Source organism: Rhinoraja longicauda, chromosome 38 (assembly GCF_053455715.1).
Source record: "Rhinoraja longicauda isolate Sanriku21f chromosome 38, sRhiLon1.1, whole genome shotgun sequence".
NCBI lineage: Eukaryota > Metazoa > Chordata > Chondrichthyes > Rajiformes > Arhynchobatidae > Rhinoraja > Rhinoraja longicauda.
In genome coordinates this window covers 6,913,739-6,985,403 of record NC_135990.1, presented here as the reverse complement: position 1 = coordinate 6,985,403, position 71,665 = coordinate 6,913,739, and the positions used below count along the sequence as shown (strand labels likewise).

Genomic DNA, 71,665 nt, shown 5'->3' with positions numbered 1-71,665 from the left:
TACAACCTCACGTCCTTGCAGCTCCTCAAGATGAACAACAACTTCCTGGTCGGTTTGCCCAGCGACGCCTTCTCCACACTCAAGGACCTGCGCTCCCTCCGTATCAACAGCAACCGCTTCACCACCTTCCCGAGGGGCACCTTCGATTCCTTGGTCTCCCTGTCCCATCTCCAGATCTACACCAACCCCTTCTCCTGCGACTGCCGGCTGGAGTGGCTGAGGGAATGGGTCCTCCAGGCGCTCATCTCCATCCCAGAGAAGAAGGACATCCAGTGCTCCGAGCCGGCCGGGCTGAGGGGGACGGCTGTGGTGGACATACCCCCCTTGCATTGCGCCCCTCCTCTCGTCCACCTGAGCTACCAAGGGAGCAACGACACGGCCGGCTTCTTCCAAGGCCAGACCCTCACCCTACACTGCAACTCCACCGGCAACCCGACGCCCCAGACCCGCTGGAAGGTCCGGACGTCCAACACGGAGGTCGACCTCAACGAGGCGTCGGCGAGCGAGGGAGGGAGGCTTCTGGAGACCGGGAAGGAGGAGCAGGAAAGCCTGGTGGTCCTCAAGAACGGGACGCTGGTCATCCCCCGCCTGAGCAAGTCCGAGGAGGGAGTCTACACCTGCCTCGCCACTAACCTGATGGGAAGCAACGAGTCATCGCTGGAGGTGGCGCTCAGTCCCAATCCCAAGCGGGAGCCGGGTTACACCAAAGGGCGAGCGCCGAGCCCCAGCGTCTCCACCAAGCTACGGGCCAAAGGTAGAGTCACCAATGCGCCCGGCCAACAGGGCAAGGGCTCTAACCTGGAGCCCACGGCTGATGGCAATCCAACCCGGGCACCTGACCCAAGCGCCCACAGCTGCCTGAAGAGAGATATAAGCCGCTTCATCTCCAACCACGCCTTCAACCTGAGCTCGGAGATGAAGCCACACACCTTCGATTTCGGGGTGCTGGCCATGGAGGTGACCGAGAGCGACGCCAGGGTCCAATTGACTCCTTTCCAGGCGCCGCCCAGCTCCAGGAAGCCTCAGATGCTGTACCTGTGTTCGGGGCAGGTGCCCGGAGACGCCACGGTGGTGCAATGGTCCACGATCGAGATCGGGGTCAACTCGTACCGCTTCCAGAAGCTGAGGCCGGGCACCAACTACACGCTCTGCTTCACCCACACGGACTGCCAGGACTGCCAAGTCCAAGTGGTCTTCACAACCAGGAGGAAGGTCCCATCTCTGCTCATCATGATCGTGGTCAGTTGCTTTCTCCTGGGCTTGGCCACCGTGCCCTTGCTGGGGGCCACCTGCTGTCACCTGATGTACAAGTACCAGGGCAAGACCTACAAGCTGATCATGAAGACCCAGGCGCCGGGCAGGGTGGAGAAGGAAGCGGGGAGCCCTTTCGAGGCGGCCGCCGCTGCGTCTTCGCTCCAGGGCTCGGCTCAGGCGTACGAAGCCAGCGAGGCAGGGGACTGCGAGGGCAGGCCGGAGTCTCAGGTCAACAGCAAAGCCAACCCGGACGAGTTTGAGGTCTACTCCGAGTACAGCGACCGCCTGCCTCTGGGGGCAGAAGCCGTGAACATCGGCGAAGAGATCAACGGCAACTACAGGCGGCCGGTGCGCTGAGACCAAGCGCCAAGTCCAACTAACCCAACTAACCCAACCGCAGATACAACAACAAGAAACCAAAAAATCTCCGCTCTCTCCCACACCCAGGATTTTTAAACACAAAACCTCTGGATCTCTTCACGCGGTGCCACGGCCGTGCTTTTTTCATTCACAGTTTCAGAATCTTACCGTTGAATTCATTCGCAGCAGTAATTCGGATTTTGGGGAATTAGCAGAAGAATCGAGACCAATGTCCCAAGACAACCACCCGAGAGCGGTCGGGTCTTTTTTTTGTGAACAGTCTTTGTTGGAAACGTACGGTGCTTGGTTTGAAGAAATTTGAACCATTGTTGACCCCCTTTGTAGACTTTCTTTGGGTGTCTGCTACCTTTCACTGCGACCCCCCCCCCCCCCCTCTCCCTTCCCTCCCCTCCCCACCTCTCCACCTCACCTCCCCTTGCCCTCAGTAAAGCTAATATTGTCTGTGTATATCTCTGGATGTTTGGCAGTAACAGTGTTGTGCCCACTTCTACCCCGCCCTCTCTCCAGCAGCAGGTATCCCACTCCATGCCAACAGGCCCAGTGTCTTGTATTGAAGAGATTAGTGCGTCTAAATGGAAGTAGTGTGTGATGGCCCCGGTGCGTTCGTGAGGTGGAGATAGAGTTATTGGCCCTTGCAGTCGACCCAGGTGTGCGTTTTGTAACTTCCACCAACCCTTCTCTCCCGCCCACCTCTGTCGGTCCCCAACAAACCTTGATATGCTTTATCTCTGTGTTCAAAAAAATTAAAAGCGAAACATATCAAAATCCCATTTGGGACTTGAGTTTGGAAATCTTCCTTTTGAGAAAACAATCTCGCGTCTGTCGCTGACCGCGTCGAGACAGAGCGGCATTAAACATGGGCTAATCGTGGACCAGAGGACATAGGTTCAAGGTGAAGGGGAAACGATTTAATAGGAATCCGAGAGGTAACTTTTTCACACCAAAGGGTGGTGGGTGTATGGAACGAGCTGCCAGATGAGATAGTTGAGGCTGGGACTATCCCAACGTTGAAGAAACAGTTAGACAGGTACATGGATAGGACAGGTTTGGAGGGATTTGGGCCAAACGCGGGCAGGTGGGACTAGTGTAGCTGGGATATGTTGGCCAGTGTGGGCAAGTTGGGCCGAAGGGCCTGTTTCCACATTGTATCACTCTGTGACTCTATATTGAATTGTCCCAATGTAGGTAAGAGACCAACATTTCCCCTCCCTCCTCCCTCTCTTCTCTGTAGCTCATCTCTCCCGCCATCCCGCCCCACTCCCCCCCCCCCCACCCCGGCTCCTTCCACCTATATCCCCTCCTCTGGCTTCACATATCACACCCCTTCTCTCCGCATCTCGCAGCCATTTGTCCATTTTCCACCTCTAGACTTTGTCCACTCATCTGCCAACCAACCACCGCCCCAGTCTCACCTGTATCCACCCATCACTCGCCAGTCCTTCCCCCGCCCCCAGTCTCACCTGTATCCACCCATCACTCGCCAGTCATTCCCCCAGTCTCACCTGTATCCACCCATCACTCGCCAGTCCTCCCCCCCAGTCTCACCTGTATCCACCCATCACCCCCCCAGTCTCACCTGTATCCACCCATCACTCCCACCCAGTCTCACCTGTATCCACCCATTACTCGCCAGTCCCCCCCGTCTCACCTGTATCCACCCATCACTCTCCAGTCCTCCCCCCCCCCCCGTCTCACCTGTATCCACCCATCACTCGCCAGTCGTCTCTCCACCCCTCTCTTTTCCAGCGACCCTTTCTCCTACCACAATAAGTCTGAAAAAGTGTCCTTACCCGGAAAGTCACCTCTCCATGTTCTCCAGAGACGCTGCAGTACCCGCCGAGTTACTCCGGCACTTTGTGACTTTATTTTGTGAGCCAGCATCTGCAGTTCCTTGTGTCGACCGGGAACTATAAATTCCTCACTGCCGTCTCCAGAGATGCTGCCCGACCCGCTGAGTTACTCCGGCACTTCTGTGCCTTATTTTGAGAACTATGTAGAACTGCTTCCACACTGTGCTCGTTGCCTCCCCCCACCACTCCTGCCATTTCAACGTAAACATAGCACAAAAAGTAAGGGAATTTGTGTTTGGTAGATTATTTCTTTGTTGTAACAATGCTTCTTGGCAATAAATCTTATACCGTTGGAAAGCCTGTTTATTTCCCTTTTAAATGGTGCCACATTTGTAAGGAACATGCATTTGTGGGATGAGCAGCACAGCTGAGTATGTGGGTTGCGCCCTTGAAAAATCTGCCAAATCTTCTCTGCAATGCCAAACAGCTTATTCTGCCATTGACTCTTGTTCGGTGTTGTTTGGTGGATTGGATGATTGAAGTCTGAAGAAACAAGACATATTGGCAATTTAACAATTTATTCATTTAATAAACAGGAGCCTCAGTAGCGTGTGGAAGAACCATACACAGCCATAACAGCCTGGCTGGGCAGAGAGCCGTCGGCCATATCGTCCTGCAAACCTTGACTGCAAATCTGTAGAAGACAGCCTACGGTTCCTAAGTGCTGACAGGGTAGAGTTGCTGTCTTACAGCGCTTACAGTGCCAATCAGGCACCTGATTGTCAGCACCTGGGGGTACCAGAAGCTCAAAACAAGAGTCAATAACAACAGCAGAATAAGCTGTTTGGCATTGGCAGAGAAGATTTGGCAGATTTTTCATGGGCGCAACCCATATACTCAGCTCTGCTGCTCATCCCATAAATGCATGTTCCTCACAAATGTGGCACCATTTAAAAGGGAAATAAACAGGCTTTCCAACGGTATAAGATTTATTGCCAAGAAGCATTGTTACAACAAAGAAATAATCTACCAAACACAAATTTCCTTACTTTTTGTGCTATGTTTTTAGTTCTAATCGGCTTCAGTCCCGGTGAGCCTCGCCTGGCCTCACGGCTTCTAGTCTTGCGTTCGACACCAACGTTTCCCATCACGGAGATCGCATTTAACCGAATTAAGCACAAAGGATCTTATAGAAACTTATAAAATCTTAAGGGATTGGACAGGCTAGATGTAGGAAAAATGTTCCCTATGTTTGGGGGGAGTCCAGAACCAGGGGTCACAGTTTAAGAAAAAGAGGTAGGCCATTTAGACAATAGACAATAGGTGCAGGAGGAGGCCATTCGGCCCTTCGAGCCAGCACCGCCATTCAATGTGATCATGGCTGATCATTCTCAATCAGTACCCCGTTCCTGCCTTCTCCCCATACCCCCTGACTCCGCTATCCTTAAGAGCTCTATCTAGCTCTTTTATGACCGAGATGAGGAAGAACTTTTTCCACCCAGAGAGCTGTGAATCTGTGGAATTCTCTGCCACAGAAGGCAGTGGAGGCCAATTCACTGGATGTTTTCTAGATACAGCTCTTGGGGCTAACGGAATCAAGGGGTATGGGGAGAAAGCAGGAACGGGGTACTGGTTTTGGATGATCAGCCATGATCATATTGAATGGCGGTGCTGGCTTAAAGGGCCGAATGGCCTACTCCTGCACCTATTTTCTATGTTTCTATGCTTCTATGTTTCTATTGACAGTTCTATCTCGCACTCTCCATTGAATGGATGGCCCGGGATAGTCTGTAGAAGCGTCCCCACACGAAACATCGCCTGTCCATCCCCTCCCCAGATGCTGTCTGACCCGCTGTGTTCCTCCAGCACATCGCGCACTGCTCCAGATTCCAGCATCTGCAGTTTATTGTGTCTCCACCGCCTTACTGTACGTGCGCCTTTAACAGCACCAATATAAGCCTTAGAAGGGTATATACAGTCTGAAGAAGGGTCTCGACCCGAAACGTCACCCATTCCTTCTCTCCCGAGATGCTGCCTGACCTGCTGAGTTACTCCAGCATTTTGTGAATAAATACCTTCGATCCAATATAGCCTTGCAGAACCTGGGAGACCCGGGTTCGATCCCGACTACGGGCGCTGTCTGTACGGAGTTTGTACGTTCTCCCCCAGACCGCGTGGGTTTTCTCCGAGATCATCGGTTTCCTCCCACACTCCAAAGGCGTGCAGGTTTGTAGGTTAACCGGCTTGGTCTAAATGTAAATTGTCCCTAGTGTGTGTGTGTGTGGGATAGTATTAGACAATAGACAATAGACAATAGACAATAGGTGCAGGAGTAGGCCATTCAGCCCTTCGAGCCAGCACCGCCATTCAATGCGATCATGGCTGATCACTCAATCAGTACCCCGTTCCTGCCTTCTCCCCATACCCCCTCACTCCGCTATCCTCAAGAGCTCTATCCAGCTCTCTCTTGAAAGCATCCAACGAACTGGCCTCCACTGCCTTCTGAGGCAGAGAATTCCACACCTTCACCACCCTCTGACTGAAAAAGTTCTTCCTCATCTCCGTTCTAAATGGCCTACCCCTTATTCTCAAACTGTGGCCCCTTGTTCTGGAGAGGTCGGTGCGGACTCGGTGGGCCGAAGGGCCTGTTTCCGCGCTGTATCTCTAAACTAAACCAAACAACTCAACTGGGGAATTAGCAGATTAAATCCAACGCAAATCATTATCAAAAATAGTATTTATTCACAAAATGCTGGAGTAACTCAGCGGGTCAGGCAGCATCTCGGGAGAGAAGGAATGGGTGACGTTTCGGGTCGAGACCCTTCTTCAGACTGAGTGTTTCCGACCCGAAACGTCACCTATCCATGTTCTCCACAGATGCTGCCTGACCCGCTGAGTTACTCCAGTACTTTGTGTTTTGTTTTGCTGAAGATTCTAGCATCAGCAGTTTCTTCTGTCAAACCAAAAGGAATATTCGAGTGTCGGAACAAAAATACCAATGTTTGGAATGCATTTTTTTTTTAATGACAGCGATCTTTCAGCAATTAATTCTTCCATCAGAAGTCTATTTATTGCAGGGCGAATACGGGTCTGTAGATGGTGTAACCTCGAGCGAACAACGAACAACGATGGAGGAACTCGGCGGTGTAGGATGGAACTGCAAACGCTGACTTACACTGAAGATGGACACAAAAAGCTGGCGTAACTCAGCGGGACAGGCAGCATCTCTGGAGAGAAGGAATGGCTGACGTTTCGGGTCGAGACCTTTTCTTCAGACTGAGAGTCAGGGGGGTGGGAAACGAGAGATACAGACGGTGATGAAGACCAAACGAATGAAAGATATACAAATATATATATAACGATGATAAAGGAAACGGGCTGTGGGCGAGGCGAGAACGAATACAGACAATGAGACTAAACAGGAGGTCTTTGAAGCTGGTACAGACTTGGGTGGGGGAGGGATGGAGAGAGAGAGGGAATGGAAGGGTTAATTGAAGTTAGAGAAATCAAGGTTTATACCACTGGGTTGTAAGCTACCCACGCGGGTCAGTCTGAAGAAGGGTCCCGACTCCGAGCCAAATGGTGCCTGCCAATTATTCCCCTCCACAGATAGAAACATAGAAAATAGGTGCAGGAGTAGGCCATTCGGCCCTTCGAGCCTGTACGTACCGCCATTCAATATGATCATGGCTGATCATCCAACTCAGTATCCCGTACCTGCCTTCTCTCCATACCCCCTGATCCCTTTAGCCACAAGGGCCACATCTAACTCCCTCTTAAATATAGCCAATGAACTGGCCTCAACTACCTTCTGTGGCAGAGAATTCCACAGATTCACCACTCTCTGTGTGAAGAAAAAACGTTCTCATCTCGACTTCCCCCTTATCCTTAAACTGTGACCCCTTGTTCTGGACTTCCCCAACATCGGGAACAGTCTTCCTGCATCTAGCCTGTCCAACCCCTTAAGAATTTTGTAAGTTTCTATAAGATCCCCCCTCAATCTTCTAAATTCCAGCGAGTACAAGCCGATGCTGTCTGTCGCGTCGAGTTCCTCCAGCGCTCTGTTCTTTAAGATCAGGCTTGTTTATCGTTCAAAACAAGACACAAAGAGCTGGGGTAACTCAGCAGGTCAGACAGCATCTCTGGAGAACGTGAATAGGTGACTGCAAGGGTCGGGACCCTACAAACCACAGCCGGTTGTAAGACATTGGCGCAGCGGTAGAGTTGCTGCCTGTACGGAGTTTGTACGTTCTCCCCGTGACCGTGTGGGTTCTCTCCGAGGTCTTCGGTTTTCCTCCCACACTCCCAAAGACCTACAGGTTTGTAGGTGATTGGCTTGGTGTAAGTGTAAATAGTTTTGCGTCGGATAGTGTTAATGTGCTGGGATCGCTGGTCGGCACAGACTCGATGGGCCGAAGGGGTTGATTGCGTGCTGTATCTCTAAACCAAAAAGGTAGACACAAAATGCTGGAGTAACTCAGCGGGACAGGCAGCATCTCGGGAGAGAAGGAATGGGTGACGTTTCGGATCGAGATCCTTCATCAGACTGAAGAAACGTCACCCATTCCTTCTCTCCACAGATGCTGCCTGACCCGCTGAGTTACTCCAGCATTTTGTGTCTACCGTCGATTTTAACCAGCATCTGCAGGTTCCCCCCCCCCCCTACAAACTAAAACTAAACCGAATGTGTAGGAAGGAACTGCAGTCGATGATTTAAACCAAAGATAGACACAAAAAGCTGGAGTAACTCAGTGGGTCAGACAGCATCTCTGGGGGAAATGAATAGCTTTTCTCCAGAGATGCTGTCTGACCCGCTGAGTTATTCCAGCTCTCTGTGTCTAAAGCTAAGGCGAGGTTGGGTTAACACTGTTCAAGTGTAGGATCCAATACATAGAAAATAGGTGCAGGAGGAGGCCATTCGGCCCTTCGAGCCAGCACCGCCATTCACCGTGATCATGGCTGATCATTCTCAATCAGTAACCTATGCCTGCCTTCTCCCCATACCCCTTGATTCCACTGGCCCCTAGAGTTCTATCTAACTCAATACAATTTTATTTTATTTCGGTGCATTACGTGCCAATGGGCATATTCGGGCGTAATACTGATTATGGGGGATATGTTCCCAAAATGCTGGAGTAACTCAGCAGGTCAGGCAGCATCTCAGAAACGTCACCCATTCCTTCTCTCCTGAGATGCTGCCTGACCCGCTGAGTTACTCCAGCATTTTGTGAATAGATACCTTCGATTTGTACCAGCATCTGCAGTTATTTTCTTATACTACATAGGGGATATGTTGGTCAGAACATCACACATTCTGAAGAAGCGTCTCGACTCCATTCCTTCTCTCCAGAGACGCTGCCTGACCCGCTGAGTCTCTCGAACATTTTGTGTCTATATCGGTTTAAACCAGCATCTGCAGTTCCTTTCTTAACACATCACAAATTGGGGACTTGTGCAGATAGGGCTTCGGTATTTCCGACAACAAGTGGAGGTGTATGTTCAGAGACTGTAAGCTTCTAACATGCTCCTGGGCTTGATTTAATTCACGTCTGACACCAACGCTTCTCCAGACTGATTGTAACGAGGTGTGAAAGCTGGCGGGACTATTATATGTTGAAAGACTGGAGCGACGAGGCTTGTATACACAGGAATTTAGAAGGATGAGAGGAGATCTTATCGAAACGTATAAGATTATTAAGGGGTTGGACACGTTAGAGGCAGGAAACATGTTCCCAATGTTGGGGGAGTCCAGAACCAGGGGCCACAGCTTAAGAATAAGGGGTAGGCCATTTAGAACAGAGATGAGGAAAAACCTTTTTCAGTCAGAGTTGTGAATCTGTGGAATTCTCTGCCTCAGAGGGCAGTGGAGGCCAATTCTCTGAATACATTCAAGAGAGAGCTAGATAGAGCTCTTAAGGATAGCGGAGTCAGGGGGTATGGGGGAGAAGGCAGGAACGGGGTACTGATTGAGAATGATCAGCCATGATCACATTGAATGTCGGTGCTGGCTCGAAGGGCCTCCTCCTGCACCTATTGTCTATTGACTTAACGGCTGCAAGGGGAATCTATGTCACCAGTTGACAGCGAGGCCCTTGATCCTTACACTTGCACTGAATGCATTTAGAAATTCTTCATTCAATACTCCACCCCAATTTCAGGACTATTGCCTTAAGTGACAGAGCCGCCGTGACAAGAAACGCGTGCCATTTCCATATAAATGGCTTTTTGAGACTTCTCTCGGCGAGGGTTTTAAAAAATGCAGCAGGTCAGATCAATCAGAATTCCATTATTCAGAAAGAAGGCGTCGCTGGAGGGACGGGTTGTGGAGGAGAGGCTGGGGGTAGAACGAGAAGAGGAGGGTGGATGGAGTGGAGAGAGGCTGCCACTGATAAAAACACACATCCTCACACACACACACCCCAGGTGCTGCAGCGTTTAAGCAGGGGGCCAGTTTGGGCCACAAGGCAGACACAAAATGCTGGAGTAACTCAGCGAGAGAGTAACTGGAGAGAAGGAACAAGCAGTAGAAGAAAATAACTGCAGATGCTGGTACAAATCGAAGGTATTTATTCACAAAATGCTGGAGTAACTCAGCAGGTCAGGCAGCATCTCTGGAGAGAGGGAATGGGTGACATTTCTGGTCCAGACCCTTGCATCATAGAAACATAGAAAATAGGCGTAGGATATCAACTTCAGATAGCTCCTCTGTCCCTCTCTTCCCCTCCTCCTTCCCAGATCTCCCTCTATCTTCCTGTCCCCTCCTATATCCTTCCTTTGTCCCACCCCCGATATCAGTCTGAAGAAGGGTCTCGACCCGAAACGTCACCCATTCCTTCTCTCCCGAGATGCTGCCTGACCTGCTGAGTTACTCCAGCATTTTGTGAATAAATCGATTTGTACCAGCATCTGCAGTTATTTTCTTATAAATAGGCGTAGGAGTAGGCCATTCGAGCCAGCACCGCCATTCAATATGATCATGGCTGATCATCCAGCTCAGTATCCCGTACCTGCCTTCTCTCCATATCCCCTGATCCCTTTAGCAAAAAGGGCCCCATCTAACTCCCTCTTAAATATAGCCAATGAACTGGCCTCGACTACCTTCTGTGGCAGAGAATTCCACAGATTCACCACTCTCTGTGTGAAGAAATGTTTTCTCATCTCGGTCCTAAAAGACTTCCCCCTTATCCTTAAGCTGTGACCCCTGGTTCTGGACTTCCCCTAACATCGGGAACAATCTTCCCGCATCTAGCCTCTCCAACCCCTTAAGAATTTTATATGTATCCAGAGATGCCTGTCCCGCTGAGTTACTCCAGCATTTCGTGCCAGTCTTCGGTTTAAACCAGCATCTGCAGTCCGTTGCTACACAGTTCAGGACAAGTGTGTCTCTGATCCCGTCCTGTGCTCATTTTGGGCACAGTCTGACCCCCATCCTGGGTTATATAAGGAAAGTTTGGGCAAATTTGAATGGGTTTTCTCCAGAAACCCAAAGGCTGAGGGGGTGGTGGGGGACGTGGAGAGACCTGATGGATACAATATCACGAGAGGCATAGTATAAGAAGATAACTGCAGATGCTGGTACAAATCGAAGGTTTTTATTCACAAAACGCTGGAGTAACTCAGCAGGTCAGGCAGCATCTCAGGAGAGAAGGAATGGGCGACGTTTCGGGTCGAGACCCTTCTTCAGACTGAGGCATAGATAGTGTGGACTGGCAGACACTCCCCGTGGAAATGTCAAAGACCAAAGGGCATAGCTTTTCAAAAGGCGAGAGGCAAAGAACGCTGACCTACTCCAGCTTTTTGTGTCTATCCTCCGTTTAAACCAGCATCTGTAGTTCCTTCCTACACACATACAATTCGAAGACTGGTGGGCCTCTAACGTGAGAGGGAAAAGGTTTAAAGGGGATGAACGGGACAAGTTTTTTTTTACTACACAGAGAGTGTCGAGCACTTGGATCGTGCTGCAGACGGGCCTGTTGTTTCCACATTGATTTCTGAACTGAACACAAACTGCGGACAAGACAATAGACAACAGGTGCAGGAGGAGGCCATTTGGCCCTTCGAGCCAGCACCGCCATTCAATGTGATCATGGCTGATCATTCTCAATCAGTACCCCGTTCCTGCCTTCTCCCCATACCCCCTGACTCCGCTATCCTTAAGAGCTCTATCTAGCTCTCTCTTGAATGCATTCAGAGAATTGGCCTCCACTGCCTTCTGAGGCAGAGAATTCCACAGGAATTCCCTTTTGATTCCGATAAGTCTCTGACTGAAAAAGTCTCTGACTCTCTGACTGAAAAAGACAACTCTCTGACTGAAAAAGTTTTTCCTCATCTCTGTTCTAAATGGCCTACCCCTTATTCTTAAACTGTGGCCCCTGGTTCTGGACTCCCCCAGCATTGGGAACATGTTTCCTGCCTCCAACGTGTCCAACCCCTTAATAATCTTATACGTTTCGATAAGATCCCCTCTCATCCTTCTAAATTCCAGTGTATACAAGCCTAGTCGCTCCAGTCTTTCAACATACGACAGTCCTGCCATTCCGGGAATTAACCTAGTAAACCTACGCTGCACGCCCTCAATAGCAAGAAAGTCCTTCCTCAAGACCACAGGAAATAAGTGCAATGTTTTAACCCTTCCATATTTATTAATATCTAGATTATAATTGCAGCATCGGAGATTTAGCTAGGATCATTCCTACATTCTCACGATGATGGGTTCTATTGCCCATAGTGCAGTAGTAAGTATTTAAAACATAGAACTCCCACCAAAAAAAGAAAGAATACTTTCCAAATAATTAAAAGTCACCTTAGACAAGAAGCACATGTAGATAATTTGAGCACATCAGTTCCCATGAAAAAAATGCTGGAAGACTTCACGATTTTATTGGTCCAACCCTTGTGTAGATTAATAACATTTATTCTTTGAAATTACAGACTATGAACAGTGAGAAATTGGCACAACGTTTTCCATAATGATTGGTATTTTAAAAGTACAATTTTTGTGCATTATCAGATTCAAAGTATGTAGGCGTACCATATTTTTAAAATAACTATCTCCTTTATAATGGGTAACACTGGGACAATTTGCTGCGTTTCTTGGTAGTGGTTATCAAAATCTTGTTTAAGCATCTTCAAACTAGCCCACTGCAGTAATAGGTGGCACTTAACAGCAGCAGAAAACAACTCAATGAATCTGCAGTATAAGAAAATAACTGCAGATGCTGGTACAAATCGATTTATTCACAAAATGCTGGAGTAACTCAGCAGGTCAGGCAGCATCTCGGGAGAGAAGGAATGGGTGACGTTTCGGGTCGAGACCCTTCCCGACCCAAGACACTTCCCGACCCGAAACGTCACCCATTCCTTCTCTCCCGAGATGCTGCCTGACCTGCTGAGTTACTCCAGCATTTTGTGAATGAATCAATGTATCTGCAGATGTTGGAAGCTTATAGATGCTGGAATATTACCAACGCAGGTAGTGTTTCTTCTCACAGATGTGACCTGACCTGCTGAGTATTTCCAGCACTTTCTGATTTCAAGGTGGAAAGGCAGACTGGAAACATGCAACGACTAGCATATGTTGACGTTGGCTTGTTCAAGAAAATATCCTTCAACTAGTGAACTAGCAGGCAGATTTGAGAGTTCAAGAACTCAGCCCGCTGAGCTACCTAGTGGCCAGACCCTGCAACTGCAATCAACCATTGACAGGGGAAATGGGACCTGTGTACTTGTCCACAGGAAGGTAGTGGGCACAGGATTGTTACCATTGCTGTAGGTTTTTGACCAACTTATCGGAATCGAAAGGGAACCGAATCAACGTAGGGTCCTACGCCTTTTCGCAACGTTCAGATTTAGGGAGATGATCGTCGGGGTGTTGGGAGGAAGAGATCAATTCTCCGTTTGAGACGAGATCTGTGGGGGAGACGACTTCTGGCCTCCTGGAACCGACCAATATTGGGTTGCGCAGGAGGGTGAACGCCAAGTGCCACCTTGCCCGCACACGCTTGGACCTTGCTGTCTTGGCAGACGCCAGATTGGACATCAGCTGGATCCCTGCAAATAGCAGAATAAAAGCCATCACGTCACACTACAAAGAATCATAGAGAACAGGTGCAGGAGGCCATTCGGCCCTTCGAGCCAGCACCGCCATTCAATATGAGCATGGCTGATCATTCTCAATCAGTACCCCGTTCCTGCCTTCTCCCCATACCCCCTGACTCCGCTATCCTTAAGAGCTCTATCTAGCTCTCTCTTGAATGCATTCAGAGAATTGGCCTCCACTGCCTTCTGAGGCAGAGAATTCCACAGATTCACAACTCTCTGACTGAAAAAGTTTTTCCTCATCTCAGTTCTAAATGGCCTACCCCTTATTCTTAAACTGTGGCCCCTTGTTCTGGACTCCCCCAACATTGGGAACATGTTTCCTGCCTCTAACGTGTCCATCCCCTTAATAATCTTATACGTTTCGATAAGATCTCCTCTCATCCTTCTAAATTCCAAAATACATAGAATCATAGAGAATAAGTGCAGGAGGAGGCCATTTGGCCCTTCGAGCCAGCACCGCCATTCATTGTGATCATCCACAATCAGTAACCCGTGCCTGCCTTCTCCCCATATCCCTTGATTCCACTAGCCCCCAGAGCTCCATCTAACTCTCTTTTAAATTCATCCAGTGAATTGGCCTCCACTGCCCTCTGTGGCAGAGAATTCCACAAATTCACAAAGACGTACAGGTATGTAGGTTAATTGGCTGGGTAAATGTAAAAATTGTCCCTAGTGGGTGTAGGATAGTGTTAATGTACGGGGATCGCTGGGCGGCACGGACTTGGAGGGCCGAAAAGGCCTGTTTCTGGCTGTAAATATATATATATATGTGATAAGCAAGAATATCCTTCCTCAAGGTTTGAAGCTGGGTCTATCCCATCGTTTAAGAAACAGTTGGACAGGTACATGGATAGGACAGGTTTGGAGGGATATGGACCAAGCGCAGGCAAGTGGGACTAGGGTAGCTGGGACATTGTTGGCCGGTGTGGGCGAGTTGGGCCGAAGGGCCCGTTTCCACACTGTATCACTCTGTGACTCTCTAAGAGCCCGTTGCCTGGCTCCATGGACCTATGACTTTAGTAGCTCACCTTCTTCCTCATTCTTGCATCTGTCGCCTCCACTCAACCCCAAGTCCTGGGAGCGAAGGAGGAGGAAGCAGAAAGCTTTCATCACCGGGTGTGAATGGCTGACTTCCACCAGCAGGAAGCCAACATAACATCGATAAGCTGCCAGAGACACAACATAGTCAATAGACAATAGACAATAGGTGCAGGAGTAGGCCATTCAGCCCTTCGAGCCAGCACCGCCATTCAATGCGATCATGGCTGATCACTCTCAATCAGTACCCCGTTCCTGCCTTCTCCCCATACCCCCTCACTCCGCTATCCTTAAGAGCTCTATCCAGCTCTCTCTTGAAAGCATCCAACGAACTGGCCTCCACTGCCTTCTGAGGCAGAGAATTCCACACCTTCACCACTCTCTGACTGAAAAAGTTCTTCCTCATCTCCGTTCTAAATGGCCTACCCCTTATTCTTAAACTGTGGCCCCTTGTTCTGGACTCCCCCAACATTGGGAACATGTTTCCTGCCTCTAATGTGTCCAATCCCCTAATTATCTTATATGTTTCAATAAGATCCCCCCTCATCCTTCTAAATTCCAGTGTATACAAGCCCAATCGCTCCAGCCTTTCAACATACGACAGTCCCGCCATTCCGGGAATTAACCTAGTGAACCTACGCTGCATGCCCTCCATAGCAAGAATATCCTTCCTCAAATCCTTCCTCAAATTTGGAGACCAGTCAGTTTACAATGGCCAGTTAGTTGGCGGAACTATGCACAGGCACCGATACGAGGCACATCCCCCATCACAGAGGTGGAGGCAAGCAAGTGGCAGGGTCTGTATTCTCCACCTCCCTTCCCACCCCCCTGCTACTCATTGCAAGACTTTTCCTGCCATTGCCTCAGGAAATTTTGAGCAAAAAAAAAAAATTCTACGCAGAACAAACGCACAAGGAAAAATAGGAGCCAAAAATTCTCAGCAATTCAGGCAGTATCCATAAGACAGGAATCGAGATGAATGTTTCCACTTAAGTGACTATTTCCAGCACCTTTTTTGTCTCTTTGAGAATCCCAATTTGAGAACAATTTAGAGAAACAACATTATTACACACTGTCAGCAGGGTCTTGGCCCGAAACATCGCCTATTCCTTTTCTCCAGAGATGCTGCTTGACCCACTGAGTTACTCCGGCTTTTTGTGTCTATCCTAAATTTCCGGCTGCTCTGATCAGCTGATACATCGAGCCTGCATTTGGGTGTCGAATTGCGGGAAAAAAACGGTGTCGAATCAGAAGTCTAGCAAGAACATTTTGACCAAAAACTTGATTGTTGCAGATTTATATAAAATCAAAAATTCAGTGGAACTCAGTTGCATGCAAACACAAAAAGCTGGAGTAACTCAGCGGGTCAGGCAGCATCTCAGGAGAGAAGGAATGGGTGACATTTCGGGTCGAGACCCTCCTTCAGTTTGAAGAAGGGTCTCGACCCGAAACGTCACCCATTCCTTCTCTCCAGAGATGCTGCCTGACCCGTTGAGTTACTCCAGCTTTTTGTGAATCAGTCTGAAGAAGGGTCTCGGCCCGAAACGTCACCCATTCCTTCTCTCCAGAGATGCTGCCTGACCCGCTGAGTTACTCCAGCTTTTTTGCGTCTACCCTCGATTTTAACCAGCATCTGCAGTTTTTTTTCCTATGCATGCAAACACTGTCACTTGCCGTATGCTTACAGTTGCATGCAAGAGTTAAACTAAGAGACGCAATGGAACAAAAATTAACTAAGAAAAAAAGGTTACCCGGGTCAAAGCACTCCACTCCTCGGTTGAGAAGGCTCAGGTCCAATCTACAGAAGTGAATGATGTTGTAGATTGCTGTAAGGACTACCCGCCACACTCCAGCGATAGACCCGATCAAGACGTTGAACATAAAGAACAGGTACGTGACGATGTAGAGGCTTCGTCTGCAAAAGAATGACAATCACGTCTTATTTTATTTCGAAATGCACTTCCGTGGTCAATGTCATATGGCGGCACGGTGGCGCAGCGGTAGAGTTGCTGCTTTACAGCGAATGCAGCGCCGGAGACTCAGGTTCGATCCTGACTACGGGTGCTGCACTGTAAGGAGTTTGTACTTTCTCCCCGTGACCTGCGTGGGTTTTCTCCGAGATCTTCGGTTTCCTCCCACACTCCAAAGACGTACAGGTATGTAGGTTAATTGGCTGGGTAAATGTAAAAATTGTCCCTAGTGGGTGTAGGATAGTGTTAATGTACGGGGATCGCTGGGCGGCACGGACTTGGAGGGCCGAAAAGACCTGTTTCCGGCTGTATATATATGATATGATATGATAAACTTGATTGCTGACCGGGCCTCAATGAATATCCAAAATCCCAACCACACAGGGGTCATTTCTGTACACTGTGCTGAGTTTAGTGATACAGCACGGAAACAGGCCCTTCGGCCCGGCGAATCTGCGCCAACCAGCAGTCCGTGCTCATTACACTATCCTACGCACGAGGGACTATTTGCAGTTCTACCAAAGCCAATTAACCTACAACCCTGTACGTTTTCAGAGTGTGGGAGGAAACCGGAGCACCTGGAGGTGACCGGATGAACGTGCAAACTCCGTACAGACAGCACCAGTGGTCAGGTTTGAACCCGGGTCTCTGGCGCTGTAAGGCAGCAACTCTACCTCAGCACCACCGTGCCGCCCTGTGCTGACGAACTAAAGGGTCCTTGTGTAGTTGCTGGGGCAGTGGGCATCAGCTGGCCCTTGCTTTACGGAGGGAGAAATTGTGAGCCACAGCCACACATCATGAAACAGACCCTTCAGGCTAATGTCTACGCCGAACAAGACTTACAATCTAAGCTAGTTCCATTTCCCCACATTTGGTCCATGTCCTTCTAAACTTATAAATGTACCTGCCCCAGTGTCTCTGAAATATCCTTAGTGTACCTGCTTCAACCTCCTCCTCTGGCAGCCCAGACCCACTCACCTTAAACCTGTGTGATCTGCCAAAGACAAAATGCTGGAGTATCTCAGCAGGTCGGCCAGCATCCCTGGAGAACATCGATAGGTGACGTAGGTGATTGGCAGCATTCTTCAGACTGAACGGCCCCGACCCAAATTTTTAACCTATTCACATTCTCCAGGGATGATGCCTGACCCGCTGAGTTACTCCAGCATTTTGCGTCTTTCCTTGGTAAGACAGCATCTGCAGTTCCTTGCTTCTACACTATGCCCTCTGGTTCTTGATACCATACCATGGGGCTTTATTCATCCCCGGAGGGAAGTCGGTCTGCCAACAGTCACAACACACAAACGTGAAATTAAAATTAAATTAAAAGCGGGAAAAAAGAAAAAGACAAGCGACTTTTGGATAGCTGTCGTGTGCACAGCGCCTTCACTGGAACAAACGAACAAACAAACGAACGTTCGCCCCCAGGGCAGAGGATTCTAAAACTAGAGTGCCCCCCCCCCTCTGGTCCCCCTTTGTTCTCCCACTGTCCCCCTCCATTGTTCTTCATGGCGTTCCCCCATTGTCTCCCCCCCTCCCCTTACCGAACTCTGATCGCGGGGGTCGATCGCGAGACCCCACCGCCGCCGAATCTCCGGCTGCCACCAAGGCTCCACCACCGCAGAGGCCCCCGTTGCCGTCGCCAAGGCTCCCATCGCTCCTTCGGCCCACACAGGCCTTGTCGCCAGGCTTCTCCACCGTCCTCTGAGAGGCCCGAGGTGTGAGTCGGGGCCTACTGGGGCGCTCTCTGGTCGGCGGCACGGCTGTTCGGCGGGTGGATCGGGCCTGGGCGACTCACCTGCACACTCCCGCCACGCACGGACTATCTTTCTGTCCTGGGCCTGCTCCTCTGTCAGATTGAAAGTAGGCATGCAGGTGCAGCAGGCAGTGAAGAAAGCGAATGGTATGTTGGCATTCATAGCGAGGGGATTTGAGTATAGGAGCAGGAAGGTTCTGCTGCAGTTGTACAGGGCATTGGTGAGACCGCACCTGGAGTATTGCGTACAGTTTTGGTCTCCTAATCTGAGGAAAGACATTCTTGCCATAGAGGGAGTACAGAGAAGGTTCACCAGATTGATTCCTGGGATGGCAGGACTTTCATATGAAGAAAGACTGGATAGACTCGGCTTGTACTCGCTGGAATTTAGAAGACTGAGGGGGGATCTTATAGAAACTTACAAAATTCTTAAGGGGTTGGACAGGCTAGATGCAGGAAGATTGTTCCCGATGTTGGGGAAGTCCAGAACAAGGGGTCACAGTTTAAGGATAAGGGGGAAGTCTTTTAGGACCGAGATGAGAAAGTTTTTTTTCACACAGAGAGTGGTGAATCTGTGGAATTCTCTGCCACAGAAGGTAGTTGAGGCCAGTTCATTGGCTATATTTAAGAGGGAGTTAGATGTGGCCCTTGTGGCTAAAGGGATCAGGGGGTATGGAGAGAAGGCAGGTACGGGATACTGAGTTGGATGATCAGCCATGATCATATTGAATGGCGGTGCAGGCTCGAAGGGCCGAATGGCCTACTCCTGCACCTATTTTCTATGTTTCTATGTTTCTATGATCATCCCTTAGCCTCCTGAGCTATAAGGAATAAAGTTCCAGCATGGTGGAAGAGTCTCGGAAAGCCTCAGAATAAAAAGGGTGTTCTTTTAGGAAGGAGATGAGGAGGAATTTCTAGAGTCAGAGGGTGGTGAATCTGTTGAATTCATTGCCACAGAGGGCCGCGGTGGCCAAGTCAATGGATATGTTTTACTGGCACAGCAGCGATATAGTTAGCTTCAATCAGAACCTGCCGTACCGATTCGTAATACTCAGCGTTTTGCCATCCTTGTGCAGAAACAGAAACCGAGCCAGAACATGTTGAATCAACAGGACCATAATCAGCGCCAGCCAGAAGGGCCTTAAAGGAAAGAAATAAGCTAAGCATTAAAAACATCAGATGCACACCATCATCTTAATTAAATAGATAAACACCATTATTACAATCCAAGGAACCAGGCCCAGGACAAATGCATCGAGAGGATGTGACGTTTGATGAAAAGACAAATTTACTCTAGTAAAATGCAACTCCAAAACCCGACTCATGGTGTAATTTGGTCGGCGTGTTTGTGGGGCTAGAAATATACGGAATCTATATACTAAAACTCTCGTGTGTTATCTTGTTTGTGACGGAACTTCAGCCAAAACGGTACACGCTAGCGCGACAATTTTAGGCCCACCCTACTCACCTGCATTCAAGAGAGAGTGAGATAGAGCTCTGAAGGATAGTGGAGTCAGAGGGTACGGGGAGAAGGCAGGAACGGGGTACTGATTGAGAGTGATCAGCCATGATCACATTGAATGGCGGTGCTGGCTCGAAGGGCCGAATGGCCTCCTCCTGCACCTATTGTCTATTGTCACTTTAGTGGTAATGCAAGTATTTTTTATTAAAAACAGTGTTATATTTTTAAAGTTATTCACATTTTAAAGTTTAAAAGGAGGGAAGGGGGAGGGGAGGAGGGGGGGAGAAGGGGGGGGGGGGGGGGGTGAGGAGAGAGGGGACGGGGGACGGGACAGGGTGCTGCACCAATGCAGGAGAGGTTTGGGCCCAACAGGTCCACTTTGTCTAGTTCAGCTCTAAATTTTCCATTACTTTGCCGGACATCAGAAGGTCAGGATGAAAAGCAGAGGTGGCACACTTGAAGCAGAAAGTTGAGGAGTTCATCTCCTGGAAGGTCAACCCGGGAAGGGTTAATTGACAAGGACAGGTCATTCAGACAAGGCCGTGGTCCCCGAAGATAAGACACAAAATGCTTGAGTAACTCAGCGGGACAGGCAGCATCTCTGGAGAGGACCGAACAGGACAAAACACCAGAGGAATACCAGAAAATAGGTGCAGCAGGACGCCATTCGGCCCTTCGAGCCAGCACCGCCATTCATTGTGATCATGGCTGATCGTCCCCAATCAGTAACCCGTGCCTGCCTTCTCCCCATATCCCTTGATTCCACTAGCCCCTAGATCTCCATCTAACTCAATACAATTTTATTTCGGTGCATTACTTGCCAATGGTCATATTCGGGCGTAATAGTGTTTATAGGGGATAAGCTGGTCACAACATCACACATTCTGAAGAAGGGTCTCGACTCCAGAGATGCTGCCTGACCCGCTGAGTTACTCCAGCATTTTGTGTCTATCTTCAGTGTAAACCCGCATCTGCAATTCCTTCCTTGGATTAACACTGTTCAAGTGTAGGATCCAACACAATTTTATTTTGGTGCATTATGTGCCAATGGTCATATTCGAGTGTAATACCGATTATGGTCGATATGCTGGCCAGAACATCACACACTCTGAAGAAGGTTCTCGACCCGAAACTTCACCTACTCCTTTTCTCCAGAGATGCTGCCTGACCCGCTGAGTTACTCCAGCATTTTGTGTCTGTCTTCATTGTAAACCAGCATCTGCAGTTCCTTCCTACACAAGACTGTGGTCTCTCCGTTTGAGGGCGGGCAAAGAGATGATCTGATTAACGGTCGTTGCTATTACTAGTTGACAATTTCTTTGTCTGCTGCTGTATTTCCGCAGTAGCGGCAGGTACAAAATAGGGAGCAACCTTAAGAGGTACGTAACTTAGAGGCAGTACTTCAACCAATGAACTTTGCACCTGAGATCAGACAAGGGCTGACGTCAATAGAAAAATAGTTTAAAAGTGCTAACTTTGCCCATTACACAGGTCTACCAGGCAACAGAGGGTTTAGAATGCAAGTCAAATTCAACTGGGATAGGCTCAAGGGGCTTGTAACTCAGATAGCATCCCTGGAGAACATAGATAGGTAATGTTTTGGGTCAGACCCTTCCTCATACTTTGGTTTAGTTTAGAGATACAGCACGGAAACAGGCCCTTCGGCCCACCGAGTCCGCGCCGCCCAGCGATCCCCGCACATTAACACTATCCTACACACACTAGGGATAATTTTTACATTTACCAAACCAATTAACCTTCAAACCTGTACGTCTTTGGAGCGTGGGAGGAAACCGAAGGTCTCGGAGAAAACCCACGCAGGTCACGGGGAGAACGTACAAACAGACGGCGCCCGTAGTCGGGATTGAACCCAGGTCTCCGGCGCTGCATTCGCTGTAAGGCAGCAACTCTACCGCTGCGCCACCGTGACCGCCCGACACCTTTGTAAGGTGGGGCGGGCGGGGAGCAAGAAGAGAGCTGGAGGCGAGGAGGGGCAGGACAAAGCACGCCAGGTAATAGATGAACAGAAGCGAGGGGAGGGGGGGGGTTTGAAAGGCAGATGGTTAGACAGTAGCCAAAGATGAGGCAAAAGGATAGATGCGAATTGTGAAGCCAGAGGTAGGAATGGAGCTGGAAGGGGAGAAATAGATGAGAGTCTAAGTGGAACGGGGGAGGGATTGGAGAATTCAATGTTCATATCTTTGAGTTGTAAACTACCCAAACGTAATATGGTACTTGGCAGGGGAAATGGATAAACAAGGGGCAGCACGGTGGCGCAGCAGTAGAGTTGCAGCCTTACAGCGCCAGAGAACCAGGTTCGATCCTGACTACGGGTGCTGTCTGTACGGAGTTTGCACGGGTTTTCTCCGGGGGCTCCGGTTTACTCCCACACTCCAAAGACGTGCGGGTTAGTAGGCCAACGAGCTTGGTAAAATTATAAATTGTCCCTAGTTATGCAGACAGGACAGTGTTAGTGTGCGGGGATCGCTGGTCGACGTGGACTCGGTGGGCCAGAGGGCCTGTTTCCGCGCTGTATCTCCAAACTAAACTAATACAGGCCAATATATACAAAAGGTTTCCTTTCGCCAGAGCCAGCAATAAAATATTTTAAGTCATCATCCTTTTGAGAAGCAGGAAATTAAAAGGGCTCTGTGGAGTAAGACTCACCACATAGTTTCCAGTATCCTGAAGAGAAACAGGTTCTGCCCGTGGAGAATGGGAACGACAATGAGAAAGGCAAAGAGGAGAAAACACCAGAGGAATACCAGCAGCTGCATGGAGAGGCCTGCATGGGAGATTCATAAGAGGAGAGATTTGATTTAAATGGCACATGATTACAATAGTCAACACATCCTTAGGTGGGGGCCAGTGAGTCTGAAATGCCCAGTGTTGTACCGAACACTGGCATTCAATAATAGAGCCATGTTTCGCCACCACCCCAAACCATCTCCCTCTGCTCAGGGTTCAATTGATCAGGAATTCAACTGGAACAGAGGTACAGACACACACAGGCGCGCACACACACACAGGCGCACACACACACACAGGCGCGCGCGCACACACACAGGCGCGCACACAGACACACACAGGCGCGCGCACACACACACAGGCGCGCACACACACACACACAGGCGCGCACACACACACACACACACACAGGCGCGCACACACACACACACACACAGGCGCGCACACACACACACACACACACAGGCGCGCACACACACACACACACACACAGGCGCGCACACACACACACAGGCGCGCACACACACACACACACACAGGCGCGCACACACACACACACAGGCGCGCAGACACACACACACAGGCGCGCACACACGCACACAGGCGCACACACACACAGGCGCGCACACACACACACACACACACACAGGCGCACGCACACACACACAGGCGCACACACACACACACACAGGCGCGCACACACACACACACAGGCGCACACACACACACAGGCGCGCACACACGCACACACACACAGGCGCACACATACGCACACACAGGCGCGCACACACACACAGGCGCACACACACACGCACACACACAGGCGCACACACACACGCACACACACACAGGCGCACGCACACAGGCGCACACACGCTAAGCATTATGGAACATTGCAATTCTGCTTCCAAAGCTCCCACCAATGGGCGGCAGTTGTGCAGCTGGTCGAGCTGCTGCCTCACAGCGCCAGAGACCCAGTTTCGATCCTGACCTCGGGTGCTGTCTGTGTGGAGTTCGCACGTTCTTCATGTGACCACGTGGGTTTCGTCTTGGCGCTCTGGTTCCCCCCCAACAAGAATCAATGGATATGGGGAGAAGGCAGGAACGGGGTACTAATTCTGGATAATCAGCCATGATCATATTGAATGCCGGTGCTGGCTCGAAGGGCCGAATGGCCTACTCCCGTGCCTTTTTTTCTACGTTTTCATGTTTCTAACACACCCCAAAGCCCTGCAGGTTTGCAGGTTCAGTGCCCTCTGTAAATTGACGCTCGTGAGGTGGGGGCCACAATTCTACACACGCAGCTAACATCTGGGATGGAAGTTCATAGAAACATAGAAAACAGGTGCAGGAGGAGGCCATTTGGCCCTTTGAGCCAGCACCGCCATTCAATGTGATCATGGCTGATCATTCTCAGTCAGTACCCCGTTCCTGCCTTCTCCCCATACCCCCTGACTCCGCTATCCTTAAGAGCTCTATCTAGCTCTCTCTTGAATGCATTCAGAGAATTGGCCTCCACTGCCTTCTGAGGCAGAGAATTCCACAGATTCACAACTCTCTGACTGAAAAAGTTCTTCCTCATCTCAGTTCTAAGAAAAAGTTCTTCCTCATCTCAGTTCTAAGGGGATGTGGAGGGGAAGTTCATAGAAACATAGAAAACAGGTGCAGGAGGAGGGCATTCAGCCCTTCGAGCCAGCACCGCCATTCATTGTGATCATGGCTGATCATCCACAATCAGTAACCCATGCCTGCCTTCTCCCCATATCCCTTGATTCCACTAGTCCCCAGAGCTCTATCTAACTCTCGTTTAAATCCATCCAGTGAAATGGCCTCCACTGCCCTCTGTGGCAGAGAATTCCACAAATTCACAACTCTCTGGGTGAAAAAGTTTTTTTCTCATCTCAATTTTAAAAATGGCCTTCCCTTTATTCTTAGACTGTGTGGCCCCTGATTCTGGACTCCCCCAACATTGGGAACATTTTTCCTGCATCTAGCTTGTCCAGTCCTTTTATAATTTTATTCGTTTCTGTAAGTTTCTTTTTGTTTGGCGTTGGTTTATGATTGTGTGTGTTATTGCTTATTTTTATTGGTCTTATTGTTGGACTGTGGGTAATCTTTCATTTCACTGCGCATTTATGTGTATGTGACAAATAAATTGACTATTGACTAAGATCCTCTCTCATCCTTCTAAACTCCAGTGAATACAAGCCCAGTCTTCCCAAACTTTCCTCATACGACAGTCCCGCCATCCCGGGGATTAACCTGGTGAACCTACGCCGCACTGCCTCAATAGCAAGGACGTCCTTCCCCAAATTACGAAGGAACATATGGAATTTCCCAACTTACTCGACCTAGAGTTAGATGTCACTTACCGAGCGACATCTAACCTGGATTCACACTTGGATTTCTCCCAGATTAGTTTACCAACGGGAAAAAGCGATAATTGTACAACGATTGGTAAGCTTTTAAAACAACCCAACACTGGTTACCCAAACAGACGTGGGCAACTTGGTAGCCGGTGAAGCTCATCCAACCGACAATGGCAGACTGAGAGGGTCTGATACGCCTCTGGACGGTGAAGACTTTGCCCGTGTCTCCTCTGTAGAGGGCCAGGAGATTCTCTCTATTAACAGAGGAAGATAGTGATTAAACGTGAACACAAATACCACAATCGTACTCTATTAGCCAACATACGAAGAACTTCATTTGCCGCACAGTCATACCAATAAAAAGGCAACAGGACACACAGAATACATTTCAACATGACCATCCACCACAGTGACTCCTCCATGTTCCTCACTGTGATGGAAGGCGAAACAATGGTTAATCTCTCCCTTCTTTGTCCTCCAGCGGTCGGGGGCCTCTGACCATCCGTTGACGGGACGGTCTCGACTCCCGTAGCCGGCGGCGAGCCTTCCTCGCCAGTGGCGATCAAGCTCCTGCATCATGGGGGGGGGGGTTTGGGGGAATCTCAGCTCCCCCGCTGGGCGATCTACCCCCGGTCGGGGGTGGTCGGACCCCATGCAGCTTGGAGCTTCCCGACCTCGGTTCCAACCCGAGACTGCGGGCTCCTTGATGTTAAAGTTGGAGTGTCGATGCAGGCAAGGAATCGCACGCTCTGATATCGAGTGACATTCAGTGGAGCCTATAGATTAAGGTGGGGGGGGAGGGGGGGAATTTTGATCAATTTTTGGCACCATATCTGAGGAAGGACGTTCTGGCCATGGAGAGGATCCAAAGGAGGTTTACTAGAACGATCTCGGGAATGATTGGGGTTAACCTATGTTGAGTGTTTGACGGCACTGGGCTTTAGAAGAATGAGGGGGGACCTCATTGAAACGTACAGAATAGTGAAAGGCTTAGCCGCGGGACTTTTCATCGCTGGTGCGGCTCAGCCGCGGGACTTAACATCGCCCGGCACGGCTCGGCCACGGGACTTAGCTGCGCACGGCTCGGTCGCGGGGCCTTCCATCGCCCGGCTCGGCCGCGAGACGTTTCAGCACCCGGTGCGACTCGGCCGCGGGGACTTCCATCCCCTTGCGGGGACTGTGCGGGTCGGTCGGGGACGAGCTGTCTGTCCGTGGGCGTGGGGAAGAGAGTGGAAGTTTTGTTGCCTCCATCACAGTGAGGGGGTGTTTGGAGTCACTGTGATGGACGTTTGTGTTGGGGTCGTGTGTCTTGTGGTCTTTTTTTGTATGACTGCTATGTAGTTTTGTTCGGTACCTCGGTACCGAATGACAAATAAAGCTCTGTTATACTGTTATACTGTTATATAGAATGGATGTGGAGAGAATGTTTCCACTAGTGGCCGAATCTAGGACTGGAGGTCATAGGGTCAGAATGAAGGCTTTAGGAAGGAGATGAGAAGGAATTTCTTTCGTCAGAGGGCGGTGAATCTGTGGAATTCATTGCCACAGAAAGCTGTGGAGGCCAAGCCAATGGATAATTTTTCCCATTTAGTGAATTTAGGAATTAGTCCCAAGTGGTGGCAAAAATCCCTGTGTCACCACTAGCTAGTCACAGGAATACAAGGTTGTGAAAATTAGTATTTAGTAATTTTGTGGAATATATACTTAATGTTTATGATATTAAACAAACAATTCACTGTTCACTGGCTGCAAATATTTTTTTAAAAGGTTACCTGTGCAAAACCATTGACCTCATTAACATGGAGAGGGTGAAACAGCAGGAGGTGGTGATTGCTGAGATGTAACAGACTGTAGGAAGAAAAATGAACAGAGCGATCGTTCATCACTGATATTATGCTGAAAAAATCACAGAACCGGGGTGGCGCAACGGTAGAACTATCGTCTCACAGCGCCCGAGACCCGGCTTCGATCCCTGTCTGAACGGAGTTTGTACGTTCTCCCCGTGACCTGCTGCAGTTGTACAGGGCCTTGGTGAGACCGCACCTGGAGTATTGTGTGCAGTTTTGGTCTCCTAACCTGAGGAAAGACGTTCTTGCCTTAGAGGGAGTACAGAGAAGGTTCACCAGATTGATCCCTGGGATGGCGGGACTTACATATGAGGAAAGACTGGATAGACTGGGCTTGTACTCGCTGGAATTTAGAAGACTGAGGGGGGATCTTATAGAAACATATAAAATTCTTAAGGGATTGGAGAGGCTAGATGCAGGAAGATTGTTCCCGATGTTGGGGGAGTCCAGAACCAGGGGTCACAGCTTAAGGATAAGGGGGAAGTCTTTTAGGACCGAGATGAGAAAACATTTCTTCACACAGAGAGTGGTGAGTCTGTGGAATTCTCTGCCACAGAAGGTAGTTGAGGCCAGTTCATTGGCTATATTTAAGAGGGAGTTAGATGTGGCCCTTTTTGCTAAAGGGATCAGGGGGTATGGAGAGAAGGCAGGTACAGGTTACTGAGCTGGATGATGAGCCATGATCATATTGAATGGCGGTGCAGGCTCGAAGGGCCGAATGGCCTACTCCTGCACCTATTTTCTATGTTTCTATGTTTTCTCTGAGATCTTCGGTTTCCTCCCACACTCCAAAGACGTACAGGTTTGTAGGTTAATTGGATGGTATAATGTAAAATTGTCCCGAGAATGTGTAAGGTAATGTTAGTGTGCAGGGATTGCTTGGTCGGTGCGGATTTGGTCTCCACTGTATCTCCAATGTTTCTCCACTGTATCTCCAAACTAAACTAAACAGGACAGCCACAGAACAAGTCCTTCAACCCACAGTCTGTGCCACCCATGATGATAAAGTAAAACAATCTCATCTGCCTACACATGATATGTATCTCTGCATTCCCCATATGCTGATCCAAAAGCCTCTTAAACCACATTATTATATCTGCCTCCACCATTCTTGCTATTGAGGGAGTGCAGCGTAGGTTCACAAGGTTAATTCCCGGGATGGCGGGACTGATATATGAAGAAAGAATGGAGCGACTGGGCTTGTATTCACTGGAATTTACAAGGACGAGATGGGATCTTGTAGAAACACATAAAATTATTGAGGGTCTGAAGAAGGGTCTCGACCCGAAACGTCACCCATTCCTTCTCTCCCGAGATGCTGCCTGACCTGCTGAGTTACTCCAGCATTTTGTGAATAAATACCTTCAATTTGTACCAGCATCTGCAGTTATTTTCTTATACTAAATTATTAAGGGATTGGACATGTTAGAGGCAGGAAACATGTTCCCGATGTTGGGGGAAGTCCAGAACCGGGGGGCCACAGTCTAAGAATAAGGGGAGGCCATTTGGAACTGAGAGGAGGAAAACCTTTTTCACACAGAGAGTTGTGAATTTGTGGAATTCTCTGCCTCAGAAGGCAGTGAAGGCCAATTCACTGGATGCTTTCAAAATGCAGTTGGATAGAGCTCTTAGGGCTAGCGGAATCTAGGGGTATGGAGAGAAGGCAGGAACGGGGTACTGATTGTGGATGATCAGATTGAATGGTGGTGCTGGCTTGAAGGGCCGGTTGGCCTACTCCTGCACCTATTGTCTACGTATGTACCACTAACCCTGGCACCTACCACCCTCTCAAAAGCTTACCCCACAAATCTCCATTAAAATGTGCCCTTCTCACCTTAAGCTATGTCCTGCAGTCATTATCATTTCCACCCTGGGGAGAAAGGTTTGGACTGTCTACCCTATCTATGTCTCTCATCGTTTTATATACCTACCCAGGTCTCCCCTCCACCATTGGTATTCCAGGGAAAACGATCACAGTTTTCCCAACCTCCCATTATAACCGAAACCCCTTCATCGGCTTGTACTCGCTGGAATTTAGAAGATTGAGGGGGGATCTTATAGAAACTTACAAAATTCTTAAGGGGTTGGAGAGGCTAGATGCAGAAAGATTGTTCCCGATGTTGGGGAAGTCCAGAACAAGGGGTCACAGTTTAAGGATAAGGGGGAAGTCTTTAAGGACCGAGATGATAAAGGTTTTTTTCACACAGAGAGTGGTGAATCTGCGGAATTCTCTGCCACAGAAGGGAGTTGAGGCCAGTTCATTGGCTGTATTTAAGAGGGAGTTAGATGTGGCCCTTGTGGCTAAAGGGATCAGGGGGTATGGAGAGAAGGCAGGTACAGGATACTGAGTTGGATGATCAGCCATGATCATATAGAATGGCGGTGCGTACAGGCTCGAAGGGCCGAATGGCCTACTCCTGCACCTATTTTCTATGTTTCTATGTTTCATCCAGACAACAAGAGATCAAAAATGTATTTTGTACGAGTCAGTTAACACAGACACAAAATGCTGGAGTAACTCAGCGGGTCAGGCAGCATCTCTGGAGAGAAGGAATGGGTGACGTTTCGGGTCGAGACCCTTCTTCAGACTGAGAGTCAGGAGAGAGGGAGACACAAGATATGGAAGGGCAAGGTGTGACAGCAAGACGTCAAAGGGGACGTAGATCACGGAAAATGTAGAATCGATCATTGTTAGCTAGGGGAAGGTGGCAAAACTTAAAGATAACATTTAGTCAGGATTAAAATTAAAATATAACCTCATCTACTGTATCAGGTGTGGACTCCGGTATATCGGCGAGATGAAACGCAAGCTCGGGTGATCGTTTCGCTGAACACCTCCGCTCAGTCCACCTAAACCTACCCGATCTCCCGGTTGCCAAACATTTTAACTCCCCCTCCCACTCCCGCACTGACCTTTCAGTCCTGGGCCTCCTCCATTGTCAGAGTGAGGCCCAGCGCAAATTGGAGGAACAGCACCTCATATTCCGCTTGGGCAGCTTACAGCCCAGCGGTATGAACATTGACTTCTCCAACCTTCAAGTGACCCTTGCTTTCCTCCCCCCCTCTCCCCAACTCCTCCCCCATCCTAGTTCTCTGACCAGTCCGACTGTCCACCTGATTAAACGCTAAGGGGTATAAGACAATAACTGCAGATGCTGGTGCAAATCAAAGGTATTTATTCACAAAATGCTGGAGTAACTCAGCAGGTCAGGCAGCATCTCAGGAGAGAAGGAATGGGTGACGTTTTGGGTCAACCCGAAACGTCACCCATTCCTTCTCTCCTGAGATGCTGCCTGACCTGCTGAGTTACGCCAGTTGTGAATAAAAACGCTAAGGGGTGATAGTCTCCCCATTTCAAAACCGTACAAAACAAAGTAGTTGTCCAGCTGCTACCTTCCACGATCCAGAAGTAATATTTGACAATTTGGATCACTTCAGCCCTCTTATCCGACAGGACGATCCCAAAGCCCTCCAGTACGTAGGAGAACTCTTCGCGTACCCCAGCGCGCATCTTCTGTAGGGTCGGGACCACGTCAACTATGAGCACAAGGGCAACCTGCCGGAGGGGAAAGAGAGCAAGAGCTACTGTGAAAAGGCGAACAGGCGGCACGGTAGCGCAGCGGTAGAGTTGCTGCTTTACAGCGAATGCAGCGCCGGAGACACAGGTTCGATCCTGACTACGGGTGCTGCACTGTAAGGAGTTTGTACGTTCTCCCCGTGACCTGCGTGGGTTTTCTCCGAGATCTTCGGTTTCCTCCCACACTCCAAAGACGTACAGGTATGTAGGTTAATTGGCTGGGTAAATGTAAAAATTGTCCCTAGTGGGTGTAGGATAGTGTTAATGTACGGGGATCACTGGGCGGCACGGACTTGGAGGGCCGAAAAGGCCTGTTTCCGGCTGTAGATATATGATATGATATGATATGAATAATACACCATTGTCGACATCAAGTTTGTCGAAGAATAGATCGGGTAGATGCACAGAGTCTTTTACCCTGAGGAGGGGAATCGAGGACCAGAGGACATAAGTTCAAAGTGAAGGGGAAAAGATTTAATAGGAATCCGAGGGGTAACATTTTCCACACAGAGAGTGGCGGGTGTATGGAACGAGCTGCCAGAGGAGGTAGTTGAGGCTGGGACTATCCCATCGTTGAAGAAACAGTTGGACAGGTACCTGGATAGTATAAGAAGATAACTGCAGATGCTTGGTACAAAGCGAAGGTATTTATTCACAAAATGCTGGAGTAACTCAGCAGGTCAGGCAGCATCTCGGGAGAGAAGGAATGGGTGACGTTTCGGGTCGAGACCCTTCTTCAGTCTGAAGGGTCTCGACCCGAAACGTCACCCATTCCTTCTCTCCCGAGATGCTGCCTGACCTGCTGAGTTACTCCAGCATTTTGTGAATAGGTACATGGATAGGACAGGTTTGGAGGGTTATGGACCAAGCTTAGGCAAGTGGGACTAGGGTAGCTGGGACATTGTTGGCCGGTGTGGGCGAATCGGGCCGAAGGGCTTGTTTCCACGCTGTATCAATCTTTGGCTCTATCTAAGTTTGTTAATTGTTGATGCCAAAAACTCCCAAGTCTGTTGATAGTTGCTAATGCAAGCATTAGAACCATCTCTACCTTAGTCTTTCACCTTAAAACCATATACCCACCACCCTCTGAGTGAAAAAAGGTTGCTTCTTTTAAATCTTGCCCCTCTCACCTCAAGCCTATGTCTTCTGGTTTTTGATTCCCCTACTCTGGGTAAAAGACTGTGCATTTATCCCATCCATTCCCCACGTGGTTTTATACATCTCTGCAAGATTCCCCCAGCGTCCCAGGGGATAAAGTCCTGGCCTGGCCAACCTCTCCCTGAAGCTCAGACCCTCAAGTCCTGGCAACATCCTTGCATATCTTCTTGACACTCGTCCCAGCTGAATGGATTCCAATCAAAGGAGGATGACCAAAACTGAATGCAGTGGCCCCACTAACGTCTTGATTATTGCAGCGATGTTGGAAACAAAGAAAAATGTCAACTGGCGAGAACGAAAGGAACGATAAATCAGATAATTAGATTGCCAATGTTAACTGAAAGGCATGTACTAACCCACACCTGAGGTCTTGACGTATCATCTCATTTGACAAGGCACATGTGCGTGCACATAGACTGCTAATTTAGAAGGATGAGAGGGGATCTTATCGAAACGCAATAAGATTATTAAAGGGGTTGGACGCGTTAGAGACAGGAAACATGTTCCCAATGTTGGGGGAGTCCAGAACCAGGGGTCACAGTTTAAGAATAAGGGGTAGGCCATTTAGAACTGAGATGAGGAAAAACTTTTTCAGTCAGAGAGTTGTGAATCTGTGGAATTCTCTGCCTCAGAAAGGCAGTGGAGGCCAATTCTCTGAATGCATTCAAGAGAGAGCTAGATAGAGCTCTTAAGGATAGCAGAGTCAGGGGGTATGGGGAGAAGGCAGGAACGGGGTACTGATTGAGAAATGATCAGCCATGATCACATTGAATGGTGGTGCTGGCTCCAAGGGCCGAATGGCCTCCTCCTGCACCTATTGTCTATTGTCTAATACAAACAATTCAAGTTAATGGGACTGGCTCTATTGCTGTAACATGGAACAGTGCAGGGATAGGCCCTTTGGCCCACAATGTCTGTACCAAACATGATGCCAAGACCAACTCTTGCACTTAATCCCCATCCCTCTATTCCATGCACATCCAAGTGCCCATCCAAAAGCCTCCTAAATGCCATACCCCAGGCAGTGTTCCAGGCACCCACCACCCTCTGTGTATAAAGACTTGCTTCCCACGTCTCCGTTAAACTTTGCCCCACTAAGCTTAACGCCGTGCCTTCCAGCGTTTGACATTTCCAACCCGGGATAAAGCCTCTGACTGTCTACCCTGTCCGTGCCTCTGCTTGCAACAAAGACACTGTGGCCAAACTGGTGTACTAACGTGTGGAAGATTCAGGTGATGCAGAGTCTAGACCTAGGCTTGAGTGACTATAACTTACCTGGTAGATGGCAACCAGAGCCACTGTCAGAGACACGGTTAATTTTGGTGGAATTCTGAAACCTGCATTAAAAAGAAAAAGAAGAAATTGATTAAAGAAAAATGGTACCTTTTCCAGAAGAAATATTCAACCTTCTTCACCAAAGGAACTCCCAGCTCTCGATAATAATGAAGCATTTATACTATGGACCCTGCAGCTATTCTTTGCAATGCAAGCAATTCCATATTTCAACATTTTCTATGTTATAGACAATAGACAATAGGTGCAGGAGGAGGCCATTCGGCCCTTCAAGCCAGCACCGCCATTCAATGTGATCATGGCTGATCATTCTCAATCAGTACCCCGTTCCCGCCTTCTCCCCATACCCCCTGACTCCGCTATCCTTAAGAGCTCTATCTAGCTCTCTCTTGAATGCATTCAGAGAATTGGCCTCCACTGCCTTCTGAAGCAGAGAATTCCACAGATTCACAACTCTCTGACTGAAAAAGCTTTTTCTCATCTCAGTTCTAAATGGCCTACCCCTTATTCTTAAACTGTGGCCCCTTGAGAATAAGGGGTAGGCCATTTAGAACTGAGATGAGGAAAAACTTTTTCAGTCAGTGAGTTGTGAATCTGTGGAATTCTCTGCCTCAGAAGGCAGTGGAGGCCAATTCTCTGAATGCATTCAAGAGAGAGCTAGATAGAGCTCTTAAGGATAGTGGAGTCAGGGGGTATGGGGAGAAGGCAGGAACGGGGTACTGATTGAGAATGATCAGCCATGATCACATTGAATGGTGGTGCTGGCTCAAAGGGCCGAATGGCCTACTCCTGCACCTATTGTCTATAACATAGAAAAGGCAACAGGCAGTAACTTTGAACTAGAAGATATCACAGCTTCAGAAAATTGTTTTGCTGTTATCCAGACAGGGAACTGCAACTCAAAATGGGGGGGGGAGAGGGTGGAAAGAGCTCAGACGCAAGATTTCAGCCAAGACATTTCTTTAAAAAGTCAGAACTTCCAAATGGTCAAGGAATAGGGTGGCACAGTGTTAGTAGAGCTGCTGCCTCACAGGGCCAGAGACCTGGGTCCGATCCTGACTACGGGTGCTGTCTGTATGGGGAGTTTGTACGTTCTCCCCGTGACCCGCGTGGGTTTTCTCTGGATTCCTCCCACACCCCAAAGACGCACGAGTTTGTAGGTTAATCGGCCTGGTAAAAATTATGCTCAAGATCCCAGCATCTGCAGTTTCTTGCCCCACCGTCGAGTTGGAAAGAGACCAGTTTGAGTTCCAGGCTTTTACCTTTCATCGGTACGTAGATGTAGGATCTCAATAAAGTCCTAACTTTGGACGAGATGCACGACCGGTCAGTGCAGGCACTGTAGAGGAAGATCAGAAGGAAAAACAGTGCAGTGAGCTCTTGGAATGAGTTACATCAACTCTGAAGAATGATTAAACTCTGTTTCCATGATGGTGCAGATAACTTGAAAGGTTGTTCCCAAACCTGTTCTTGGATGGCCTTTTCTTCAACAAGACTCTCAAGTAGTCCATGTAGTATTCGTCGGCTTGACACTGAAGGTGGGGTAGGAAGGAAGGAAGGAAGAAGTGGGATAAAGGGATAAAGGCTACAACTGCTGTCTGATGAAACGTGAAACACAAAGATACTGCTGACCACATTGCACTTTATCCGTGAGGCTTGGGCAGAGAAGAAAACCATTCTCTACTCAAAGCCATGAAGGACGACCCAAACATAGAAAACTGTTGCAAGAGTAGGCCATTCGGCCCATCGAACCATTCAATAGCATCATGGCTGAAAATCAGTACACCGTTCCTGGTTTCTCCCCATATCCCTTGATTCCGTTAGCCCTAAGAGCTACATCTAACTATCTATACATCTATAAAGATCTATCAAAGCATGACTTGCAGCCAAACATCCTGTTTGCTCAAGATGGAGTTGTAATAAGGGGAGCAGCGGTAGAGTTGGCGAACAGTGAATGCAGCGCCGGAGACCCGGGTTCGATCCCGACTACGGGCGCCGTCTGTACGGAGTTTGTACGTTCTCCCCGTGACCTGCGTGGGTTTTCTCCGAGATCTTCGGTTTCCTTCCACACTCCAAAGACGTACAGGTTTGTAGGTTAATTAGCTCGGTAAATGTAAAAATTGTCCCCTGTGTGTGTAGGATAGTGTTAATATGCGGGGAACTCTGGTCGGCACGGACCCGGTGGGCCGAAGGGCCTGTTTCTGCGCTGTATCTCTAAACTGTGCCAGTCTGGCAGTTTCCTGACGAAATCAGAGAATTTACGAGTCAAAAGGGTATTCAGGCCAATGTGCCCATCTGGTCAACCATGACCAAGGAATTCATCTCACCTGTCACCACCAGTCCTTGAGAGGACTGGACAAGCTACATGCAGGAAAAATGTTCCCAATGTTGGGGGAGTCCAGAAACAGGGGCCACACAGTCTAAGAATAAAGGGGAAGTCATTTAAAACTGAGGTGAGAAAAAAAACCAAAAAACTTTTTCACCCAGAGAGTTGTGAAGTTGTGGAATTCTCTGCCACAGAGGGCAGTGGAGGCCAATTCACTGGATGAATTTAAAAGAGAGTTAGATAGAGTTCTAGGGGCTAACGGAATCAAGGGATATGGGGAGAAGGCAGGCACGGGTTACTGATTGTGGATCAGCCAAGATCACAATGAATTGCGGTACTGGCTCGAAGGGCCAAATGGCCTCCTCCTGCACCTATTTTCTACGTTTCTATTCCTTCCTCTGACTTCACAATTCGCACCTCTTCTCTCCTGAACTCGACACCTTTCATCTCAGGCCTTTGTTCCATCTTCTATCAATCAGCCCCACCCCTTCACCCGTATCCACCTATCACTCGCCAGGCTTTGTCCTGCCCCCACCTCTCCTCCAGCTTTCTCCTCCCCCCCCCCACCACCACCCTCTTCCCCATCACAAAACACTGAAGAAGAGTCTCGGACCCAAAACGTCACCTATTCAATGCTTTCCGGAGATGCTGCCTGACCCGTTGAGTTACGCCAGCAGATTGTAAAACCAGGATCTGCAGTTCCTTGGGTCTACACCTGGAGGCAGCGCGTTCCAGATTCCCACCGCAATTTGCACGAAAGGTGGGTGAAGAAGTCCCCAAACATGGTCGCACCCCGGAGGCTAGTTATTTTGTTTAAATTAATCACATTTCTGGGTTGGCCCCATCAGATCACCCTTTGAAGTTAGACACAAAAGGCTGGAGTAACTCAGCGGGTCAGACAGCATCTCTGGAGATAAGGAATAGGTGACGTTTTGCATTGTTGGTTTGCCTGCGCCCTTTGTGTGGTGACTATTTGCATACCTTGGGAATGCAAATAAAGAATTTCACTATGACTTCTCACATGGGACAATAAAGTATTCATTCATTCATAGTCTTGTTGAGAGTGTCATTGAAGTCATAATCTTGTTTCCCCCGACTCCTTCCCATTCCAACACAGACCTTCCTGTCCTGGGTCTCCTCCATTGTCAGAGTGAGGATAAAGGCAAATTGGAGGAACAGCATCTCATATTTCACTTGGGCAGCTTACAGCTCAAGCGGCATTCCCTCTCTCTCTCTATCCCTCCCCCACCCAAGTCGCACCAGCTTCTCGTTGTCACCCTGCAAACAGCTAACAATGGCCTATTTCCTTTATCATTGTTATTTTTTTGCTTATCTTTTATTCATTGTTCTTTATCTCTCGACATCATCTATATCTCTTGTTTGCCTTATCCCTAACCATTCTGAAGAACCTCCCCCCTCAACTCCATGCAAGGACCCAAACAGTCTTTCCAGGTGAGACAAAGGTTCACCTGCACCTCCTCCAACCTCATCTATTGCATCCGCTGCTCTAGATGTCAACTTATTTACATCGGCGAAACCAAGCGCAGGCTCGGCGATCGCTTCGCTCAACACCTGCGCTCGGTCCGCATTGACCAAACTGATCTCCCGGTGGCCGAGCACTTCAACTCCCCCTCCCACTCCCAGTCTGACCTTTCTGTCATGGGCCTCCTCCAGTGCCATAGTGAGGCCCACCGGAAATTGGAGGAACAGCACCTCATATTTCGCCTGGGCAGCTTGCAGCCCAGTGGTATGAACATCGACTTCTCCAACTTTAGATAGTTCCTCTGTCCCTCTCTTCCCCTCCTCCTTCCCAGATCTCCCTCTATCTTCCTGTCTCCACCTATGTCCTTCCTTTGTCCCGCCCCCCTGACATCAGTCTGAAGAAGGGTCTCGACCCGAAATGTCACCCATTCCTTCTCTCCTGAGATGCTGCCTGACCCGCTGAGCTACTCCAGCATTTTGTGAATAAATACCTTCGATTTGTACCAGCATCTGCAGTTATTTTCTTATATTTTGAAGAAGGGTCTCGACTCGAAACATCACCTATTCCTTTTCTCCAGATATGCCGTCTGACCCGCTGAGTTACTCCAGCTTTTTGTGTCTATCTGCAGTTTAAACCAGCACCTGCAGTTCCTTCCTACACCCTTAGACGTCAAGTCTCCAACCAATCTCACATGACCCTCAATGAATTGCTGTCACTTACCCAATGCAAAGTCGAATTCCCCGACGTCTCACCGTTCCTCAGTAACAAAACAGGGTAAACGACACTTAGAAACGCCAGACAGAGGAGCTGTGGGAGGCTTCTCAGCAGGGTATAGTACTTGTATCGCTGGATTGCAAAACAAGGCAAGAGTTTAAATATTTTAATTCGTTTTAACATTCAACAAACAACTGGATCCTGCCATTTTCCTCGCTACTTTTTAAAGTCATAAGTGATAGGAGCAGAATTAGGCCATTCTGCCCCATCGTCTACCCCGCCATTCAATCATGGCTGATCTATCTCTCCCTCCTAACCCCATTCTCCTGCCTTCTCCCCATAGCCACGGACACACCACACTAATCAAGAATCTATCCATCTCTGCCTTAAATATATCCACTGACTTGGCCTCCACAGCCTTCTGTGGCAAAGAATTCCACAGGTTCACCACCCTCTGACTAAAGAAATTCCTCCTAATCTCCTTCCTAAAGGAACGTCCTTTAATTCTGAGGCTATGACCTCTGGTCCTAGACTCTCCCACTAGTGGAAACATCTTCTCCACATCCACTCTATCTGTGCCTTTCACTATTCTGTAAGTTTCAATGAGGTCCCCCCTCATTCTTCTAAACTCCAGCGAGTATTGCCCATTAGCAAATTTGCAGATGATACTAAGCTGGGGGGTAGTGTGAATTGTGAGGAAGATACAATAAGGCTGCAGGGTGACTTGGACAGGTTGTGTGAGTGGGCGGATACATGGCATATGCAGTTTAATGTAGATAAGTGTGAGGTTATTCACTTTGGAAGTAAGAATAGAAAGGCAGATTATTATCTGAATGGTGTCAAGTTAGGAAGAGGGGATGTTCAACGAGATCTGGGTGTCCTAGTGCATCAGTCACTGAAAGGAAGCATGCAGGTACAGCAGGCAGTGAAGAAAGCCAATGGAATGTTGGCCTTCGTAACAAGAGGAGTTGAGTATAGGAGCAAAGAGGTCCTTCTGCAGTTGTACCGGGCCCTGGTGAGACCGCACCTGGAGTACTGTGTGCAGTTTTGGTCTCCAAATTTGAGGAAGGATATTCTTGCTATTGAGGGCGTGCAGCGTAGGTTCACTAGGTTAATTCCCGGAATGGCGGGACTGCCGTATGTTGAAAGGCTGGAGCAATTAGGCTTGTATACACTGGAATTTAGAAGGATGAGGGGGGATCATATTGAAACATATAAGATAATTAGGGGATTGGACACATTAGAGGCAGGAAACATGTTCCCAATGTTGGGGGAGTCCAGAACAAGGGGCCACAGTTTAAGAATAAGGGGTAGGCCATTTAGAACGGAGATGAGGAAGAACGTTTTCAGTCAGAGAGTGGTGAAGGTGTGGAATTCTCTGCCTCAGAAGGCAGTGGAGGCCAGTTCGTTGGAGGCTTTCAAGAGAGAGCTGGATAGAGCTCTTAAGGATAGCGGAGTGAGGGGGTATGGGGAGAAGGCAGGAACGGGGTACTGATTAAGAGTGATCAGCCATGATCGCATTGAATGGCGGTGCAGGCTCGAAGGGCTGAATGGCCTACTCCTGCACCTATTGTCTATTGTGTATTGAGTACAGGCCCAGTGCCTATACTCAAACGCTCATCATGTTAACCTACTCACTCCTCGGATCATTCTTGTAAAAGGCTCTGAAGAAGGTTGTTGACTTGAAACGTCACCCGTTCCTTCTCTTCAGAGATGCTGCCTGTCCCGCTGAGTTACTCCAGCTTTTTTGTGCCCGCCTTTGGTTTAAACCAGCACCTGCAGTTCCTTCCTACATCATTCTTGTGAAACCTCCTCTGGACCCTGCAGAGCCAGCAACATCCTGCCTCAGATACGGTGCCCAAAATTGCTCACAATTTGTGCTTTGTGGAAACCAAGTCAAAGCAGGAGAATGGAGAGATCTCGGAATGGTTCTCAGCACCGAAGCCAAACAAGCTAGCTCTTCAGATAACAAGGCAAAAAAAAGGACCATTGTCCCGGTTTTAATACAAATCACTTCAAGCTGCCACAATAGTGATACTGTTTACACGGTTCTCAAGGACAGAATGTAATCTCAGATTAAAACTTAAGGCTGTTGCCTAAGCAGAAATAATTACCTCTCTCGATAAGGGGCATTCAACTTTCTGCCAGATGAGCACTCCACAGTGTAGCCAGGACAACAGGCTTCCAAGCAGGTAACCCACTTTGTTTTTGACCGTCGCACATGCGAGGAGGGGATAGTACAGGGCAGGGTAGTAGAGCAATGCCACGATCTTCCAGTACTCTGTGGGGAGGAATAAGACAGGGCAGAAGCATGGCTACAACAGCAGGTTACAACAAGAACAGGTCGAGCGAGACCCTTCAGTCTGAAGAAGGCTCTTGACCCGAAAGTCACCCATTCCTTTTCCCAGTCTGGCCCGCTGAGTTACCCCAGCTGTTTGTGTCTATCAAGTCAAGTCAAGTTTATTTGTCACACACACACACACACACACACGATGTGCAGTGAAATGAAAGTGGCAATGCCTGCGGATTGTGCACAAAAAAAGTTACAATTACAGCATATAAATTTAAATTAATACAGAAAAGAAAATTTAGTCCCTGGAGTTATAATAGTTAACAGTCCTGATGGCCTGTGGGAAGAAACTCCGTCTCATCCTCTCTGTTTTCACAGCGTGACAGCGGAGGCGTTTGCCTGACCGTAGCAGCTGGAACAGTCTGTTGCTGGGGTGGTAGGGGTCCCCCATAATGTTGTTGGCTCTGGATCTGCACCTCCTGATGTATAGGTCCTGCAGGGGGACTTCCATGCTGTTTATATTAAAATTATAACAAACTATTTTTCTTATTTAGTTTAGTTTAGAGATACAGCGCGGAAACAGGCCTTTTGGGCCCACCGGGTCCGCGCCGCCCAGCGATCCCCGCACATATTAACACTATCCTACACCCACTAGGGACAATTTTTTACATTTACCAAGCCAATCAATCTACAAACCTGTACGTCTTTGGAGCGTGGGAGGAAACCGAAGATCTCGGAGAAAACCCACACAGGTCACGGGGAGAACGTACAAACTCCGTACAGACGGCGCCCGTAGTCAGGATCGAACCCGTGCCTACAGCATTCAGTGTAAGGCACAACTCTACGCTGCGTCACCGCGCCACCCCAAGTATCTGGGGAATGGCCACTAAATTACTGTATCCTTATTAGAAATGATAGTTTGGCCTTTGTGATACAGAAGAACGCGTTATCAAGAGATAAATAACATACAGTCCAACCCAGTTTAAATTAAACATCGTACTGTGTTTCTCAAAGTACAAACATTGTACGGAATAATACTGAAATGGTGAGAATCAGAATAACTATTAGCAGCTGGAAAGTTGATATTAATGATGGAAGGACTGGATTTCAAAGGTCTTTTATTGTCACTGCTTTACAGCGAATGCAGCGCCGGAGACTCAGGTTCGATCCTGACTACGGGTGCTGCACTGTAAGGAGTTTGTACGTTCTCCCCGTGACCTGCGTGGGTTTTCTCCAAGATCTTCGGTTTCCTCCCACACTCCAAAGACGTACAGGTTTGTAGGTTAATTGGCTGGGTAAATGTAAAAATTGTCCCTAGTGGGTGTAGGATAGTGTTAATGTACGGGGATCGCTGGGCGGCGTGGACTTGGTGGGCCGAAAAGGCCTGTTTCTGCGCTGTATATATATGATATGATATGATACTCGAATTACCTTTCTGCATTAGATTGCAATTAAAGAAACTGTTAGGTTACAATCTTAAAATTCCATTCACTAGTCATCTCATAAAGGTGGAATGTGCAATTAGTCCACATGGGTCAGTAAAAGATCGGTCAGGATCTGAGCCAAGTTATTTTGGCACCACTCAACCCAAAATAAAACCAAAATGTTGGAAATACTCAGGAAGTCAGGCAGCATCTGTGGGGTGAGAAAAGATATTTCAACTCATCGGCTAGTTTTTTAATTTCAGAATTAGGGCGGCACGGTGGCCTAGCGATAGAGCTCCTGCCTCACAGCGCCAGAGACCCGGGTTCGATCCCGACTACGGGTGCTGTCCGTACGGAGTTTGTACGTTCTCCCTGTGACCTGCGTGGGTTTTCTCCGAGATCTTCGGTTTCCTCCCACACTCCAAAGACGTACAGGTTTGTAGGTTAATTGGCTTGGTATAAATGTAAACGGTCCCTAGTTTGTGTAGGATATTGTTAGTGTGCGGGGATCGCTGGTCGGTGCGGGCTCGGTGGGCAGAAGGGCCTGTTTCCGTGCTGTATCTCTAAACAAAGCGAAACAATGACTCAGTTAATGACTCATTGCCGCACTCAACACCTCTTAACAATGGAGGACCCGGCGTGAGGGGGGCACAAAGAAGGATCTGGTGCGAGATACTTTGTACCTTTGTCGGCACCCTTTATGTGGCAACTATTTGTATACCTTGGGTCTGCATGCAAAGAATTACGCCGTGACTCGGCACATACGACAATAAAGTATTCTTTCATTCATAAACTTGGGAAGAGTGTCACTGAAGTCACAATCTTGTTTCCTTTGACTCTCAGTCTTGAAAAGGGCCTCGACCCGAAACGTCACCTAGTCCTTTTGTCCATGTGAATGGGTGAGCAATGGTTGGCATGGACTCGGTGAGCCAAATTGACCCGTTTCCACGTCGTATGTCTAAACTGAAACTAATATCAGTGTGAAGAGGGGTCTCGACCCGAAACACCAACTAGTCCTTTTCTCCAGAGATGCTGTGTGACCCACACTGAGTTACTCCAGGTTTTTGAGTCTATCTTCATCACCTTCGGTCCAATAGACAATAGGTGCAGGAGGAGGCCATTCGGCCCTTTGAGCCAGCACCGCCATTCAATGCGATCATGGCTGATCATTCTCAATCAGTACCCCTTCTCCTCATACCCCCTGACTCCGCTATCCTTAAGAGCTCTATCCAGCTCTCTCTTGAATGCATTCAGAGAATTGACCTCCACTGCCTTCTGAGGCAGAAAATTCCACAGATTCACAACTCTCTGACTGAAAAAGTTTTTCCTCATCTCAGTTCTAAATGGCCTGCCCCTTATTCTTAAACTGTGGCCCCTTGTTCTGGACTCCCCCAACATTGACTCCCCCAACATTGGGGACATGTTTCCTGCCTCTAACGTGTCCAACCCCTTAATAATCTTATACGTTTCGATAAGATCTCCTCTCATCCTTCTAAATTCCAGTGTATACAAGCCTAAGGTGTTTTTGGATTTGTGGGGGGGGGGGGGGGGGGGGGGGGGGAAGAGAACAATTTTGTCCACTTACCTTTGGTCTCCTTGGAGTACTCCAGGCCAAAGGGCAGGGGGATGCTGTCAATGACCACAGAACACACAGAACAGACAAGCACTCCAAACACAGCGGCGGCAATCCCTCGATGACAGTCGCCCTCCAGGAACCCGGCTGGACTGGAAACAGAGAACCAGACCCAGATTAAAATACCTGCCGACACAGAACGCAATCTCTTCCCGGGTGCTTGCGAAGCATTCCGATCAAGTACCATCAGCAGTTAGTTTCAGTTCAGTCTATTGTCACGTGCACTGAGGTACAGTGAAAAGCTGCTGCTGCGCGCTGACCAGCCAGCGGAAAGACAACACACGATTACATTCAAACCATAACCATGTACAGATAAATGATAAAGGAGTAACGTTTAGTGAGTGCAAGGCAAAGCCAGCAAAGTCCGATCAAGGATAGTCCAAGGGTTAGATAGACAGACAAAGAGGTTAGCACGCAATAGATAGTAATAATAATAATAATAATGTATTACATTTATATAGCGCTTTTCATACACTCAAAGACGCTTTACAGGGATTTAAAGAACATAGGGAAGTGAACATAGTAGTTCATTAATAATAGGCAGATAAGATTAGACAGTCTTTGAAGGCAAATACAGTTAATAGAACCATTGATCTCAGTCTAAAGAAGTATAAGAAAATAACTGCAGATGCTGGTACAAATCGAAGGTGTTTATTCACAAAATGCTGTAGTAACTCAGCAGGTCAGGCAGCATCTCGGGAGAGAAGGAATGGGTGAGGTTTCGGGTCGAGACCCTTCTTCAGTCTGTAGAATGGTCTCGACCCGAAACATCACCCATTCCTTCTCTCCTGAGATGCTGCCTGACCTGCTGAGTTACTCCAGCATTTTGTGAATAAATACCTCAGTCTAAAGAAGGGTTTGCGACCAAAACATTGTCGAGCAACACCTAGACTGTAGAACAACATCCCTCTCCCCATCAGAATGGCCCCCTCCATAGACTCCTTTAAGTCCAGGCTCAAAACCTATTTCTATTCCCTAGCGTTTGAGGCCCTCTGAGGGGGCGCTGTAGACTGTTTATGTATGTGTCGTTAGGTTTGTGTGCCATTGTATGTTAATTTTTAGTACCTGAACTGACGTACAGCACTTTGGTCAACGTGGGTTGTGTTTAAATGTGCTATACAAATAAAATTGACTTGACTTGACTAGCCACCCCTTCTGAGATGCTGTCATTTCCTTCTGAGATCCTGCCTGACCTGTTGACAATAGACAATAGGTGCAGGAGGAGGCCATTCGGCCCTTCGAGCCAGCACCACCATTCAATGTGATCATGGCTGATCATTCTCAATCAGTACCCCGTTCCTGCCTTCTCCCCATACCCCCTGACTCCGCTATCCTTAAGAGCTCTATCCAGCTCTCTCTTGAATGCATTCGGAGAATTGGCCTCCACTGCCTTCTGAGGCAGAGAATTCCACAGATTCACAACTCTCCGACTGAAAAAGTTTTTCCTCATCTCAGTTCTAAATGGCCTACCCCTTATTCTTAAACTGTGGCCCCTTGTTCTGGACTCCCCCAACATTGGGAATATGTTTCCTGCCTCTTACGTGTCCAACCCCTTAATAACCCCTTAATGAGTTACTCTAGCACTGAGCTTTGCATCCATCTTGTGCAATTGGCGAGAGATATAGGAGAGAGAAAAAAACCATAACGGCACTATTCAGAGGCTTCAACAGGTTGATATTTACAGTTACATCTACAGGCATTGAGGGGCTTTCTACGAACAGTCCCGACACAAACATGGAGGACAGTGCGGTAGTGCAGCTGGTGTAGGTGCGGCCACACGCGGCAGGGAACCGGGTTCAATCCTGACCTCAGCTGCTGTCCATGTGGAGATTGCACGTTCTCCGTGAGACTGAGTGGGTGCTCGTGTCCATAAGTTCCAGGAGCAGAATTAGAGATACGAAGGACACTAGCAATGAAGGGCCATTAATATCAGATGGAGACACGCCAATGACTTATTAAGCTTAGAGTCATAGAGTGATACAGTGTGGAAACAAGCCCTTCGGCCCAACTTGCCCACACCAGCCAACATGTCCCAGCTACACTAATCCTACCTGCCCGTGTTTGGTCCTTATCCCTCAAACCTGTCCTACCCATGTAGCTGTCTAACTATTTCTTAAATATTGGGATAGTCCCTGCCTCAACTACCTCCTCTGGCAGCTTGTTCCATACACCCACCACCCTTCGCGTGAAAAAGTCGCCTCTCAGATTCCTATTGAATCTTTTCCCCTTCACCTTAAACCTATGTCCCCTGGTCCTCGATTCACCTCCTCTGGGCTAACTACTATTGTTATCCTGTAGGTTTTCTGCTTGTTGCATTAACTAGAATCTAATATTCATGCCTCAGGAATGCAGCAATGTCAAGTCGCATCCTGGAGGAGGCACACTTAACACAAAGTTGCTACAAGTTTTCAGCGTAGAACGAACCAGATTTATATTTACATTACATTGTTCATAACATTTGCCAGATCTTCGGGATTTCAATAAACATGAAAGGAGGATTTAAGGAAATAGGTTTAGTTTAGTTTAGACACAGGTCTTTCGGCCCACCGAGTCAGCACCGACCTGCACATTAACACTATCCTACACACACACTAGGGACAATTTACATTTTTATACCAAGCCGATTAACCCTCAAACTTGTACGTCTTTGGAGCGCGAGAGGAAATCGAAGAATCTCGGAGGAAACCCACGGGAGAACGTACAAACTCCGTACAGACGGCACCCGTAGTCGGGATCGAACTAGGGTCTCTGGTGCTGTAAGGCAACAACTCTACCGCTGCGCCACCATCATGTCGACTAATTGGCGGATGGATAAATCACTCCGACCAAACTCGCTATTTACGAAAAGTCAGAAACAAGAGTTGGGACTTGGGAAAACCAGACGAACGAGGAAGTTCTGTGCAAAGAGGCAGAAAGAGAGCTGGTCAGACCATTGCCACAGAAGGTAGTGAGAGATGTTGGGAGCAACTGCAGATGCTGTTTCAAACCAAAGATACACATAAAAACTGGAGTTATTCAGCATCTCTGGAGAAAAGGAATAGGTGAAAACTGGTCAAGACCCTTCTTTGTTAGAGACTTTGTGATCCATTTGTCATCAAATTAAAAGAAAGTTGACCATTGCTTTCAGTCCCTGCAGCAGATATCAATATACAATATGATAGAACTTTATTCTAGATAGAGCTCTTAAGGATAGCGGAGTCAGGGGGTACGGGGAGAAGGCAGGAACGGGGCACTGATTGAGAATGATCAGCCATGATCACATTGAATGGCGGTGCTGGCTCGAAGGGCCGAATGGCCTCCTCCTGCACCTATTGTCTATTATTCATCCCAGGAGGGAAATTGATCAGCCAACAGCCATAAAACACAAAATACATGGAACACACAAAATATATCATTACACCTCCAAATTATCCTAATTTGAAGGGATTTTGCTTTGAGTTCAATGAGGCTCAACAAACAGCTAACAATGGCCTATTTCCTTTATCATTGTCACTTCTTTCATTCATTTGTTCCATATCTCTCTACATCACTGTCTATACCTCTCATTTCCCTGTCCCCGACTCTCAGTCTGAAGAAGGGTCTCGACCCGAAACGTCACCTATTCCTTTTCTCCAGAGATGCTGCCTGACCTGCTGAGTTTTTTGTGTCTATCTTCACCCTAATTTGAGGGACGAATTCTGATGGCAATTCAGTTACAGATGTGGGATTAAGTCTCATATAAGAAAATAACTGCAGATGCTGGTACAAATCGATTTATTCACAAAATGCTGGAGTAACTCAGCAGGTCAGGCAGCATCTCGGGAGAGAAGGAATGGGTGACGTTTCCGGTCGAGACCCTTCATTGAGCAGATCACACGAATGTGAAACAATGGCATCCTTAACCCAAGGGATAACGCAATTGCAAATGGATTAAAGATGCCAGCGACCAAAGTCGTCAACGGATATTAGGATATGGGAGAGATAGAGCAGACATGATTGAATGACGAAGTAGACCTGATGGGCTGAATGGCCCAATTCTGCTCTTATCACTTATGACCACCAAAGCTTCACCCCCAATTTGACATTCCTGCATTCCCAAAACGATGGAGATTAGACTTCAGTTAATTCTATGGTAGGAAAAACTACAGGCTAACAATAATGTAATTTTTAAAAGTCGTTATGTTCCCATCTGATACCATTGAAAGACTGGAGCGACTTCACTGGAATTTAGAAGGATGAGAGGAGATCTTATCGAAACGTATAAGATTATTAAGGGGTTGGACACGTTAGAGGCAGGAAACATGTTCCCAATGTTGGGGGAGTCCAGAACAAAGGGCCACAGTTTAAGAATAAGGGGCAGGCCTTTTAAAACTGAGAAGAGGAAAAACTTTTTCAGTCAGAAAGTTGTGAATCTGCGGAATGCTCTGCCTCAGAAGGCAGTGGAGGCCAATTCTCTGAATGCATTCAAGAGAGAGCTAGATAGAGCTCTTAAAGATAGCGGAGTCAGGGGGTATGGGGAGAAGGCAGGAACGGGGTACTGATTGAGAATGATCAGCCATGATCACATTGAATGGCGGTGCAGGCTCGAAGGGCCGAGTGGCCTCCTCCTGCACCTATTGTCTATTAATGATGCTCCAGCCCTGGTGTCTTTTGTATCACTGGCGTTCTGACATTGATGTCTGTTCATTCAGTTGCAGATTCCCAGGACTCTGGAGCTCCCTGGTATTTCCCCCTCCCTGGTTTTTCCTTAAACCCATCATCATCAGGAGGCCACTCTCTGTAGTCTGGATGCAGTCATGTCCAGTGTCGGAAGGAACTGCAGATGCTGGTTTACACCGAAGACAGACACAAAATGCTGGATTAACTCAGTGGTACAGGCAGCAAACTCCATCTCTGGAGAGAAGGACTCATGTCCAGGGCAGTCCCGATGGAAGCGGGGAAGAGGAGGGTCTCGAACCATTTTAATGATGGTCAAATAACTTCAACACATTCAAGTGCCCTTTGATTGTCAAGAGCAAAATTGCAGGAATCATTCCATGAGGGTCCCAAGCAACGAAACGACAGAAAGAAACTCAATATTTCAGGCCAGTGATCTTTGCAAGGTCTATTAATCTCCCATCCCTCACCAGTGCTTTGTACTGCACCTGTTCACAGCACCAGACTCAAGAACAGCTTATTCCCCTCTGTTATCAGAGCTACTGAACTAGAGCTCCATAAGCTAGAGTTCTGTCCGATTCACCTCTACCCCATTGCAGACTGGACTTTGCCCCTGGAACTGATACGTTACAATGCTGAGATCTATATTCTGCAATCTGTATCTTCCCCTTTGTTCTTTCTATTGTACTGGAGTTTGAACTGATCGTATCCATGTATGGTACCATATCCATGTATGTATGTATGTATGTATCCATGTATGTATGGTTCAGTCTGAAGAAGGGTCTCGACCCGAAACGTCGCCCATTCCTTCTCTCCTGAGATGCTGCCTGACCTGCTGAGTTACTCCAGCATTTTATGAATAAATACCTTCGATTTGTACCAGCATCTGCAGTTATTTTCTTATACTTCTTTAGACTGAGATCAATGGTTCTATTAACCTTCGATTTGTAACAGCATCTGCAGTTATTTTCTTATAGTATCCATGTATGGTATATGCGCTGTAGATTTTTAATTGGGATGCATCACAGCATAGGGTGGCATGGCGGTAGAGCACCTGCCTTACAGCTAATGCCGTGCTGGAGTCCCGGGTTCGATCCTGACTACGGGCACTGTCTGTACATAGTTTGTACGTTCTCCCAGTGACCTACGCGGGTTTTCTCCGAGATCTTCGGTTTCCTCCCGCACTCCAAAGACGTACAGGTATGTAGGTTGATTGGCTTGGTAAATGTAAAAAAAAATTGTCCTTAGTGGGTGTAGGATAGTGTTAATGTGCGGGGATCGCTGGGCGGCGCGGACCCAGTGGGCGTGGTTCTCTAAACCAAAGCATGGTTTGGGAACAGCTCCATCCAAGACCACAAGAAATGGCAGGGAATTGTGGACGCAGCCCAGACCGACACACAAACCAACCTCCTTTCCTTTGACTCCATTAACTCCTTACGCTGCCTCGGCAAGGCCAGCAGCACAATCAAAGACCTGTTGCACCCTAGTGACTCCTTCTTATCTACTCTCTCGTCAGGCAAGAAGTGTAGAAGTTTGAAAACGCACACCTCCAGATTCAAGGACAGTTTCTTCCCAGCTGCTATCAGGCAACAGAACCATTCTTTTGGGTGCGTGGCTGTGTTCTGCAGCTGTGGCTCACCGGCAGTCTCTCTGTCTTTTTTTTTTTTTTTTGTCTATTGTCATCGTTTAATGTACGTTTTGTTTTGTTTTATTTTTAACTCTGTGTATGTGGGGGGGTGGTGGGGGGGGGGTTGGGGGAAACCTTTTTTCTAATCTCCTCCTCAACGGAGATGCGACCTTTACCGTGTCGTATCTCCGTTCGCGCTACGGCCTAACATCGTGGAGTCGGCGGCCTCCAGCTGGGATCGACCTCGAAGACTCCGGTCGCAGGGCCTGGACTTACCATCTCGGAGGCTTCGGCCGTGGGCCCTGCAGACCGCAACATCGGGAGTTCGCAGGTCCCTGGCTGGCGATCGGTTTTTGGGAGCTCCAGCCGTAGCAGCTTCAACCGCCCCGAAGTGCGAGGTTTGATCGACCCGCTCGCAGGCCCTTCATCGCCCTGCGTGGCTCGGCCGCGGCATTTTCCATCGCCCGGTGGGGGCTCAGGACTTTCATCGGCCTGCTTGGCTCGGCCCTGGGACTTTCCATCGCCCGGTGGGGGCTCAGGACCTTCATCGGCCTGCTCGGCTCGGCCCTGGGACTTTCCATCGCCCGGTGGGGGCTTCAAAAAGTTGGGAGCCTCGATCACCTCGTGGCACCACGGGAGAAGAAATCAGGAGGAGATAAGACTTTGCCTTCCATCACAGTGAGGGTGTGCCTAGAGCAATCACTGTGATGGCTGTTTGTGTAAAAATTGTGTAAAAATTGTATCTGTGTGTCCTGTGCTTTTTGTTGTCTACTGCCGGACCCTGACGTGAGAGGACGCTGGCGTTGTTCATTCACCGCTTCTCCGTTAGGATAGTTTGTCTGTTTGTTTTTATGTTTGATTGTTTATGTAAAGCGCTTTGAGCACCAGATAAGGCGCTATATAAAATAAATGCTTATTATTATTATTATTATTATTCTATCGACAGCTAGAAAGCAGTCCTGAGCTACTATCTACCTCATTGGAGACCCTCGGACTATCGTTGATTGGACTTTACCTTGCACTAAACATTATTCACGTTATTCCCTTTACCATGCATCTGTACACGGTGGATGGCTTGATTGTAATCATCTCTCGTCTTTCCACTGACTGGATAGAATGCAAGAAAAGTTTATCACTGTACCTTGGTACACGTGACAAACTACACTCAACACAACTGTATCTTATCTCTGTGGGAAAGCATACCAAAAAAATAAAGCTTTTCACTGTACCTCAGTACACGTGACAATAAAAAACCTAAACTCGGATTGGCATTGCCAAGTGGAACATCAAACAGCAAAGCACTTTGCATCAACAGGAAGTTTGCATAGTCCAATTTTTATTTGTGACTAGACCTATAGACAATAGGTGCAGGAGGAGGCCATTCGGCCCTTCGAGCCAGCACCGCCATTCAATGTGATCATGGCTGATCATTCTCAATCAGTACCCCGTTCCTGCCTTCTCCCCATACCCCCTGACTCCGCTATCCTGAAGAGCTCTTTCTAGCTCTCTCTTGAATGCATTCAGAGAATTGGCCTCCACTGCCTTCTGAGGCAGAGAATTCCACAGATTCACAACTCTCTGACTGAAAAAGTTTTTCCTCATCTCAGTTCTAAATGGCCTACCCCTTATTCTTAAACTGTGGCCCCTGGTTCTGGACTCCCCTAACATTGGGAACATATTTCCTGCCTCTAACGTGTCCAACCCCTTAATAATCTTATACGTTTTGATAAGATCTCCTCTCATCCTTCTAAATTCCAGTGTATACAAGCCTAGCTGCTCCAGTCTTTCAACATATGAAAGTCCCGCCATTCCGGGAATTAACCTAGTAAACCTACGCTGCACGCCCTCAATAGCAAGAATATCCGTCCTCAAATTTGGGAGACCAAAACTGCACACAGTACTCCAGGTGCGGTCTCATTAGGGGCCTGTACAACTGCACACAGTACTCCAGGTGCGGTCTCACTAGGGCCCTGTACAACTGCACACAGTACTCCAGGTGCGGTCTCAATAGGGCCCTGTACAACTGCACACAGTACTCCAGGTGCGGTCTCACTAGGGCCCTGTACAACTGCACACAGTACTCCAGGTGCGGTCTCACTAGGGCCCTGTACAACTGCACACAGTACTCCAGGTGCGGTCTCAATAGGGCCCTGTACAACTGCACACAGTACTCCAGGTGCGGTCTCACTAGGGCCCTGTACAACTGCACACAGTACTCCAGGTGCGGTCTCAATAGGGCCCTGTACAACTGCACACAGTACTCCAGGTGCGGTCTCAATAGGGCCCTGTACAACTGCACACAGTACTCCAGGTGCGGTCTCAATAGGGCCCTGTACAACTGCACACAGTACTCCTGGTGCGGTCTCAATAGGGCCCTGTACAACTGCACACAGTACTCCAGGTGCGGTCTCAATAGGGCCCTGTACAACTGCACACAGTACTCCAGGTGCGGTCTCAATAGGGCCCTGTACAACTGCAGACCAAGTGGACCCGTTGAGCCCAAACCTCTCTTGCATTGGTGCAGCACCCTCTCCTCTCCACCCCCTCCCTCCCTGCCCCTCCCTCCCTGCCCCTCCCTCCACCCCCCCTTCCCCCACTCCATCCCCCTCAACCCCCCTGCTCCCCTCCCTCCCTAGGAGATAGATTTAAACTTTAACATGCGAATAACTTAAAAAATATAACACCGATTTCGATGAAACTGCTTCCATTAGCACCAAATTGACGACGGTGAGTTAGGTGGGCCTAAAATTGTCGCGCTATCGTGCACCGTTTTGGCTGTAGTTCAGGAACAAACAAACAAACAAACAAGAGTTTTAGTATATAGATGACAGATCCAAGTTCTGAGAGGGGGGCGAGAGAGGAAAGAAAGGATTGAAAGCCTTGTATGGGTTTTTGAACAGCGTTCTGAATAAGGCTCAGCTGCAAGGATCATTACAGAACATAGTCACACATTCCTAGTGGGGATTAACCTAGTTAATTTTTAAAGAAAAAGATCCCTCAGCAAAATCCCAATTTAATGAGCACGAGCCTGTTTCACTGGGGGAGGGTTAAGGAGATTTTCAAAATGGGGGGGGGGGAGGGGGAGGGCAGAAAAGGTTCAGAATGAAAGTTGTTCACACAAGTGAGAAAAAATATCACTTTGGACAATGAAGAGGAAAAAAAGTTGTCCTTTAAAGCCGCCACACTTCCAGTTTATACATTCGACGTCCTTTGTGTTTTTATGACTGTTGGCAAATCAAATAGGGCGGCACGGTGGCGCAGCGGTAGAGTTGCTGCCTTACAGCGAATGCAGCGCCGGAGACCCGGGTTCGATCCCGACTACGGGTGCCGTCTGTACGGAGTTTGTACGTTCTCCCCGTGTGTTTTCTCCGAGATCTTCGGTTTCCTCCCACACTCCAAAGGCGTACAGGTATGTAGGTTAATTGGCTGGGTAAGTGTAAAAACTGCCGCCAGTGTGCGGGGATCGCTGGTCGGCTGGTCGGACCCAGTGGGCCAAAAGGGCCCGTTTCCGCCCTTTATCTCTAAACTAAATCCAAATCTCCCTCCCGAGATAAATAAAATTCCACCGCATCATATATAGTCAGGAATGGAGGCTTAAAAGTACATTGGGACAGTGTTTTTGGTCGGATGTTGGTTCAAAGGAACACAGACTAGGCAGGGCTTGCTTGTTTACACAAGACAGAGGTGAGGAGGTCTTGGGAGTGCTGGCTCATCAGGCCGGTGATGCATCTACACCCGGTGTCAAGGCTCTGACCTCAGGAATTCCACAGCCTGGTTCACCCAGGGTTCAGGCGGGGGGCACGGGGAGGGGAGGGGGCGGGGGGAAGGAGGCACTTAACTGCAACAGGCCCGGAGCTCCACCGCAGCAACTCCTGCACATCCGCCTGCGCTTCACAAAGAACGTCAGCAGCACCAGCACCACAACCTGCAAGAGGCAACGCACAAACAAACCCCGTCACTCTTCGGGTTGCCAACGGTCCCCGTATTAGCCGGGACACCCCGTATTTTTGGGTGGTCCCGTATCAGTAGGGTGGCCAACTTCCTCACTCCCAAATACAGGACAGAGGGCGACATCACCGCCCCCCGCGCCCCACGTGACCTCGCCCAGCCAGCGGCCGCCATTGGTGGAGCGGGAGCACGTGGCCGCTGGCTGGGCGAGAGTGGCAGGGACGTCGCCCTTTGTCCCGTATTTGGGAGTGGGGAAGTTGGCAACCCTAGTCACTCTCCACAGTTGCATTAATCATAGAGTCCCATATTCGGCCCCGCGGGCCACTGTAGGCCCAGACATTGTAGGCTAACGGAGCTCGTTAATGTTAACGGAGTTCGGGGAGCGGGGCCGAGTGCGTTCGGGGAGTGGGGCCGAGCGCGTTCGCCTAACGGAGGTTGCAACCCGTCTCCCGGCCCAGGCGGCAGCCATTGGTGGAGCAGGAGCACGTGGCCGCTGGCTGAGTGAGTTCGCGTGGGGCGGTGACGTCACCTTGTCCCGTATTTGGAAGTGAGAAAGTTGGCAACCCTAGTCGAGACCCTTCTAAAGACTTCAGACTAACAAATAAATTCTTCGTACCTGGTTATCAAACCCACCAGCCCACATTACCACATCTTACCTTTGGACTTTCTGGTGAGGTTGCCAGACCAGAATATCACGACAGGCTGCTCCCAACTTAAGTTTTAAACCCCACTCATTGGATTGCTGGTTTGGGGGAAGAATCTTTGATATAGATTTCACCATTTGCTTTAAATAGTCCAACCACATCCAGGGTAAAAACAAACTTGCCGTCAGCAAAGCCATCTATTACACCCACAGCCAGCCAATTACTTTGAAGTTACCCCGGCCACAACAGGCCCCTGGAGCGGAAATGGGATGAATTCAAGATAGACACAAAATGCCGGAGAAGTGAGATGAGGAAAAACTTTTTTAGTCAGAGAGTTATGAATCTGTGGAATTCTCTGCCTCAGAAGGCAGTGGAGGCCAATTCTCTGAATGCATTCAAGACAGAGCTAGATAGAGCTCTTAAGGATAGCGGAGTCAGGGGGTATGGGGAGAAGGCAGGAACGGGGTACTGATTGAGAATGATCAGCCATGATCACATTGAATGGCGGTGCTGGCTCGAAGGGCCGAATGGCCTCCTCCTGCACCTATTGTCTATTGTAACTCAGCGGGACAGGCAGCATCTCTGGAGAGAAGGAATCTGTGGAATTCTCTGCCACAGAAGGTAGTTGAGGCCAGTTCATTGGCTATACTTAAGAGGAAGTTAGATGTGGCCCTTGTGGCTAAAGGGATCAGGGGGTATGGAGAGAAGGCAGGTACGGGATACTGAGTTGGATGATCAGCCATGATCATATTGAATGGAGGTGCAGGCTCGAAGGGCCGAATGGCCTACTCCTGCACCTATTTTCTATGTTTCTATGAATGGGTGTTACAATAAATTCAAGTGTTGGAGGAAGGGTAAACAGGAGCTTGGACGTACAGTTTTGTTCCAACACAGTGCTGCTTGACTAAAGGCACCCAAAGAGCAGATGTAATTTGTGTTAACTATCCTGTTTAACAATGCAGAATGCTCTCCAAATCTTGGGCACCGAATTTCTAACACAGCAGGGATATGCCTAGGGTTGCCAACTGTCCCGTATTAGCCGAGACATCCCCTATTTTGGGCTGAATTAGTTTGTCCCGTACCGGACCGCCCTTGTCCCGTATTAGTAGGGTTGCCAACTTCCTCACTCCCAATTAAGGGACAAAGGGTAACGTCACCGCCCCGCGCCCCACGTGACCTCACCCAGCCCGGGCGGCCGCCATTGGTGGAGCGGGAGCACGCAGCCGCTGGCTGGGTGAGGTCACGCGGGGCGCAGGGCGGTGATGTCACCCTTTGTCCCTTAATTGGGTGCGAGGAAATTGGCAACACTAGACATGCCCTTCAGTCCACGGCATTTGCGGAGAACACGAGTTAGAGGGAAGATAAGACTCAAAATGCTGGAGTAACTCAGCGGGACAGGCAGCATCTCTGGAGAGAGGAAAAAGTTGGCGACCTGAAACGCGAGTCTGAAAAAGGGTCTTGACCCGAGACTTCACCCATTCAATAGACAATAGGTGCAGGAGTAGGCCATTCGGCCCTTCGAGCCAGCAACACCATTCAATGTGATCATGGCTGATCATTCTCAATCAGTACCCCGTTCCTGCCTTCTCCCCATACCCCCTGACTCCGCTATCCTTAAGAGCTCTATCCAGCTCTCTCTTGAATGCATTCAGAGAATTGGCCTCCACTGCCCTCTGAGGCAGAGAATTCCACAGATTCACAACTCTCTGACTAAAAAAGTTTTTCCTCATCTCTGTTCTAAATGGCCTACCCCTTATTCTTAAACTGTGGCCCCTGGTTCTGGACTTCCCCCAACATTGGGAACATTCCATCTCTCCAGAGATACTGCCTGTCCCGCTGAGTTACTCCAGCATTTTGTGTCTACCTTCGGTGTAAACCAGCACCTGTAGTTCCTTCCTTCACGAATTAGAGGGATATGGGCTAAGGCGCTCCTTGACTTACGATATTTCCGATTTACGATGGGTTTATCAGTAAGTCGAGGAGTGTCTGTAGAAGGGACACCTTGACCGGACTGGGCAAGCTGGGCCGAGCGGTCCATTCCCATGCTGTGCAACGCTATGGTGTTAAATTACACTAATCCCTTTCATCTGCACATGACCCATATCCCTCCACTCCCTGCCAAAAAGCCTCTTAAGAGTGCCGTTATCTTATCTACTTCAAATATCAACTCAGGCAGCACATTTCAGGCACTACAATGGTAAAGCAGTAGAGATCATAGCGCAAACCACACCAAGGGACATTTGTAATCAAGGGAACACAATTTCCTTTACGAAGCGGCCACTGATGTGATTTATAGACAGACCAAGAGGGTCAGAGGTGGTCTGACGTGGTGGTATTTATATCCTGGATTTACTAATTTTTCAGCGCTCGCCTTCGCTAGGAGAACAAATATAGTACAACGGTTGAGAGTGGGGAGCAATTAATTAGGCTGGAAAAGGTGCTCCCTCCTCCCCCCCCCCCCCCCAAACGCTTGAAAACATAGTTGAAAAACACGCGTCGCAAGTGGAGTTGTAAACTTACCGAGACGCCTGCCGCAGAGATATGAAACAAATCAACTTGGATAATGGGACTGCACGGAATTAACCTGCAGAGGAAAGCAAAAGCACGAGAGAAATGAAGGCAAAACCATTCCTGAAAGATAAGCTCAATTAACAATCGGACGGAAGGAAGGCAGACATACTCAGCTGGGAGAGTGGTGTCCACAGGAGCATCGATATACCAGTCTGTGTAATCCATATAGTTCACTTCATCATTGGAGAAAGATTCGTTTTTGGAGTCCATTGCGTGTTCCGTGCCTGGATTAGAAATGCGTCTCTGATCCTCCAGCTGCTGTGTTTTAAAACTTGGGTACCTTGTTCCTCCAGGTCCCTGGTGCACTAATCCAGATCAGATCAGTGCAAGTGTTCCACGCTACACAAGACTGCTTTGATGAATGGATTTCTCTGCGCCTCCTACTTCTGGTTAATACCTTTGGGACAAGCTTTGAGATGGTTTACACTGTGTGGGGAGGGGGGGAAAGAGGAGAAAACAAAACAAATGGGTCGGTCACAGTTGGAGACGAGAGCCACTGAAATGAAACGATTTCTCTTAAACAGGCACATCAGGAGAACAAAATCTTGCATTTCGCTAAGATATATATTTTTTAAAACCTGGTACTTTAACAAAACACCATTGTCAAACCAACACATTACTTGGCTGGTGATACAGCAAAGAGGTTTGTTACTTCTAAAGAGTTGGATTGAAAATACTTTGCAATAAAAAGACTGCAGAACAGCAATTACAGGGTGAAATCCAAGTCCAGTAATTGCACATTAAGCCAAAAATAAACACGCCTTGTAAAGAGGAGGAAAAGAAACGTCCACAGAGTGGTTTGGAAACAATGCAAGTCCAATTGTTTTACTAGCATCTAGCTAGATTTCCCAGCTCGCTGGCTCCATGCTAACCAACTGAGGTGGAGGCCAACAGGCGTTGAGCCATCCAAACAGATGGCTAATCTCCTCCTCTCTCTCTCTGCACACCAGGGGGTTTGGAGCAGAGTGTTCCAGTGAACACAAACTCCAGTGAACATTGACCAAACATTTTATTTCACTTTCCGAGGACTTTGGAGCGGGGGGGGGGGGGGGATTTGCAGGCAAAACGGTAACGGCAGAATCCCAGACACGAGATAAATGACCACTTATGAACTATGAGCAGGTGCACGCCACTCAGCCCCTCTAGCCTGCTCTGCTGTTCAACAAGATCTGGGTTGCTGGAGTACCTCAGCGGGACAGGCAGCATCTCTGGAGGGAAGGAATGGGTGACGTTTCAGGTCTTCAGTCTGAAGAAGGGTCATGACCTGAAACGTCATCCATTCCTTCTCTCCAGAGATGCTGCCTGTCCCGCTGAGTTACTCCAGTTTTTTGTGTCTATCTTCACCCTAATTTGAGGGTCGTATTCTGATGGCAATTCAGTTACAGATGTGGGATTGAGTCTCGAATATCCTAATTTGAAGGGATTTTGCTTTGAGTTCAATGAGGCTCAACAAACAGCTAACAATGGCCTGTTTCCTTTATCATCGTTACTTCTTTGCACGTCTTTCATTCATTTGTTCCATATCACACTACATCACCGTCTATACGTCTCGTTTCCCTGGCCCCGACTCTCAGTCTGAAGAATGGTCTCGACCCGAAACGTCACCCATTCCTTCTCTCCAGAGATGCTGCCTGACCCGCTGAGTTACTCCAGTTTTCTGTGTCTATCTTCACGCTAATTTGAGGGACGGATTCTGATGGCAATTTAGTTACAGATGTGGGATTAAGTCTCATTGAGCGGATCACACGAATGTGAAACAACGGCATCCTTAACCCAAGTGATAACGCAATTGAAACTGGATTAAAGATGCCAGCGAGCCAAATCAAGTCAACGGATACTAGGATATCATATATATACAGCCGGAAACAGGCCTTTTCGGCCCACCAAGTCCGCGCCGCCCAGCGATCCCCGCACATTAACACTATCCTACACCCACTAGGGACAATTTTTACATTTGCCCAGCCAATTAACGTACATACCTGTACGTCTTTGGAGTGTGGGAGGAAACCGAAGATCTCGGAGAAAACCCACGCAGGTCACGGGGAGAACGTACAAACTCCTTACAGTGCAGCACCCGTAGTCAGGATCGAACCTGAGTCTCCGGCGCTGCATTCGCTGTAAAGCAGCAACTCTACCGCTGCGCTACCGTGCCGCCAATGGGAGAGATAGAGCTGCCATGATTGAATGACAAAGTAGACCTGATGGGCTGAATGGCCCAATTCTGCTCTTATCACTTATGACCTTGGGCACCTATTCCTTCTCTCCAGAGATGCTGCCTGACCCGCTGAGTTACTCCTGCATTTTGTGTCTATCTTCGGTGTAAACCAGCATCTGCAGTTCCTTCCTACACATGATCTAGGCTGCTCCGGTTACAACTGCTTTCCCTTCTGTAATCAATCTTCCCTTATTGAATAGTTGTGTAACTTTGACTTAAATCTTCAAAGGCTAAGTTGCTGGATGGTGGAGGAATGGCTGACAGGCTAATTTCACCTTTATCCACTCTCCTAGTCTTTCTCCAGCTGCCCCACACACTGGCACCTGGTGGGATCTAACTAGGGTTGCCAACTTTCTCACTCCCAAATAAGGGACAAAAGGGGATGTCAACGCCCCGCGTCCCACGTGACCTCACTCAGCCAGCGGCCACGTACTCCCGCTCCACCAATGGTGGCCGCCCAGGCTGGGAGGCTGGTTGCTATGCAACCACCATTAGGCGGCCCCCGGGCCTACAGTATCCGGGCCCACAGCGTGCCCTTGGGCCTAATACGGGACTAGGGCGGTCCCATACAGGACAAACCAATTTAGCCCGATGTCCCGGTTAATACGGGACAGTTGGCAACCCTAGATCTAACCCCGTCTTATGATTCCAAATGGACAAAACCTATGCAAAGAACTGTCTGATATACAGATGGAAGATCGTGACTTCTTGCACAAGCAACAAGGAGCAGGCAATACAAGACACACCAAACTAAGAATACCTTGACAATGGATCACCAGGAAAATTGCTTGCATTCTGCCCAAGGAAGTTTGATGTATCTGCAAGGGTTAAAACTGTGGAAACCATTTTGTGCTAACTGTGGCAGACATTTTAGATTTAGAGATACAGCGCGGAAACAGGCCCTTCGGCCCACCGGGTCCGTGCCGCCCAGCGATCCCCGCACATTAACACTATCCTACACCCACTAGGGACAATTTTTACATTTACCCAGTCAATTAACCTACAAACTTGTACGTCTTTGGAGTGTGGGAGGAAACCGAAGATCTCGGAGAAAACCCACGCAGGTCACGGGGAGAACGTACAAACTCCGTACAGACGGCGCCCGTAGTCAGGATCGAACCCGAGTCTCCGGCGCTGCATTCGCTGTAAGGCGGCAACTCTACCGCTGCGCCACCGTGCCGCCGATTAAGCTGAACATGCTACTGTGGGAAGTCGGCCTTCATGGTACCAGACACCTGCAGATAAGAAGTTGTTTCTCAGGGTTTATTGAGGACTGGACATTCCAATGTTCTGAACTAGATCCGATGGTGTCTCCTTATCGCACAACTGTGCCTCTCTAATCATCGTAGCTATGCAACTCCTCTTTACTCCTGTTTGACACAATTAAAGGAACGATACTATGGGAACTCTACTATGCTATTGTTAAGAATGGCTGATGTCATGTAACTGTGGAAAATTACTGAACTGTGTAAAATTACTGGATGTGCCTTTTGTGCTGTATAAATATTGCCTGTATTCGGGGTATTCATTGAAAAGGAGAGAAGCAGGTGTTTGATTGAACAACAGTAGACTCAGGTCTCCGTGTCTTCTCCCACCTTGGTGTTAAAGTAAAAAGTTTAAACTGAGTCTTGTGTTCTTTGAATTTTTTCATAGATAGGTCTAGGTGACTATCACATTTGGCGTGGTCGGCAGGATCTCGTTGGGATGGACGACAAGGGTGAATAAGTGGCAACAGTGAAGCGGAGACTTCGGAGGGGGATTTTGCCCCTTGACTTGGGTCCCCGACATCCCAATGTTGGGGGAGTCCAGAACAAAGGACCACAGTTTAAGAATAAGGGGTAGGCCATTTAGAACTGAGATGAGGAAAATCTTTTTCGGTCAGAGAGTTGTGAATCTGTGGAATTCTCTGCCTCAGAAGGCAGTGGAGGCCAATTCTCTGAATGCATTCAAGAGAGAGCTGGATAGAGCTCTTAAGGATAGCGGAGTCAGTGGGTATGGGGAGAAGGCAGGAATGGGGTACTGATTGAGAATGATCAGCCATGATCACATTGAATGGCGGTGCTGGCTCGAAGGGCCAAATGGCCTCCTCCTGCACCTATTGTCTATTGTCTATTGACTCACTGGAACATTGTGGTCCCTCGCCCGAGGTTGATCAGGTTCCCAAACAAGATCAAAGAACGAACAGGAAAGCAAGGGAATTGAGTTAAGAGTCTTTATCGCGCGAGTCTGTGGTCCGGGTAAATTGAAGATCAATATTATAACGTGGAATAGTGATCGAATGGGACAGGCTATGGATAAGAGAGACAGTGGGTCGTCGGTACAGCACACGTGATTTTTGGATCCGGGAAAAAGTAAAGGTTTAGACAACAGGGGCAGCACGGTGGCGCAGCGGTAGAGTTGCTGCCTTACAGCGAATGCAGCGCCGGAGACTCGGATTCAATCCCGACTATGGGCGCCGTCTGTACGGAGTCTGTACGTTCTCCCCGTGACCTGCGTGGGTTTTCTCCGAGATCTTCGGTTTCCTCCCACACTCCAAAGACGTGCAGGTATGTAGGTTAATTGACTGGGTAAATGTAAAAATTGTCCCTAGTGTGCGTAGGATAGTGTTAATGTGCGGGGATCGCTGGGCGGCGCGGACTCGTTGGGCCGAAGGGCCTGTTTCCGCCCTGTATCTCTAAATTTAAAAAAAAGAATAATAATTAAATTGTCAGCATCTCTAAGCGGCTGGGTGATGAGGCTTGGACGGCAGGGAGAACATGGAATGTCGGGACTTTAAAAAGGGAAGAACAATTGATGTGGGAGCTCGATGCGGGAAAGAAATGGAAAAAGCGTGTTAGAAACATAGACATAGAAAATAGGTGCAGGAGTAGGCCATTCGGCCCTTCGAGCCTTTACGCACCACCATTCAATATGATCATTGCTGATCATCCAACTCAGTAACCTGTACCTGCCTTCTCTCCATACCCCCTGATCCCTTTAGCCACAAGGGCCACATCTAACTCCCTCTTAAATATAGCCAATGAACTGGCCTCAACTACCTTCTGTGGCAGAGAATTCCACAGATTCACCACTCTCTGTGTGAAAAAAAACGTTCTCATCTCGGTCCTAAAAGACTTCCCCCTTATCCTTAAACTGTGACCCCTTGTTCTGGACTTCCCCAACATCGAGAACAATCTTCCTGCATCTAGCCTGTCCAACCCCTTAAGAATTTTGTACGTTTCCATAAGATCCCCCCTCAGTCTTCTAAATTCCAGCGAGTACAAGCCGAGTAATGTGTTAAAGAATGGAAGGCGGAAGCAGGTCAAACGGCATGAGGAATTGCGAGATCGGAGTTGGATGAGCAGTGCATGTGCCCGAGGGATTGTGGTATGTGGGCCCACAGGGGGGCAGGAAAGGTTGGGAGGTATTACAAGCCGAGTGTCAGGCCGTGAGTCTTCGACTCAAAACAATACAAAATGGTTTCCACAGCTTTAACCCTTACATATCCAGACAGAACACCCCATTTCTTGTAACAGCTACATAGTGACTGGGGGGGGGGGGGGGGGAGAGATAGATCGAAACAGCACGGAAATAGGCCCAACTTGCCCACACCGGCCAACATTTCCCAGCTACAGTCTGAAGAAGGGTCTCGACCCGAAACGTCACCCATTCCTTCTCTCCTGAGATGCTGCCTGACCTGCTGAGTTACTCCAGCATTTTGTGAATAAATACCTTCGATTTGTACCAGCATCTGCAGTTATTTTCATATATTTCCCAGCTACACGTCCTACCTGCTCGCATTTGATCCATATCCCTCCAAACCTGTCCTGTCCAGTCCATGTATCATATCATATCATATCATATATATACAGCCGGAAACAGGCCTTTTCGGCCCACCAAGTCCGCGCCGCCCACCGATCCCCGCACATTAACACTATCCTACACCCACTAGGGACAATTTTTATTTTTTTTACATTTACCCAGCCAATTAACCTACAAACCTGTACGTCTTTGGAGTGTGGGAGGAAACCGAAAATCTCGGAGAAAACCCACGCAGGTCACGGGGAGAACGTACAAACTCCTCACAGTGCAGCACCCGTAGTCAGGATCGAACCTGAGTCTCCGGCGCTGCATTCGCTGTAAGGCAGCAACTCTATCGCTGCGCCACCGTGCCGCCCTAGTACTAGTCTTACTGTTTGTTAAACGTTGGGATAGTCCCTGCCTCAACTGCCTCCTCCGGCAGCTTGTTCCAAACACCCACCACCCTCCGTGTGAAAAGGTTACCCCTCAGATTCCTGTTAAATCTTTTTCCCTTCACCTTAAACCTATGTCCTCTGGTCCTCGACTCACCTACACTGGGCAAGAGACTCTATGCGTCTACCCGATCTATTCCTCTCTTGGTTCCTGAGAAGGGAAAAGGACTTGCATGAGAACCAAGGACTTGGTTCTCGAAACCAAGAATGCTGCAGAAGAAATGAAACTGAAAGTGCTGCAAAATAAAGAAATGAATAATGTTGCAAATTCATCACCACATGGTCACTCAATTATCCCTGCATTGGTAGATTCAAGCTTTGCAGACAAAGAACTCTGCCTGGCACAAGCTCAGAGCTTTTGACTGCACTGGGCCTGTACACGCTGGAGTTTAGAAGAATGAGGGGGGGGACTTCATTGAAACAGACCGAAATAATGAAAGGCTCGGATAGAGTGGATGTGTAGAGGATGTTTCCACTAGTGGGAGGGTCTAGGACTAGAGGTCATAGCCTCAGAATTAAAGGACGTTCCTTTAGAAAGGAGGAATTTCATTAGAAACGTAGACACAGAAAATAGGTGCAGGAACAGGCCATTCTGCCCTTCAATATGATCATGGCTGATCATCCAAAATCAGTTCCCCTTTCCTGCTTTTTCCCCCCATATCCCTTGATTCATTTAGCCCCAAGAGCTAAATCTAACTCTCTCTTAGTCAGAGGGTGGTGACTCTATGGAATTCTTAGCCACAGAAGGCTGTGGAGGCCAAGTCAATTGATGTTTTTAAGGCAGAAATAGATAGATTCCTGATTAGTATGTGTGTCAGAGGTTATGGGGAGAAGGCAGGAGAATGGGGTTAGAAGGGAGGGATAGACAATAGGTGCAGGAGGAGGCCATTCGGCCCTTCGAGCCAGCACCACCATTCAATGTGATCATGGCTGATCATTCTCAATCAGTACCCCGTTCCTGCCTTCTCCCCATACCCCCTGACTCCGCTATCCTTAAGAGCTCTATCTAGCTCTCTCTTGAATGCATTCAGAGAATTGGCCTCCACTGCCTTCTGAGGCAGAGAATTCCACAGATTCACAACTCTCTGACTGAAAAAGTTTTTTGCTCATCTCAGTTCTAAATGGCCTACCCCTTATTCCTAAACTGTGGCCCCCTTTTTCTGGATTCCACCAACATTGGGAACATGTTTCCTGCCTCTAACGTGTCCAACCCCTTAATAATCAGTCTGAAGAAGGGTCTCGACCCGAAACGTCACCCATTCCTTCTCTCCCGAGATGCTGCCTGACCTGCTGAGTTACTCCAGCATTTTGTGAATAAATCCCTTAATAATCTTATACGTTTCGATAAGATCCCCTCTCATCCTTCTAAATTCCAGTGTAGACAAGCCTAGTCGCTCCAGTCTTTCAAGATATGACAGTCCCGCCATTCCGGGAATTAACCTAGTGAACCTACGCTGCACGCCCTCAGCCATGGATAGATCAGCCATGATTGAATGGCGGAGTAGACTTGATGGGCGAATGGCTGAATGTTGCTCCTATCACTTAAGACCTTTTGACCCATTACAGCACCTCCAGTATGAAAATAAATCTCAAATGGTCAAGTGATTTTATCCAGATGAATGTGGCAGCCATGGTCGCCAACTGTTCCGTATTAGCCGGGACATCCCGTATTTTGGGCGAGATTAGTTTGTCCCGTACGGGACCGCCCTTGTCCCGTATTAGTAGGGTTGCCAACTCCCTCGCTCCCAAATAAGGGACAAAGGGTGACATCACCGCCCCCGCGCGACCTCACCCAGCCAGCGGCCACAAGCTCCCGCTCCACCAATGGCGGCCGCCATTGGTAGAGCGGGAGCGCGTGGCCGCTGGCTGGGAGAGGTCACGTGGGGCGGTGACGAAGTCACCCTTTGTCCCTTCTTTGGGAGTGAGGAAGTTGGCAACCCTAGTGGCAGCATTGGGGCTGTCCCAAGACACCTGGGACCAAAACTGTATTGCCAGTGAAAGGATTGGTAAACAGTAATGCAAGACTTCCGAAGGTTGCAACCAAATCTGGGATAATAGGTCTCTTAAACAAAGGGGTACATTGCATGTAGCAATGGCTTTGTCGTGCCATTAAAATGCATCCCCCCCCCTCCCTCCTCACCTTTTTATCCCCTCCTCTCCTCCCTGTCAGTCAGAGAGTTGTGAATGTGTGGAATTCTCTGCCTCAGAAGGCAGTGGAGGCCAATTCTCTGAATGCATTCAAGAGAGAGCTAGATAGAGCTCTTAAGGATAGCGGAGTCAGGGGGTGTGGGGGGAAGGCAGGAACGGGGTACTGATTGAGAATGATCAGCCGTGATCACATTGAATGGCGGTGCGTACAGGCTCGAAGGGCCGAATGGCCTCCTCCTGCACCTATTGTCTGTACCGCTACTGGTTGTGCACCCATTTCCCCCCTGCCACCTATATTCTTTTCTCCAGCTTCACATTTCAAACCTCGTCTCCCCTTAATGTGCAGGAAGGGAACTGCAGATGCAGGTTTTCACCGAAGGTAGACACAAAATGCTGGTGCAGCTCGGCGGGACAGGCAGCATCTCTGGAGAGAAGGAATGGGCGACGTTGCGGGGCCGAGACCCTTCTTCAGACCGAGAGTGAGGCGGGGGGGGGAGAGACAGAGACGAGGAAGCGGAAGGAGTGGAAACGACACATCAAAGGGGAGGCCGATCAAGGAAAATGTAGAATAGATCATTGTTAGAAACATAGAAACATAGAAAATAGGTGCAGGAGTAGGAGTAGGCCATTCGGCCCGTCTGTATGGGCGCCGTCTGTACGGAGTTTGTACGTTCTCCCCGTGACCTGCGTGGGTTTTCTCCGAGATCTTCGGTTTCCTCCCGCACTCCAAAGACGTACAGGCATGTAGGTTAATTGAATGGGTAAATGTAAAAATAGTCCCTAGTGTGTGTGGGGTGGCGATAATGTGCGGGGATCGCTGGGCGGCGTGGACCCGGTGGGCCGAAGGGCCTGTTTCCGCGCTGTATCTCTAAACTAAAAAAATGAAAAAGAATTAAATTGTCAGCGTCTCTAAGCGGCTGGGTGATGAGGCTTGGCCGGCAGGGGGAACATGGAATGTCGGGACTTTAAAAAGGGAAGAACAATTGATGTGGGAGCTCGATGCGGGAAAGAAATGGAAAAAGCGTGTTAGAAACATAGACACAGAAAATAGGTGCAGGAGTAGGCCATTCGGCCCTTCGAGCCTGCACCGCCATTCAATATGATCATGGCTGATCATCCAACTCAGTATCCCGTACCTGCCTTCTCTCCATACCCCCTGATCCCTTTAGCCACAAGGGCCACATCTAACTCCCTCTTAAATATAGCCAATGAACTGGCTATATTCCACAGATTCCACAGAGAATTCCACAGATTCACCACTCTCTGTGTGGAAAACAAACGTTCTCATCTCGGTCCTAAAAGACTTCCCCCTTATCCTTAAACTGTGACCCCTTGTTCTGGACTTCCCCAACATCGGGAACAATCTTCCTGCATCTAGCCTGTCCAACCCCTTAGCAAGGGAAAGGTAACAACGAAGCAAACAGAGATAAAATGTATTCATGGGGACAGTTAGACTGGTTGGAGAACTACGATGAGGGTCGGGATCTTAGTTCTTCGACCAGTCTGACTGTCCCCCTGATTAAATTTTATCTCTGTTTGCTTCGTTGTCACCTTCCCCCAGCTAACAATGAACTATTCTACATTTTCCTTTATTCTCATCCCCTTTGATGCCTCGTTTTCACACCTTACCCTTCCTTATCTCTGTGTCTCCCTCTCCCCCGACTCTCAGTCTGAAGAAGGGTCTCAACCCGAAACGTCACCCATTCTTTCTGTCCAGAGATGCTGCCTGTCCCGCTGAGTTACTCCAGCATTCTCGTGTCTCCTTGAGTCTCACCTTATCTCACCTTATCTTTGTCTTTTCATCTTTGGCCTTTGTCTAACCATTTGCCAACCGATACCTCCCCCTCACCTGTATCCATCGTTCACATGCTAGACTTCGTCACGACTCCATCTCCCTTCTAGCTTTCTTTACCTTACTACTCTCTGAAGAGTTTATTCACAAAATGCTGGAGTAACTCAACAGGTCAGGCAGCATCTCAGGAGAGAAGGAATGGCTGACGTTTCGGGTCGAGACCCTTCTTCAGAGTCTGAAGAAGGGTCTCGACCCGAAACGTCACCCATTCCTTCTCTCCTGAGATGCTGCCTGACCTGCTGAGTTACTCCAGCATTTTGTGAATAAATACCTTCGATTTGTACCAGCATCTGCAGTTATTTTTTTACACTACCTGAAGAATGGTCCCAATCCAAAAAGTCACCCAATCACCCTCTCCAGAGATGCTGCCTGACCTGCTGAGTTACTCCAGCACTTTGTGTCTTTTTTTTGTAAACCAACACCTGCAGTTACTTAAGTCCACATCAAAAGTTTGTTCCCAAGTGACAAGGAAACAGACTCAAACTGGGATGCAAGAACCGAGGATGTGTACAAAGGAACTGCAGATGCTGGTTTACACTGGAGACAAGCACAAAATGCTGGAGTAACTCACCAGGACAGGCAGCATCTCTGGAGGGAAGGAATGGGCGATGTTTTGGGTGGAGACCCATCTTCAGATTTATGTAATGGGACCAGCACAAGATATCTGCTTTCTTTTCTCATCCAGAATAAGTTTATAAGTCATAGGAGCAGTATTAGGACATTCAGCCCATCGAGTTACTAGGTTAATTCCCGGAATGGCGGGACTGTCATATGTTGAAAGACTAGAGCGACTAGGTTTGTATACACTGGAATTTAGAAGGATGAGAGGGGATCTTATCGAAACGTATAAGATTATTAAGGGGTTGGACATGTTAGAGGCAGGAAACATGTTCCCAATGTTGGGGGAGTCCAGAACCAGGGGCCACAGTTTAAGAATAAGGGGTAGGCCATTTAGAACAGAGATGAGGACAAACTTTTTTAGTCAGAGAGTTGTGAATCTGTGGAATTCTCTGCCTCAGAGGGCAGTGGAGGCCAATTCTCTGAATACATTCAAGAGAGAGCCAGATAGAGCTCTTAAGGATAGCGGAGTCAGGGGGTATGGGGAGGAAACAGGAACGGGGTACTGATTGAGAATGATCAGCCATGATCAGCTGGCTCGAAGGGCCGAATGGCCTACTGTTGCACCTATTGTCTATTGTCTATTGAGTTTCAATCCTGGCTGATCTATCTTTCCCTCAACCCCATTCTCCTGCCTTCTCCCCATAACCCCTGACACCCATGCTAATCAAGAATCTGTAAATCTCCGCCTTAAAAGTACCCAATGTCTTGGCCTACACAGCTTGGCCTACACACATTCACCATCCCCCACGAGAGAAACTAATCTCATTTCTATTTATTCTGAGGCTGTGCCCTCTGGTCCCAGACTCTCCCACTAGTGGAAACATCCGCTCCACATCCACTCCATCCAGGCCATTCACTATGCGGTAAATTTCATTAAGGTCCCTCCCCATCCTTCTAAACCAAGATTGCTCTGGTCACGCCAGTATTCACATTCTTGGCAGCTTCAATGGAATTCGCCCATTGGGAAAATCATCCCATTCTTTTTCAGCATTCTGAATGGAGTCATTCCCACAAAGCTCCCTAATCCGTTGATCCACCTCCTCCAGCCACTCATTTCCTCACAATAATTTCCCAGTCCAACATCTTCTGTCTTGACTCATCTTTTTACCAGCATCCATGGGCTCAAAAGAGTCCCATTATGTGAAGCAGTGATTCACTTGCACGTTTTTCCCAGCTGTGTGTTTATGTTCAGATCGTAGCCTGCTCTGAACCGGAGAAACCAAGTATCAACGGTTGCCCAACAAGTGATGCTGGTGTCTAGTTTAGTTTAGTTTAGTTTAGAGATACAGCGCGGAAACAGGCCCTTCGGCCCACCGGTTCCGCGCCGCCCAGCGATCCCCGCACACTAACACTATCCTACACCCACTAGGGACAATTTTTACATTTGCCCAGCCAATTAACCTACAAACTTGTACTTCTTTGGAGTGTGGGAGGAAACCGAAGATCTCGGAGAAAGCCCAGGCAGGTCACGGGGAGAACGTACAAACTCCGTGCAGACGGCGCCCGCAGTCGGGATGGAACCCGGGTCTCCGGCGCTGCATTCGCTGTAAGACAGCAACTGCACCGTTGCACCACCGTGCCTCACAGCTTCTCACAGGGACTGGGGTCCAATCCTGACCTCCAGTCTGGTCCACTATTCCCTGTGACCGTTTGCATTTCCTCCAGGTGTCATGGTGTCTGCCCTTATCTATTCAGAGGCGCAGTGGTAGAGTCGCTGTCTTGCAACACTTACAGCGCACTAGACCAGGGTTCGATCCCGACTGCAGGCCCTGTCTGTACGGTGTTTGTACGTTCTCCCCGTGACCGCGTGGGTTTTCTCCGAGATCTTCGGTTTCCACCCGCACTCCAAAGACGTGCAGGTTTAGAGGCTAACTGGCTTGGTATAAATGCAAATTGTCCCTAGTGTGTGTAGCATAGCGTTAGTGTGCGGGGATCGCTGGTCGGTGTGGACTTGGTGGACTCAGTTTCCACGCTGTATCTCTAAACTAAAGACATGTGGATTGGACAGATGCTCCTTGTGCTAAATTGCTTGTAGTACGCAGGGGAGAGGGAGGAGAGTGGGAGGAGAGTGGGAGGAGAGTGGGAGGAGAGTGGGAGGAGAGTGGGAGGAGAGTGGGAGGAGAGTGGGAGGGGGCGGATTAAAACTAATGGCTTGTGAGAAACAGGTTATAGGGAAGCGGAGGGGAAATAACATCAATAGACAATAGGTGCAGGAGGAGGCCATTCGGCCCTCCGAGCCAGTACCACCATTCAATGCGATCATGGCTGATCATTCTCAATCAGTACCCCGTTCCTGCCTTCTCCCCATACCCCCTGACTCCACTATCCTTAAGAGCTCTATCTAGCTCTCTCTTGAATGCATTCAGAGAAATGGCCTCCACTGCCTTCTGAGGCAGAGCATTCCACAGATTCACAACTCCCTGACTGAAAAAGTTTTTCCTCATCTCCGTTCTAAATGGCCTACCCCTTATTCTTAAACTGTGGCCCCTGGTTCTGGACTCCCCCAACATTGGGAACATGTTTCCTGCCTCTAATGTGTCCAACCCCTTAACAATCTTATACGTTTCGATAAGATCCCCTCTCATCCTTCTAAATTCCAGTGTATACAAGCCTAGTCGCTCCAGTCTTTGGAACATCGATGGAAGGGTTAGAATCATCTTGGGTGTGGGCTGAATGGCCGCCTATGTTGCAAGGAGATATGAAACTGGCTGAGCAATTTGCAGAACACCTCTGTTCACCCCACAAGGAAGGCTCCAATCTTCCCACTGTCTGTCATTATAATTCTCCATTTGCCACCATCCTTTATCTTTAGCCTTCTACGCTGTTCGAACATGGCTCCTTGCAGGCTCGACCACCTCTTCGCGGCATTCAGAACTCCACATAGAACTTAATCCCAAGCAACTCTTTCTTCCTTCCCATGAATTTACAGAGTTTAGTTTAGAGATACAGTACGGATGGATTTATTCACAAAGTGCTGGAGTAACTCAGCAGGTCAGGCAGCATCTCAGGAGAGAAGGAATGGGTGACGTTTCGGGTCGAAACCCTTCTTCAGACTGATGTCAGGGGGGCGGGACAAAGGAAGGATATAGGTGGAGACAGGAAGATAGAGGGAGATCTGGGAAAGGGGGGGGGGGGGAGGGGAAGAGAGGGACAGAGGAACTATCTAAAGTTGGAGAAGTCAATGTTCATACCATTGGGCTGCAAGCTGCCCAGGCGAAATATGAGGTGCTGTTCTTCCAATTTCTGGTGGGATGAACAGTACGGATGGAAGTCCTTTAGCCCACCGACTCCACACCAACCATTTGCACTAGATTTGTCTTCAGATAGTCCCCGCTTTCCCCTCCCTCTTCCCAGTTCTCCCACTAGTCTTCCTGTCTCCGACTACATCCTATCTTTGCCCCGCCCCCCCTCCCCTGACATCAGTCTGAAGAAGGGTCTCGACCCGAAACGTCACCCATTCCTTCTCTCCCGAGATGCTGCCTGACCCGCTGATTTACTCCAGCATTTTGTGTCCACCTGCACTGGATTTATGTTATCCCATTTCCGCATCTACACCAGGGGAAATTGACGGTAGGCCAATTAACCTACAACGTATCCGGGATGTGGGGGGAAACCGGAGCGCCAGGGGGAAAACCCACTCGGTCACAGGAAGAGCGTGCAAACTCCACACAGATAGCACCAGACGTCAGACTGGGAGGAAACCAGAGCACCCAGAGGAAACCCACGCGGTCACAGGAAGAGCATGCAAACTCCACACAGATAGCAGCAGAAGGGCGGCACGGTAGCACAGCGGTAGAGTTGCTGCTTTACAGCGAATGCAGCGCCGGAGACTCAGGTTCGATCCTGACTATGGGTGCTGCACTGTAAGGAGTTTGTACGTTCTCCCCGTGACCTGTGTGGGTTTTCTCCGAGATCTTCGGTTTCCTCCCACACTCCAAAGACGTACAGGTATGTAGGTTAATTGGCTGGGTAAATGTAAAAATTGTCCCTAGTGGGGTGTAGGATAGTGTTAATGTGCGGGGATCGCTGGGCGGCACGGACTTGGAGGGCCGAAAAGGCCTGTTTCCGGCTGTATATATGTGATATGATATGGTATGATAAGTCAGACTGGGAGGAAACCAGAGCACCCAGAGGAAACCCACGCGATCACAGGGAGAGCATGCAAACTCCACACAGATAGCGCCAGAGGTCAGACTCGAACGCGTGAAACAGCAGCTCCGCCACTGGGCACCATTTGGCTATTTATTACAAGTTCAATTTGTGTTTTGTCTCAAACTGGCAGTGTTTAAACTTAAATATAACATTGATAACTTTTGATTGAAACCTCCAATCTCAGGCATTTCTTTCCCAGATTTAAAATGCATTCATTTTCCGACTTTTCCAGCTAACGATGACTCAAATATTCAATCCCTTTCTCCTCCTGCCAGCGGCTTCCCATTAGATGGTCTGGGCTGCGTGCACAATTCCCTGTGTAATTCCAGTACCCGCAGTTACCCCTGTCTCTTTTGTGAGCCTCTGCCACTTAACGAGCATCCAGTGCAGTGCCAAACAATGTGAA

At 48.7% G+C, this 71,665-nt stretch overlaps 2 protein-coding genes across 3 annotated transcripts in view; one reads left to right on the top strand and one right to left on the bottom strand.

Annotated features, from left to right (window-relative positions):
- Positions 1–2,383, top strand: part of islr2 (immunoglobulin superfamily containing leucine-rich repeat 2) — a 2,745-nt gene extending 362 nt beyond the window's left edge. The window contains exon 1 of the mRNA XM_078429971.1: positions 1–2,383. This exon is cut by the window's left edge and continues 362 nt beyond it. Coding sequence (XP_078286097.1) covers positions 1–1,611 — 1,611 coding nt within the window. The 3' untranslated portion in view covers positions 1,612–2,383.
- A 9,747-nt stretch (positions 2,384–12,130) lies between these two features.
- Positions 12,131–62,672, bottom strand: stra6 (signaling receptor and transporter of retinol STRA6). 2 transcript variants are annotated; one of them, XM_078429941.1, is made up of 18 exons: positions 62,584–62,672; positions 56,149–56,465; positions 55,989–56,052; positions 52,716–52,801; positions 42,567–42,706; positions 39,382–39,548; positions 37,274–37,399; positions 34,209–34,276; positions 34,007–34,083; positions 32,727–32,788; positions 30,110–30,272; positions 26,642–26,717; positions 24,990–25,123; positions 22,420–22,537; positions 19,329–19,430; positions 16,316–16,479; positions 14,555–14,692; positions 12,131–13,475 (listed from the first exon to the last, which is right to left on the bottom strand). In XM_078429941.1, exons 2-18 carry the CDS (start codon positions 56,247–56,249, stop codon positions 13,249–13,251), a joined length of 2,013 nt encoding a protein of 670 aa, XP_078286067.1. In that variant the 5' UTR covers positions 56,250–56,465; positions 62,584–62,672; the 3' UTR covers positions 12,131–13,248. The 2 variants fall into 2 exon arrangements, with proteins under 2 accessions (XP_078286067.1, XP_078286066.1); XM_078429940.1 differs by lacking the exon at positions 62,584–62,672 and having other exon boundaries at positions 56,149–56,667.
- Between the last annotated feature and the right edge of the window lie 8,993 nt (positions 62,673–71,665).

Excerpts from the sequence above, each read along its gene's own strand:
- stra6 (XM_078429941.1), bottom strand. The coding sequence starts at position 56,249 with ATGGACTCCAAAAACGAATCTTTCTCCAATGATGAAGTGAACTATATG. Across the intron at positions 25,124-26,641 it reads AGGTCAATGGTTTTGCACAG|AGAGAATCTCCTGGCCCTCT; the intron begins GTAACCTTTTAA and ends CTCTGTTAATAG. Across the intron at positions 16,480-19,328 it reads ACGCTGAGTATTACGAATCG|ACGAAGCCTCTACATCGTCA; the intron begins GTACGGCAGGTT and ends ATTCTTTTGCAG.